This window comes from Sciurus carolinensis, unplaced genomic scaffold (assembly GCF_902686445.1).
Source record: "Sciurus carolinensis unplaced genomic scaffold, mSciCar1.2, whole genome shotgun sequence".
Classification (NCBI taxonomy): Eukaryota; Metazoa; Chordata; class Mammalia; order Rodentia; family Sciuridae; genus Sciurus; species Sciurus carolinensis.
The window spans coordinates 1,308,467-1,380,555 of NW_025920131.1; the positions used below are offsets into that span (position 1 = coordinate 1,308,467).

Genomic DNA, 72,089 nt, shown 5'->3' on the forward strand with positions numbered 1-72,089 from the left:
AGCAGCACTGTGGCTCAACCTATAAGCCGCTCTGTTCTGCTCCTTGGACTGTATTCCTAGATGATAGAGCCGGGCGTGGTGGCACACACCTTCAATCCCAAAGCTTGGGAGGCTAAGGCAGGAGGATCATGAGTTCAAAGCCAGGCTTAACAACTTAGCGAGGCCCTAAGCAACTCAGTGAGACCCTGTCTCTAAAAAAAATATAAAATAGGGCTGGGATGTGGCTCAGTGGTCCAGTGCTCCTGAATGCAGTCCCTAGTATCCCCTCCTCCCAAAAAAGGAATGATAGAAATGTCAGGATTATTCATCACATTTTAATATGTGCTCACATTAGGGGATCGTCACTGGGTGGGTGTCCTTCACCTAGTGGTTTCCATCTACACAGCAGTCATTTAATTTTAAGCACAAGTATTTGTGGCATTTAATTTTTTTTTTTTTTTTGTACTGGAGATTGAACCCAGGGGTGCTCAGCCACTGAGCCACATCCACAGCCCTTTTTACTTTTTGAGACAGGGTCTTGCTAAGTTGCTTAGGGCCTGGCCAAATTGCTGAGGCTGTCCTTGAATTTGCTATCCTGCTTCAGTCACATTTAAATTCTCAGAAATGTATTATATCTTTTAAAAAGTTTTAAATTCCTTAATTAGGTTCAGCATTAAGCTAAATTGATCTGTTTGGTTGCAAATATACCTGTTGACAAAAATAAATGTGTTCTTCAGAATGAATAAATGAATTCTAATTTTAAATCAGCACAAATTTCAGAGGTTCACTTGTTTTTCAGAAGTAGGGGTTCTCCTGTCATGTCCAGCATGGATGAGATAAAGGTTTCCTGTAGGAGGATGGTGCCAGCAGTTGATTAATCACTAAGAAACTTATCTAACTAAAGAAACATGAGAGTCAATAATCTTTTCAAATGGAAGGGGGTGTGATGGATTGGACCATGCCAAGATCTGGTCTCAAAACAAGATGGAGAAGCCCCTCTTCCCTTTGTTTATAGTGGCACAGGTAAAAGGGGACCAGGAGGGGCTTCTTCTGTGATGAACAGGATGGGGTGGAGTGCTTAGAGAATTAGCATTTCCTCAGGGGTGAGCCAACTCTGTACAGGGTCACCTATCCCAGGTTGTCTGAAACCATCTCTCATGACTGCCAGTTCCTGGGAGTCAGACCTCTGTATCCCATGGCTCAGTCAAGTCTGATTCTGCTAAACACGAATGGCTTCCCACACAGAAGGTTGAAGGGAAAGTCTTCCAGACAGCAGGAATGGCCTGGAAATAGTTATAATCAATAAACAACTTTGGTCTTTCGAACAGAATTGCTTGGCCCAGAAGCATTTAGGAACCTTCATTAGGGCAGGGGTTTGTGTTCTTACTCATTTCCATCAAGGGAGTCTTCTAGCTCTTTCAGGGGGCACAACACAAAGGCCAAAATGGTGAAAATCAGTGCTTACTATATTCAAGAATTATTTTGTTTCCATTGAGAGACCCCTCCAATCCAAAATAGTATTTATATTTTAAAAGTGAATTTCTTACTAATGTAATGTACCAGTCCAAGAACTAACCCTTTTTGGATGTGTGGTGCAGACCCAACTGTTGCCAGGACCCAGTGTTCCTATTCTTCTCTCCAAGTTGGCCCCTCTCCAGGGAGAGCCTTGGATCTGTGAGGCAGGAGGGCTTACCCAGTGCAGCCTCCTGGCAGCTCCTCAAGTGGAAGCGTGTGCCAAGTGCATTCACTGGGAGAGAAGTAGGTGTTGTTTCAAATGAGAAGTGGGACTAGGCACATCTAGTCACAGAGCTCAAGAAGTAAGGAGTGAGAGTCTTCCCCAGAAGAAAATCAGGTGAACTGTTTTTCCAAAGACAATGGATTTGGTGTAGCAAGATTCAAAGATGCTACTACAGCCCTCTAGAAGATTATTTAGACCATGAAAAGAAGCTTAAAACACAAAAGTTATCACACAGTGGTAAGGAATAAACCAGATACCTGAAAAATAATTGCAACCAAAGACTCAGAATGCTAAGTGGCTAGGTGACTGTGGAGGCAAACACATCTCAATTAGAAAACACTGCTGCCTGAGGCAGCATGAGCCGGATCTCAGCCCTTCATTTAATTGTTCTTGATGGAGCAGGGTGACTTAAAACATTCCTGCTCAGGCTGAGCTGTTTGGAATTCTGGAGTTAAACCATGTCTTTGAGGGATTAGTCTTCAGGCCTCAGACCAAAGATCTGAGACTTTGAAATAATTTTCTTGGGATTGTAATAGTCATTTGATTAGTGTTTGAAATGTTTTTCCATTGGGTTTTCATGTTGATTTTTCCTTTTTCTTCTTTTCTTCTTGAGCATATATAATGGAAAATATCATTGTAATTATTCCCAAGTGCTGCAACTTTAATCTCCACTGTGTAATTGAAACTTCTTCTGCAGTAAGTGGTGTTTCTAGATCTGCAACAGATGAACAGTTGTCATCCCCCCGGGGTGGGGACAAATACACGTGTACATATGTAAAGTTGTCTCCTCAGTTTCACTGCCTCTTCTTGTGAACCTTTTAAGTATTATTGTTTGCTTCTCCCCCACTTGAATATTTAAGCCTCTGTGCATTGAACAAATGTTTACTGAAAGTCAGCACCCGCACATCCATTTATGCCAGCAAGCACTGTGTTACACCTGGATCTACAGTGGTAGGCAAGACGGTCTTTGCCATCAGAGACTTACAGACCAGTGAAGAAGACAAAAAATGAGTAAGGAAGGATGTAAACAAGCATAAAAACTACTGATATTCATAATTACATGTTGCATATGCCGTAGGAGACTATAGGAGTAGCCCAGGTGCAATGCAGAAGACAGCAGGTAGGGAAGTTGAGATGAGAAACTGAATTTGACATGACTGTCATAAAGCCTCTCCAAAGAGGTGAGAAGGAGGAGCATGGAATATCCTGAGGTGTGAAAGCAACAGCAGGGAGGTGGCTTGCCTGCAGCAGGGCAGGGGGAGCAGAGGTACAAGCACACAGGCCTGTGGGCCTGCAGAGAGGAATTTGGATTTTACTCTGAAAGTCCTAGTGAGTTTTAAGCAGAGAAAGAATGTGGCCTGATTTCTGTTTTTAAGAGATCACATAGACAGCCAGCTTCTCCAGGTTCTCGGAACGGAACTGGCCCGCTAGTGAGAGCCTTTCTGACCAGAACAAGCTCCGAGTCCCGGAGCCACTGCAGCGCAGCGTACTCCGGCAACGAACCAGCGGAGAGCCGCGATCCGCAAACAGCCTCTGGGATTAGGGCAGGGCAGCCAGAGACCTCTTCAGGCGGCTCTGCCCACTCCGGCTGCAGGCTCTCTTCACGGGGCGATCCAAGATGGCGGCCTAGAGGGAGACTGCACCCCCAGTCGCTCCAGAACCCTGGAGTTAAGAAGGGGAGGCATTGAGAGACTCGGACTGAAATAGAGCCACAGGTGAGTCTGCCTACTGGGTAAAGCTCGGCCCGGGTGGCAGGCCCAGATAGAGGTGGCTTATCAGAGCCGGGCAGGGCAGCTAGAGTCTTCCCAAGGTAGCCTTCCACACTCCGGCAGTGGGCTCCTCCCACACGGTCAGCTGCACGGCGCAGGCCCACAGTGAGAGCATTTCCGCACAGAGCCAGTTCCAAACCGTGGAACCAGTAGGGGGCTAGGGGCAGTTTTCTTCGGATGAGCTGCTTTATCAGATTCCTCCAAGACATCAGGCTACTGAAGGCTGGGAGGTGATACACTGGAAATCTACCGGGACACTATAAGCCAGTAGCGGAAAACTGCAATATTTCAGGGTCCCACTGACAACTGACCAATATGAGAAAACAAGGGAAGAAAATGTCCCAAACAAACCTAGATACTACATCAATAAAACCCAATGACAGCACAGCAGAAGAAATGTCAGAAAGGGAGTTCAGAATGTACGTAATTAAAACGATCAGGGAAGCTAATGAGGAGATGAAAGAGCAAATGCAGGCATTGAAGGAGGAGATGAAAGAGCAAATGCAGGCATTAAATGATCGCACCAATCAACAGTTAAAAGAGCAAATACGGGAAGCAAGAGATCATTTCAATAAAGAGTTAGAGATACTGAAAAAAAAACAAACTGAAATGCTTGAAATGAAGGAAACAATAAACCAAGTTAAAAACTCCATAGAAAGCATAACCAATAGGATAGAACACCTGGAAGACAGAACCTCAGACATTGAAGACAAATTATTTAATCTTGAAAGCAAAGTTGGCCAAACAGAAAAGATGGTAAGAAATCATGAACAGAATCTACAAGAATTATGGGATATCATGAAAAGGCCAAATTTAAGAATTATTGGGATTGAGGAAGGCTTAGAGAAACAAACCAAAGGAATGAACAATCTATTCAATGAAATAATAACAGAAAATTTCCCAAATCTGAAGAATGAAATGGAAAACCAAGTACAAGAGGCTTATAGAACTCCAAACATACAAAATTACAACAGACCCATACCAAGGCACATTATTATGAAAATACCTAACATACAAAATAAAGACAGAATTTTAAAGGCCGCGAGAGAAAAGAATCAAATTACATTCAGAGGGAAACCAATAAGAATATCAGCAGATTTTTCAATCCAGACCCTAAAAGCTAGAAGGGCCTGGAACAACATATACCAAGCCCTGAAAGAAAATGGATGCCAACCAAGAATCTTATACCCAGCAAAACTTACCTTCAAATTTGACGATGAAATAAGATCCTTCCATGATAAACAAAAGCTAAAGGAATTTACAAAAAGAAAGCCAGCATTACAGAACATTCTCAGCAAAATATTCCATGAGGAAGAGATGAAAAACAACGATGCAAATCAGCAACAGGAGGCGCTAGCCTAAAGGAATAGCCAAATAAAGGAGAAACCAAATCATGTCAAAAACAAATATGAGTCAATTGACTGGGAATACAAATCATATCACAATAATAACCCTGAATGTCAATGGCCTGAATTCATCAATCAAAAGACACAGACTGGCAGATTGGATTAAAAAGAAAAATCCAACAATATGCTGCCTGCAAGAGACTCATCTCATAGAAAGAGACACCCATAGACTAAAGGTGAAAGGATGGGGAAAAACATACCATATGCACACGGACACAGCAAAAAAGCTGGAGTATCCATCCTCATCTCAGATAATGTGGACTTCAAACCAAAACTAATCAGAAGGGATAAAGAAGGACATTACATGCTGCTTAAGGGAAGCATAAATCAGCAAGACATAACAATCATAAATATCTATGCCCCGAACATTGGCTCATCCACATACGTCAAACAAATCCTTCTCAATTACAGAATTCAAATAGACCACAACACAATAATACTAGGCGATTTTAACACACCTCTCTCACCACTGGATAGATTGTCAAAACAAAAAGTGAATAAAGAAACTATAGATCTCAACAACACAATCAGCAATTTAGACTTAACGGACATATATAGAATATACCATCCAACAAAGAACGAATACACTTTCTTCTCAGCAGCACATGGATCCTTCTCTAAAATAGACCATATTTTATGCCACAAAGCTACTGTTAGCAAATACAAGAAGATAGAGATACTACCTTGTACTCTATCAGATCATAATGGATTGAAATTAGAAATAAATGACAGAATAAAAAACAGAAACTTCTCCAATACCTGGAGACTAAATAATATACTATTATATGATGAATGGATAACAGAAGACATCAGGAGGGAAATAAAAAAATTCTTAGAAGTAAACGAGAACAAAGACACATCATATCAAAATCTCTGGGACACTATGAAAGCAGTACTTAGAGGAAGATTTATTTCATGGGGTGCATTCAAAAAAAGAAGTAGAAATCAACAAATAAATGACTTAACACTACAGCTCAAAGCACTAGAAAAAGAAGAGCAGACCAATACCAAAAGTAGTAGAAGACAGGAAATAGTTAAAATCAGAGCCGAAATCAACGAAATCGAAACAAAAGAAACAATTGGAAAAATTAACAAAATAAATAGTTGGTTCTTTGAAAAAATAAATAAAATTGATAAACCCTTAGCCACACTAACAAAGAGAAAGAGGGAGAAAACTCAAATTACTAAAATTCGGAATGAACAAGGAAACATCACAACAGACACGAGTGAAATACAAAACATAATTAGAAGCTATTTCGAAAATCTATACTCCAACAAAACAGAAAACCTCGAAGACATCAACAAATTTCTAGAGACATATGAACTACCTAAACTGAACGAGGAGGACATACACAACTTAAATAAACCAATTTCAAGCAATGAAATAGAAGAGGTCATCAAAAGCCTACCAACAAAGAAAAGTCCAGGACCAGATGGGTTCTCAGCCGAGTTCTACAAAATCTTTAAAGAAGAGCTCATTCCAATACTTCTCAAACTATTCCATGAAATAGAAGAGGAGGGAACCCTACCAAACTCGTTCTATGAAGCCAATATCACCCTGATACCTAAACCAGACAGAGACACATTCGAGGAAAGAAAATTTCAGACCAATATCCTTAATGAATATCGATGCAAAAATTCTCAACAATATTTTAGCAAATCGCATACAAATATATATTAAAAAGATAGTGCACCACGATCAAGTGGGTTTTATCCCAGGGATGCAAGGTTGGTTCAACATTCGGAAATCAATAAATGTCATTCACCATATCAACAGACTTAAAGTTAAGAATCACATGATTATTTCAATAGATGCAGAAAAAGCATTTGATAAAATACAGCATTCCTTCATGCTCAAAACACTAGGAAAAATTGGGGTAGTGGGAACATTCCTAAACATTATAAAGGCAATCTACGCTAAGCCCATGGCTAATATCATTCTAAATGGTGAAAAACTGAAAGCGTTCCCCCTAAAAACTGGAACAAGGCAGGGATGCCCTCTTTCACCGCTTCTATTCAACATCGTCCTTGAGACTCTAGCCAGAGCAATCAGACAAACCAAAGAAATTAAAGGGATACGAATAGGAAAAGAAGAACTCAAACTATCCCTGTTCGCTGATGACATGATTATATATTTAGAGGAACCTGGAAATTCCACCAGAAAACTTTTAGAACTCATAAGTGAATTCAGTAAAGTAGCAGGTTACAAGATCAAGTCTCATAAATCCAATGCATTTTTATACATAAGTGATGAATCTTCAGAAAGAGAAATTAGGAAAACTACCCCATTCACAATAGCATCGAAAAAAATAAAATACTTGGGAATCAATCTCACAAAAGAGGTGAAAGACCTCTACAATGAGAACTACAGAACACTAAAGAAAGAAATTCAAGAAAACCTTAGAAGATGGAAAGATCTCCCATGTTCCTGGATAGGCAGAATTAATATCGTCAAAATGGCTATACTACCTAAAGTGCTATACAGATTCAATGCAATTCCAATTAAAATCCCAATGATGTACCTTGCAGAAATAGAGCAAGCAATTATGAAATTCATCTGGAAGAATAAAAAACCTAGAATAGCTAAAGCAATCCTCAGTAGCAAGAGCGAAGCAGGGGGTATTGCAATACCAGATCTTCAACTCTACTACAAAGCAATAGTAACAAAAACGGCATGGTATTGGTACCAAAATAGACAGGTAGATCAATGGTACAGAATAGAGGACATGGACACAAACCCAAATAAATACAATTTTCTCATACTAGACAAAGGTTCCAACAATATGCAATGGAGAAAAGATAGCCTCTTCAACAAATGGTGCTGGGAAAACTGGAAAACCATATGCAATAGAATGAAATTAAACCCCTATCTCTCACCCTACACAAAACTCAACTCAAAATGGATCAAGGACCTCGGAATCAGACCAGAGACCCTGCATCTTATAGAAGAAAAAGTAGGTCCAAATCTTCAACTTGTTGGCTCAGGATCAGATTTCCTTAACAGGACTCCCATAGCACAAGAAATAAAAGCAAGAATCAACAACTGGGATAGATTCAAACTTAAAAGCTTTCTCTCAGCAAAGGAAACTATCAGAAATGTGAAGAGAGAGCCTACAGAGTGGGAGAATATCTTTGCCAACCATACCTCAGATAGAGTGCTAATTTCCAGAATCTATAAAGAACTCAAAAAACTCTACACGAAGAATACAAATAATCCAATCAACAAATGGGCTAAGGAAATGAACAGACACTTCACAGAAGAAGATGTACAAGTAATCAACAGATATATGAAGAAATGTTCAACATCCCTAGTAATAAGGGAAATGCAAATCAAAACTACCCTAAGATTTCATCTCACCCCAATTAGAATGGCGATTATCAAGAATACAAGCAACAATAGGTGTTGGCGAGGATGTGGTGAAAAAGGAACACTCATACATTGCTGGTGGGGTTGCAAATTAGTGCAGCCACTCTGGAAAGCAGTGTGGAGATTCCTCAGAAAGCTTGGAATGGAAACACCATTTGACCCAGCTATCCCACTCCTTGGCCTATACCCAAAGGACTTAAAATCAGCATACTACAGAGATACAGCCACATCAATGTTCATTGCTGCTCAATTCACCATAGCCAGATTGTGGAACCAACCTAGATGCCCTTCAGTTGATGAATGGATAAAGAAACTGTGGCATATTTATACAGTGGAATATTACTCCGCAATGAAGAATGATAAAATTATGGCATTTGTAGGCAAATGGTCGAAATTGGAGAATATCATGCTAAGTGAGATAAGCCAATCTCAAAAAACTAAAGGACGAATGATCTCACTGATAAGCGGATGAGGACATATAATGGGGGGTGGGAGGGGCTAGCATTAGGTTTAGGGTTAGGTTTAGAGTTAGGCTAAGGAGAGCGGCAAGAATGAAGGAAAGAAGGACTGTGTAGAGGGAAAAGAGGGGTGGGAGGGGTGGGGGGAGGGGAAAAATAAAATAAACATCATTACCCTATGTAAATGTAAAAAAATAAAAAAAAATAAACAAATTAAAAAAAAAAAAAAAAAGAGATCACATAACCATGCAATTAGTGGATTGGATGAGCCAAGACCAGTAAAGGGCCAGCAGGGAGGGAGAAAGGCAGCTGGACTCTGACTGCAGGAAGTGGCGTCAACAGGGTGATGCGATGTGGAGCAGCCAGGGGAGGGTGTTGCCAGCCCTCTGCCTGAGCAGCCCACTGGTGCTGGTGCTAAGCTGGGAAGGGGTGCAGTCAGGCCCTTGACAAGATGGTGCACTGCAGCAGGCTCACAAGGAGCTCTGTGGAGGCTGGGTAGAGTCAGGGAGACCAACTCGGAATGGCACAGGGCCTCAGGACCAGAGTTCAGGGCACCAAGGGAGAGGGGCTGGTCAGTCCCAGAGTTGAGGGCTACTGCAGTGACCACAGCCATAAAGGACTGTCCCACAAGAGCCATGACTGTCTTGGTAGGACTGTCACATGATCTACCCAAGGCGGGCCACAGGAGGAGGCCAGGGACTCAGGCCCACTGCCCTCTCCTGCCCTCCACCCTCCTGTCAGTGCCTCCACCCACAAACCCCAGGCAGAAGCCAGAATCCACAGTTGTCTACTGGTGCCACCCACAGGGGTCACCCCAAGCACAGTGAAGGTAGCCACAGTGGAGATGGCTGGGGTGCAAAGGGAGAGCCCTCAGCTCAGGAAACTCAGAGCGTGCTGCTGTGTGGGTGGGAATCAAGCCACAGTGTGCGCTACCTTCAGACATTTGTGGCAGACAACTGACACTTCAGGTAGAGGAGTCTGCACCTTGAGAGAGGGTCGTGTTGAGGAGCAAAACTGCCTCAGTTGCTTTTGAAGCAGTGGGGTGAGCTGAGGGAGGCCATGGGAAGAGTCATGAAGCAGGAGCAAGAGTTGGAGGGCAGTGTTAGGATGCAGAGCAGAGACAGGGAGCCTGAAGGACAGTTCTGGAGAAAACCAGAAGAGAGCAAATCTGAGGACATCCAAGGAGAGAAAGCGGAGAACCATAGAGGGCCATGGAGAGGTTGGATGAGGAGTGTGGACTGTCCACTGGCTCCAGGGCACAGAACACAATCCCAACACCTTTGCTTTTCAAACTTGTATTTAAAAAACTTTGACTGTATATGTTTTACAACATCTATAGAGGACTCTAAACCTTTAAAACTAGCAAACAACAATCTGCTTGGCAGTTTTAATAACATAAAATCAGATCCACAATCAATCTGGGCAACAAGTTCTACCACAAAGACCCACAGGGTGGTGAGGCTGGGGAGGTGACCATCTTGAGGGTTCCACCCTCAGGAATAACAGATGTCCTATGGAAGGGCTTGTGAGGGAGTCACCTCCCTTGCCCTGTTCCTTCTGTCATGAGGACACACTTCTCTTCTTTGGGGTGTTATGGGGCTCAACTTAAGCACAGATCCATCACCACTGAGAAGGTCAAATTTGAGAGTATTTTTAGCCGACTGGCTCTCATGCAACACCCCAAAAATGGCTATTGAGAGAACAGCCCCAACCATAGGATTGCAGGGGTTTTTATACCATAAGTCAGTACATCAAACATAAGTGTCTGTTGCTATGATTCAAAATTACAAGCTAACATTATGAGATCTGAAATCATCAGCAGAGAGGGAAGTTTAGGTACAAACTAAAGAATGGTTACTAACATCCACACAATCACTGTTGACATCACCGTTAACATGGTGCATTGCTAAGGAAACATAGGAACCAAAAAAGAAAGATTTTTTATCATATAAGAACTGTCATTTTGTCATTTTGTATTGCTAACTAACTGATGATGGGTACAGAGCAGGGTGTTCCCATGGGAGAAGCATTTCCTACGTAACACGAAGTCTCAGAGCAAAATGGAGTCTGTGTAGTCATTGCCCATGTAGCCTGGCCTGTAACATTTCCATGGAGTCAAATCTGTCAACCTATCACATTCCCCACTGGTTTTATGTACATAATCAAATCATTGGTTCATTATTAGTGTAGAGGTGATTGTAGTGGGTGTGTAACACCACTAGTTTAACAGATTGGATTCTATCTCTAACATACTTAAACAGTTTATCATGTATGGCCTGATTAAAAGTCCCATTATAATTAGGATGAGAGGTTCTGCCATCATGGTTATTAAAGTAGTTAACCAGGGGGACCAAGGGAAAAGATTTTGGTACTAATTTCTAAATTGGCTTTTCCTCCCTTTTCTTGAGTCTTTTCCTAATCAAAGATAAACTATCACGAATGACACCTGAGGGGTTAGTATAGAAACAACGTGTCTCCCCCAAGGCCATACATAATCCTTCTTGTTTTAAAAACAGCATATTTAACCCTCTTCTGTTTTGTAAAACTACCTTAGCAAGTGAATCAAGGGATTTTTTTTAAGTGACTTACAGAGTTTTCTAATTACTTAAGTTTATATCTATTTGTCTACTTACGGTGTTGAAATTTTGGTCACCTGTAGTGAATACAGTGGAGCCAGCTCTACCTAATCCCATTATAAGGGGAACAAAGACAGGGGTCACTCATTTATATGGTTGCATTAGCCCCAGATAATCCCTTTCTCCCTCCCCATAATAGTACACCTGGGGAAGACGTGAACAGTAACCCAGAATTCATTCCATTTGGTAATCTCAAAAAGCTGAAGAGCCAGGCATGGAGTTACTCCTGACATACAAGCAAACCATGTTCCCTCAGGGGCCATGGATGGTTGTCATATGGGCCTGAGGAAGTCCCAAGTACCATAGTAGAGGTGTAAGAATCCTTGACTTGTCCTTTAAATTAAGTAAGGGGTTGTAGTGGCCATGTATATACATTAATTTGATGGATGAAGAATGTTGTTTTAGTAGCCCAGGCCTCATAACACAGTCTAAGCAAGAAGAAAAACATGATTAACATTTTTCGGTCTTATCTTTAGATAGTGGTGGGGTCTCTAAGGGCTGTCCATTTTTCTGTTGTCTTGACTCAGATGTGATGAATCCATGTTGAGTAAGGTCCCCTCCATTTCAGGTGGGTATTAGTCCTTCTTTGTGGAACTATTTGACATAGATGTAGTCTTCTGGCTGGAATGGGTGTTGGAAATCAGTGGTCCCTTGGGGCTGGTTCTCATAAGTTGAACCTGTTGGAGAGATTTAATAACAGATTGAAGCAGGAGCAGGTTATCTTGCTAAGGGTGGCGGAAGGGCTCTGGAAGCATTAACATTTTCATCTCTCAGAGGTTTTTATGCCTCCAAGTTTTGGGACCCAAAGTGGCCTTTATTTTTGTGATTCAACCAAATTACCTATCTATATTTACTGTCTTTTAAATTTTTTTATTACTCCTTTCATTTTAGGAACTTCCTACTGCTGTAAGGAAAAAGGGCAATGACCCTCTTGTTGCTTAGAGTTGAGAATGGGCCACAAGAGTTGGGGCAAGCAGTTTTAAGTCCCTTTTCAGAATTTGGGTCTATCTAGGGGTAAAATTCTAATTGTATGAAAGAAACAAGAAAACATGAATACAAAATAAATAGCATCTGGAACATGTCATGAATAGCATGAAGATGACAGAAATCAATTAATTTCTTACCAGGAGGTGGAATTGCTGAGATATTGTCCCCATAACAAGGCCTAACAAAGCCTAAGAAGGCTGGAGAGGATAAGACCTTAATTGTAAATCTTTAACATTGTTGGAGTTATCAGGAATGTCAATACAACAGTTAAGTTACCTAATGTCACCTGATTTTTGTTAATATCTTTTTATTGGCATGACCTCTGTGCTTAGAAATTACTTTATCTTTGTCACTTAGGGCTAGAGAATCATACTAGCAAACATTTATTAAGTCTACCTGTATCAGAAGTTAGGAAGATCTGTAGGCCTTAAACTGACTAAAAACTTAATCTCTGTCAGTTTCTCTTGATAGTCATCAGACATTTTTGTCTAAGAATCTTTTTTGTCTCCTCCAGTTTTACTTACTTTTGGAGGATAACACAAGTGTACCTCTCAAGTCACATTAAAATAACTATTTTGTTTTTAAAATGTTCATGAATGACATTTTAAAATGTCATAATAGTTTTAGTTTTAACTGTTTTTGCTAGGTGTTTAAGATGAAGTTGGTCAAATTGACCTTGTTTCTATTTGTTGTTAAGAGTCAGCTGAGTTCCCATAGGGGTCACTCATGGAGAACTTGAGAGCAGCTCCTTAGCTCCTTTAGTGCCATTTGCTAGGTAGGGTCTCCTTGATGAGGTGGCTTTCTTTGGAAGAATCAGGGATGTCTCCCTTTTCCAGTGACCCTCCTCTGTAGCAGGTGCACTGATTGACTTTTCATCCTCTAGTGGTCTCATCAATCTCTCTGATTGGGCAGTCATGTGGCCCAGAGTTATAAATCTCCTTAGAGACATTATTTTGTTCCCTGGATTCAGACTGACTGAGGGCAAGAGCCAAATATTGTTTTCTTTTTTTTTTTTTTTTTTTGGCCCTTTTATCTTAATTTTAATTTTTAAGTCTTGGTGTTAAACATCCAGCAAACCAGTCTTATCAGTCTTAAAGTAAGAGACTTTAATGTTTATAATTGCATATTTATTTTTACCCCTTTTATTTATTACCTGTCTATAGATGATGGCCTAATATACTTTTGTTAAGGCACTAACAGGTAGCAGTTAAAGCACATATTATATCCCCTGTTTGAGATTACAGTAATTTTACAACAAAAACCCCAATCTTTTGAATATAACTTTAAATGAACTGAGGTCTGGCTTATTTTGGAGTCACTCTAACATGTAGTAAGGTGGGAGGTACAGTCTTATCTTAGGTAAGGCGGGGCTCTTCACAATCCTTAGGTAAAGTGGTCTAGTTCTGAAATTGATCTTTGTCTTCTTTTTTAAATGTCATTTTACAAAGTTTATATATATTGTTTCCTAAGTCTATGTGAATGTTACCACAATATATTACATCTAAAACATGAATTAAAGAAAGCTGAGAGAGCTTTTAATTTTTCTTTTGTGTAGTAATGTGGCAAAATGTTTTAATGTTTCACAACATTAACCTGTAAGCAAATCAGTCTCTCATTAACTTTTAGAAATATATTTACATTTTTATCCCAATGTACAAGGTAACATAAAGTTCAGGTCCAGTTACAGAATATTAAAGGATAAATCACCAATAAAATTTGCTATTCTTATAAGTTTAAAATTACCATTACAACTTTAGGTTGGAGAACACCAGCTTGATAAAATGTTCTTTTAAACCTTTCATTTTAAAGACTTGTATACCTGGAAGATATAACACATTTAATATATAAAGAAGAGTAATAGAATCATAATTACATTGATGTTTTTATATTAACCAAGTTTAGCTTTTAAAAAAAATTTAGACTTTGTAATACAGTACAATACTCTAAAATAACAGTTGCTGTTTAACCAGTTGTATAAACTTCTAATTTTAAAGCCTAGTTGTTCTAGAGAACAAAACTTAACAGACATACTGTTAAGAGTAAATTAATATTTCAAGAATTATTTGGCATTTTAGCATATAGACTGAACTTTGGTTTATATTAGTTCATTAATATTTGACCTTAGGGAAAAACCTTGAATAGTTTTAACTGTTGTGTTACTTATATATACACATAAAACTTTTAAAATTTACCCTTAATTTACACTTTTTAAAATCACTTAATTAGACCCTCTTGTTTACTTAGATGTATTATAGCTTTATTTTATCACATACTTTTTTTACCTAGAAATATTTTTTTTACTAAATATATTTTTATGTCTAGAATCTTTTAATTTAATCTGTTGATCCCCTCTTTGTTAAAAAAATTATATTCTGAAACAACCCTTGAAAATTTCTAAATTTAGATAAATTATTCCATTTTAACAAGATGAAATACATTATTTATAGAAATTTATTTAAAATGCAGTTGAATCTTTTGGACCCTTTATACAGAATTATACCTGTTGAGACTTTTAGTAACCTTGTTTTTAGTGATGACATAAAGTAATTTTCAATCTTTTTTATTTATTAATTTTATAAAAACACCAATAATGTTTTAAGTATGTTACCCTATGGAATTTAAGGAGCTAAGAGTACTTGATGTTATATTTAACAGTTAGCATTTTAACTCTGTAAATCCATCAGATATCTCTAACAAACATATCCATGATCAGTCCCATATAAGTGAAATCTAATTTAGTTTTATTTTTTTAAACCAGATACCAGATACAAGAGAAATATATTGGGCAGTATCAGTCATTTCTTTCCTGTTGAAGAAAATTCTAATCTAGAAAAAATGGATATTACACATTTTATAAAATTAACATTTTTATCATTTTTTGACCATCAGAAACAAAACTGAGTTAGTAACTTGAAAGCCATACTTTTGTACACCCAATTTAAAAACCTTTTAATTCATGTGAACCAAAATCATTTGGATCCATTTTTTAATTTATGAGCTCATATGTCAATATTGGTACCAAACATATGTAGAGGTGACAATACACTGGTGTACATATACATAAACAGATGGACAAAGGCCTTGTGGCTTATTTTAAAAAATCCATTAGATTGTTAACCCTGTACACAGGCCTCTGAATGAAACAGAGCATTAGAAAGAGTTTATAGTTGGATAGAATAGGTCTGATCAAAAAATTAACCTAGGTGCACCAGATCAAAATGATGAACTTAAAAGTAGAATTTTAAAAGTCTTTTTGGTCACCTTTCTGATGTGGTTCAGCTCAACTGAGATGAAAAGAATTCAAAGAATATAGACAAAGGTTATGCCCCATTCCTCCCTGAAAAAGTTTCCTGAAAAGATGGCAAGGGAACTGCTTCAATTGGTCTCCTTGGGAGAGACCCCTCAGGTTGGGGTCTTGTTCTAAATGGTTTTTTCTGGTCTTTTGTGTAGCAGCCATCAAAATGTTAGCCTGGCATTTTGGTGGACCAACTTCAATAGTTGGGAGTTCCGGTTGGCAGCAGTTTACATTTCAATGTAAGTTTTAGTGAACCTGGTTAAAAACCTTTTTAACCATTTTTTTAATTGAAAATAAAACATTTGGTCAGGATGTCCAGGCAGCCCAAAGACAATCTGGTGGTCCTCTAAGGGGGCCATCTGACAGTGAAAGTTGGCCATTCTCTCGCATAGCATTTAGAGAGAGAATAGATGTCATACCAGGTCCTGTTGTCATTGGCCCTTCTCTGGAATTCCTGGAAATTGGTCAATATGCATTGAAGGGGGTACAAGACAAACATGAGGGAGGCCAACCCTTGTCCACACTCAAGGGCAGCAAAAAAAAAAAAAAAAAAAAAAAAAAACCAGAAAAAGACGAACAAACACAGAACAGGTAAGATGCCAAAGACAATGACAAGTGGCCACTCCTGATTTCTGACCTGAGGGCCTGGGCAATGTCTTGCCACAGTCCCAGACTCAGGAAGCAATGCTGTGTCCAGCCTTCCTCAGAGTCTCTAGATACAGATCCGCCGGAAAAAGACTTATCAGTCCCCCAGGGGCACAGAAACAGGTGACTCTCAGAGGATTTAGTTCAGTCCTGGGGTGGGGCTCCACAGACCATGCAGCCTGAGGCTGAGGAATGTCTCTCAGAGACCTTCCCCTAGCAGCAACATTGTGGCCTCTCCCCTCTGCAGGAGTTTTCAGGTCAGTGGTGAGCAGTGGTTACCCACCAGGCAGCAAGGATCTCACTGGGCCCTCCAAATGTTGTGGGGCTTAACTTACAGACTGATCACCACTGAGAAGTCCAAATTTGAGAGACTTTATTAGCCAGTCAGCTGATTGTCTCACACAATGCCCCAAAAATGGCTATTGGGAGAACAGCCCTGACCACAGGGTTGCAGGGCTTTTATACCGAAAATCAGTACATCAATTATAAGTGTCTGTTGCTATGATTCAAAATTACAAGCTAACATGAAATCATCAGCAAAGGGGGAAGTGGGTCAAAATGACCCTTACCTTGGTACAAACAAAAGAGTGGTTACTAACATCCACACAATCACTGTTGACATCACTGTTAACATGGTGCATTGTTTATGAAAACTAGGAATCAAAAAAGAACAGTTTTTTTTAATCATACAAGAATTGTCATTTTGTATTGCTAAGAAACTGTTGATGGGTACAGAGGAGGTGTTTCCATGGAAGAAGCAATTCCTAAATAACATGGGAGTCTACGAGGAAAATGGAGTCTGTTTAGTCATTATCCATATAGCCTGGTCTATAACTTTTCCATGGAGTCAAAGGATAAGGGGACTAAGGTGCTAACTTGGAAGTGGATTAGGTCCTTAACAGATGCTGAGCCTGCTGGCACCTCCAGCAGCCTCCAGGTCAGTGAGAAACAAATTTCTCTTCCTTATACGTTTCCCAGTTTGTGGCATTTTGTTACAGTAGCACAAATTAACTGAAAATATATTTTATGGGGAGTACTGTGGGAGGCTCTTTGTGGTGACTGGGGGAAGAAAACAAGTAAGACGTGCTCCACATACACACTTGCAGAGGTGGCCGGGGCAGGTAAGGCTGACTGACTCATGTTAGGTTAGTGCTGCCAGCTCTTCTCCCATGGGAATGAACATAAAGAGACACAGAAAACTCTTCAGGAAAAAAATCTTGTACTCTTCTTACAAACTACAGAAGTCACTTTTGGTCGTGTAAATACTAGAATCATATTCATCAACCTTAAGAATCTGAAATCCTGGCACAGTGGCACATGCCTGTAAGCCCAGAGCCTTGGGAGGCTAAGGCAGGAGGGTCACAAGTTTAAGGCCAGCCTCAGCAACTTAAACCCTAAGCAATTTAGTTAGAATCTGTCACAAAATTAAAAAAAAAAAGATTAAAAAGGGTTGGAGATGTGACTCAGTGGTTAAGTAACCTTGGGTTCAATTCCTGGTACCAAAAACAACAACAACAACAACAACAAAAAGAATCTGAAATCCTTTCTGTGATTGGATAGAGACCAAGAAAAGAAAAGAAAGGCAAATTATGCAGGTCTAAGAAGACTTCAGAGGGGAGCAAGATCAAGCCCACAGCCCTTCCCATTAGGTGCTCAGAACAATGAGACATGCTTGAGACTGATGTCTTCAGATACTCAGAGTTCTCTGGTGGGCATGGACCTTAAAGAGCCCAAGGAACACTTGTAAAACAGAACCTGCAGTAGGACCCTCATTCCACATGTCTCCAGGCCCCCCACCTCATGAAGGCAAGCTCCCAAGTAAAATCCCAAATCACACCTGCCCTGGTGCTTGTGCAGAAATCATGACTGGCATGACAGGTCTTCAAAAGCAGCACTGTCACAGCAGTGGAAGCCACAGAAGTTGAAAGCCAGGCCAAGTGATGAGCAGGTCACATGACCTGGCACCAGTAAGCACTAAGCAGGCAGCCACGTGACAGTGGAGTTCAGAGCTGGTGCCGGGGTCCTGCCAAAGTGGAAGTGTGAGAAAGAGCATCTTTTGGAGTGAAAAGGGGTGTCATTATATGTGTGCCCCAACAGTGAAGTGCTCCAGACTGTTATACATGCACATGCTCAGAACACCAGCCAAAAAAACCATATGAGGATGCAGCCTAACTGCAAAAGTCTAAAACTAGTGTAGAGAAACATTCCAGAGGCGGTCTTCACAAACTCCACAGAAACAACCTTAACTGACAGAATAAGCAGAAATAGTTAAAGAATGGTTGTTTTTCAATAATTCTGTATTCTGCACTGAAAACACTGTAGGTAGAATTACATTAGCTCTGGCAAAGAGGTACTATGAGTCCCTCCATCTACATTTTAGAAGCCAAATTTATCAGTAGTATGAAATGCAGGTACGTTAGTTCAGACTGTAAAATTGAATTTTAAAAGATAATATCCAGATTATAGACAGGAAGCAAATCACCCCCAAGGCAGTATGCCCAAGTATGACACGCACCAGCTCTGCTCAGAAGGGGCGCTGAATTCTACGTGCACTGGAGAACACAATGGAAGACCTGTGGGTGATGCCATGTGCCCCAACCAGCTTAGATGACCATGGTAAGCTGACAGCTTACACAATCAGGGCCTTTCCGAATGTACCACACAGAAAGCTCTCTCCTTCACTCCAGAGCCTCTCTCTTGATTTGCCACGGTGTCTTCTGGCTTTATATTTTCCATTGTGCACAACAAATCAGCTGTAACTCTTCTATATTCTCAAGGTAGCCCTGCATGGACAGGGGTCCACATGCTGCTTACCTGGTCCTCTCCTCAGGTCTCACTGGCTTCAAAGTGTGTCAGCCAGGAATCCAGAGAAGAAAGGAGGGTCAGCTTATTCTGACAGGGACAAGGGATGTGCTGATCCTACCTACAACACACCTCACTCAATCCTGGTAATCCAGAGGTACTACTGTTTCTCCACTTTCCAGGTGTGGAAGACTGACCAAGGTGGGTAGGAGGTGAGTGGAGGGAGCCCACACTCAACAGGTCAGTCTGACCTAGTCTGGGCAGGATGCCCTCCCAGGAACAGAGGATGCATTCCCACCTCTCTAAATAAGCTAACTTTCTGTTAATGTTCTCCACATAAGTGGTGCAGAATGTCTGCCACACACACAATTTGGGTTTGCTACATTCCCAGTTGACACATGAAAATGGTATTTTCTAATGGAAAGAACTTTGAAGTAAGGGGGAAAGGTTAAGAAACTCCTTTTTTCTGGACTGTGTATTTATAAAGTGAAGGAGTTGAACTAAATGATGTGTATTTTCTAGCTCCAAATTCCTATAAACTCATGTTTTTGTTTCTAACCACCATCTAACTAACAATTTCTGCTCATTTTTAATACTACACCTAGATTTATGATAGTATATATTCTCTTCATGAGATGGATGCTCCCTCTGCCCACCAGCACTTAGGGTTCAACCCAGGGGCACTCTACCACTAAGCCACAACCCCAGCTCTTTTTATTTATTATTTTTTAAAAATTTGAGACAGAGTCTAAGTTGTCCAGGTTGGTCCTGAATTTACAATCCCTCCATCTCAGTCTCTGGAGTCTCGGGGACTATGGATACACAACACTGTACCTGGCTTGGATGCTTTCTTTTGATGTAGGAAACCATAACAACTGGTTCAATACAAATGATTGATTGGTTTAGTTAGAAGATAAAAATAGGAGAGAGAAATAAAAGGGAGGGCCACCCTAGGTATTTATCCAAAAGAATTGAAATAAGGATTTTGTGTAGATATCGACACTTCTGTTTTCACAGCAGCATTAATCACAATAACAAGACAAGTAAGCAGCCTAAATGTCCACTGGAAGATGAATGGATAAAGACAACATGACACTATACACTGGAATACTATTTACCTTTAAAATGTAAGGGCATTCTGCAATATACATCCTGGGGGAACTCTGGGTCACAGAAGATACTGCAGATTCAACAATGTGAGGAATCTAAAATGGTGAGATAGGTATAATCAAGAGTGGGATGGGCTCTCAGCATTGGCATGAGGAGAAATGGAAATTGCTGACCAACAGGCATAAAGTTCAGTCAAAAATAGGAACAGGTTCTGGAGACCCCTGTGCAACACTGAGCAAATAGCCAACAAGATGTTTTCTACACAGAAATCAGCCAAGAGGGCAGATTTCATGATGACGGTGCTTACTTCAGGAAATTAGCATAAAATTGGGATTTTTTGGTGTGTGTTGGGGGGGTACTGGGGATTGAACTCAGGGCACACATTCTCAGTCTTTTTTTGTATTTTATTTAGAGACAGAGTCTCACTAAGTTGCTTGGTGCCTCCCTGTTGCTGACACAGGTTTTGAACTCACCATCCTCCTGCCTCAACCTCCCAAGCCACTGGGATTATAGACATGTGCCACTGCATCAAGCTTAAAATTGGGATTTTATCTGTTTATACACTACTGCTGTCCACCCTGCTTCTGGAAGTTATGTAAGTATTGAAGGAACATGAATTTTCTGGGTCAGTTCTCTGTGGATGTGAGATAGGCAATGAGTATGGAAATAGCTTCCGTTTCCTCATCTAAGTACTCTGGACTCTTGTAAAGACAAAACAAGGTCATGAAAGGCCTCGTGAGCTGGGAAGTGCTCACCCAGGTAAGGGGGCATTAGTGCTGAAGTAATGACAACAAAGATGACATCAAGTGACTTTTTTAGTACCCCTCATTTTCATTAAGGAGCAAGGCCATAATTTGAGTAAGAAGCTCTCACACTCATTCTTAGAGGTGATCAGGGATGCAGGAGAGCAGCCCCAAGAAATCAGACATGCAGAAAAGCAGCTGGAATGGAAGGTTTCACCTGGAAACTTGAGGCTGCCCTCCTGAGCACTTGGCTGCAGGCAAGGCCACCACTGGGAACAGGGTGCATCGCCAACAAGCAGCACATGTCCACACTCAGGACATTCTCAGATTAGAAAGATCTTCTGCCTCAGGTTAATAAATGCTGTCCCAAAGTACCTGCAAACATTTTCACAGATTCTGAATATGCAAGCAACCATTTCCAGAACAATGCAACCGCAGGCTCTTCTATATCTACAGCAACCCATTGTTTCATCATCCTGGGTCCAGAAATCAGTCCCAATTCACTCCAGTTGATACTGAAATCACAAGTTCTGACAGGCAGTTGATGGGTGTGAGACTACAATGGAACACCTTCCTCAATAAAAGAAAATGCAAAGCCCTCTGAAGTTTTAGCAGACAGCTGAAGGAGAAATCTCTGGGTAGAAAGGAAGGGCTTCTAAGAGTCCCTATGTTTTTTTTCTCAGTATATGGACATGCAGACCCTGGGGGCTTGTGGCTCCTCCTCTAGGATTTCAAATCAATTATGAGCCACTAGCAAATCCATTCCCCATTGCTTTTATAGAACTGGAGCCTTCAAAAAGAGCTGAATTAACACCAAGGTGAAGACAAAAAGGAAATGAAAAACACACACATTCTTTCAAGCAGTCATGACCAATTCCTGACTCTGGGGCCACTCCATTCCATGCTGTCTCTCCAACATCAATCTTTGGATGTTGTCTAACTATTACTCAGGAGCTGGGAGCTTGTCTAATCTACCCTGTCCTGTTCTGGGACAAACACAGTCTCTCCTCTAAAACCCAGAGTCCTACTGCCAAGCTTTCTTCTACTCAATATCTGATTCAAAGCCAAGTTCCACCATCTCCACCTCATTCTGTAAGCTTCGAACTGCTTTATGATGGACTGGGACAACTCCTTCCCCTTGGGCCCCACCAGCATCCCAGAGGCACTTAAAGGAAGCGTTCCTGTGTACCTGTCACGGACAGACATGGCACACAGAAACGACAAAGCCCATGGATAGGGCCCATACCTAGGTTTGCAGGGAAATGTTCGGTGCTCCCTGCACTGGCACAGTCTCCTCGTATTTTAGAAAATTCTGTCTTCACTCATGCCCTGGCTCAGAGCTCCCTTTCCTCCTGAGTGGAGGGCAGTTATTGTGTTCCCACAGTGCGGACACCCTGCACAAAGCCATACCCAACTTAACTTAGCACTTGGAGAAGCCTCCTGCTGCTACTGGCTTGGTGGCTGTGCTCTCTGACCCATGGAGTCTTCTTCAGGCAGTGCCCTCCTGGCTATGCCGAAAGGTGGATTTCTAGCCCCATTTTTCATGAACTTAGTCCCATCTGCTTTGATCTTTCAGTAGTTCCTCCAACTGTCTTGGCCACCACTGGTATTTTCTGTGAACTTTAGGTTGCTATTTTTACACCTCTCTTCAGCGGGATTTTGGGAGGAAAGGACCATAACCTTTCCTTAGTACATATTTTAAAGCAAAAGCTCTTATCTGAATTTTCTAACTTTTTCTAAATGGCTATATATTATTAGTGTAATAAACCTAGGAACTGTTTGAAAAATAAGAAAATGCATGCAGGGTCAACACTCCAACCTCAAGATACCCATCCTGAAGTCAGTTTCTGCTTGGCATGACTGATTCCTGAAGAAAGTCAGGAAGAGGAAGAATACATTGGTCTTGACCAAGTCAGGTGTGTGTGTGTGTGTGTGTGTTTTTTTTTTTTTTGTATTTAGGTTAAAAATGAGAAAAGAAAAATCCTGCAAATCTTGGTTCATGTACTGTCATTCTGTACAACTCTCCATGTATTTTATTCAAGTTAGAACAAAAAGGATCTGAAACTCACCTATTGAACTGGATGACTGGTGATAAAGAGTTTAGAAATCTCACCAAGCCACCAATAAGTCTGGCTGATGATTAGCCATGGCTATAACTACAGATGAAGGGAGACTCAAAATAATTAAAGCACAATTCCTACTTTTGGGAATTTACTCTGGGGCTGGGAACCTTAGTGAGCAAAGTAAAAGGGATTACTCAACTATCACTGTGTAGCAGAACCTATTATTCAAATCAAGGTAAAATCTCCATCTCCCATGAATCTCATGCTGGTGTCCATCAATCCTTTATGCGTGCTGGTCCCCCACACAGAACACCCTCTTCTCTTCTTACCATCTCTCTAAATCTTACCTACTATTATGATCATTCAGGAGATAATACCATATAATTAGTTACTTATAAATTAAGGAAAATTAGGACCTTCACATATTCAAAGACAAAAAATTAGAGCTCAGAAGAATATATGCAAATATCTGAACACAGAATAAGTCAAAGTATAAAATCAATGAAAGAAATTATAAATTATCATTAAACTTGAAAACAAGTTTTCACACATTAAAAATAACCACTGAACCTCAACTGACAAGCAATAAACTGAACTCCTATTCAAGAAAGCACACAGGAAGACAACTTTTTTTTAAAAACTTCCCTCTCCGGATGCTTCAGAGAATATTTAAAGATTGTTCACATGCAGCAGCAAAACAAAAATATTAGTTTAACATGTCTTGATAAGGGTTTTCACAGATTTCTTTTCAGGGTTTCTGCTTGTTATTACTACTTAATTCTATAACTTTTCATAAGGTATTTTAAATGCTAGCAATCATTTATTTTGTTCAACAAATGTTTTCATTGCATCCCAATGACATGCCAAGGACTGTGCTGGGTGCTAAAAATAGACAGGGCCCTTCTCATCACAACACTTCAGACTAGTGGAAGACAAACATTAATCAAGCAATCATGCGAATTGTGGTTAAATAAAGATATAGAACACTATTAAAAGGGACCCCATCTATTGTGAATCGCAGGTTGTGTACCTCTCTGATATTGTGTGTGTGTGTATATATATATATATATATATATATATGTGTGTGTGTGTGTGTGTATATATATATATATATAAATACACATACATTGTACACACACACACATACACACACACATGCTGTAAGCTCTTTTAAGAGCAGAAACTATATCTTAAATTTTTTTATCTTTCTGTATCTCACAAAATGTCATATATTTGTTAAATAACTTATTCCCACTAAAATTTGTAGCTATCCTTATTAACTAACATTTTTTTCAATGAAGTTAGTTTTAGAATGTTTCATATTTTAAAAGTTTAGATACACTTTTAAATTTAAATAACTTGTAAAGAAATCTTACTAAGTTATGAGGTGATCTCATGATCAATATTATCAGATTTAAGATAGAATACTAGTTAAGCATAAAGGAATGACTTTTTCTTATAAAAACTATTCATATAATTTATACACTAAAATAATATAATTAAAATTCTTAACAGTACATATAAATTTTTTAAAGCACATTTTTACACCATATATCCTGGAAATCTGTGTATTACTAACTCACAGATATCTTTGTATTGCTTTGAAATTCTTAGTGAACCAATGTCATCCTCTTCTTCAAAGTGATCTGATGTACTGCCATCCAGAACATTGAGTTCCAGTTCTGACACATTAGAAGGCAGGTAAGAACTCACTTGAGAGATTTCTGCGGCAACGGGCTTTTTTCTGACCATTTGCAACCAGTTTCTCCTTTAAGTTTCATAGAGAAGTCTTGACCTCTTTTTTTACCCTTAGAGTTATGCCTACTATTTCGGTCTATCTGGCTTTCTTTTTTCCTCAGTTCCGTGGAATGAAGATAAATTATTGGTGGAGTTACTAGATGCCTTCTCCACGATTTTATCCCCAGTCTTTGAAAGATGCCTTCTCTTTTGTGAGAGTACTGGTGATCCAGCCGAAGAGTGGGCTAAGAACAGAACTCTTTTCACTGCTACTTTTCCTGGAGGGTGGTCTTGCTCCACTAGACCTACTGTTACTGAAATTTCTGCCCTTGGACTGCTATCATGAGTTTGCAAACTCTTGCTGCTCTCCTCAGTGGTGTAGAAGTCTTCTGAATAGCAAGGGCTGGTGAAATCACCTGAATACTTCAGTTCTGAGATGCTTTCACGGCAACTATTTTCACTCATTTCAGCAGGAACATCATAATCTGTGGTTCTGAGCTGCCAATCATCTATTTCTTTATTTACAATTCTGTCAGCAACCGCATCCTGTTGGAAAACACATGCACTTTGAACTGTGGTTTCCAGTTTTCCTTCTGAAATATTTGTAGGAGTCAATCTTTTGGAATAATGGAATCTGCAGGACTCATAATTCTTCCCAAAGAACCACTGCTGGTTCTGTTTTCACCACAATCAGTTGTCTTTTTTTCTTTATTTGTGCTGGGCTCATCAAAGACTTCACTAATTTGCCTTGAGGTATCACTATTTTCAGCAGAAGATGCATCTGAATCTATTTATCTCTAGGCAGCTGATGTGGCTTCTGACTTTTTTCTGCAAAGCTTAATACTTTAACTTTAGGGGATGGAATTCTGAATTTTGTACTTGTACCCAACGTTTGTGCTTGCATTTTTCTGTACTATTCTCTCTTTTCATGTACTATTAACAAGTCAGGATTTGACTGCTTTAAACAGAGTCTGAGTGTATTTGTTAGGTCATAAAGTAGAAGCCCCCTAGTTACCCTTTCTTGACAGTTGCCACTGTTCTCAAAATATTTACCTTGCTTAAGGTTTTCAACTTGGTTCTTTCTACACTGAAGGCTCACTGACTTTTCATAGTCCCCCACTGAAAACTTATCCTTTTTAGATTCAGACTGACACGTTGATTTGGCACAAGATTCTGGTACCTTCTTATCCTCGGTTCTATACAATCAGGCTTAGCGGGGATGCACATGAGTAAGACTTGCCATGCGTTGGTTGTATAACAAGGACAGTTCAATTAACAAAGAATTCAGCAAAGGAAACTGCCTTATTGTATTGATTGTATTTTGCTCAGTTTGAGGGCGACATGTAGATTCATTAATGGCTCCTACATCCTGACTCCCTGGTGGACTCAAAAACACCGGAGTCTCCTGTGTTGCAGAATCTGTACCTTTTGGAGGGCTCAGATGTGTTGGAGGGTTTACAAGTACTTTTTCCGGCAAGGCATCACCCAGCTCCTCAGGTCCGTCCCTTTGGGGCTCAATGGTGATTTTGACGCCTGCAGGAAGCGTCCTTTCTTGGGTCAGGGGAGTATAATACAGAGGAGGGGGGCAAAAGGTGTTGGTTTCCAGGTCCAGCTCGGCGTCTTCCTCGCTGGAGGTGCTGATGGTGCTGACCCTGCTGTCCGCAGCCTCCGCAGGGCCAGGTTTGCTGTTCTCCGCGGAGCCCACGCGGGCAGGGCTGGGGGCTCCTTCCCGCGCCGCGGCGGGGTCTAGGGCGGCGGGGACCGCGTCCTGGGGGCCGAGGTCCAGGGCCGGGTCGGCGGGGTCCCGGGGGCCGCGGTCCGGGGCCGGGTCAGCGAGGTCCAGGGCGCGGCCGCCCAGCTCCGTCAGGCGGCAGAACAGCGCCAGGTCCCCAATGCGCAGGCCCGCCGGGTCCAGCAGAGCGAAGGTGCCCCGGCTGCCGGGCCCGCGGACGGCGGGCTGTGGGACGTCGCAGGCGCCCAGCAGGCGCGGCGGGCAGCTGCAGCAGCGGGCGGGCAGCCGCGGGCGACGCAGGGTGGCCGGAAGCAGGCGGAACACGCAGGCTTTGCCGCGACTGAAGCCCAGGGCGCCGCCGGGCAGCGCGGTGGGCCTGGCGGGCGCGCGCACCAGAAGTGGCGGGAAGTCCAGCAGCCGGAAGGCCACGGCGGGGCCGGTAGGCAGCGCGGCTTCCAGACACACCTAGTCCACCAGCAGCTCCAGCGAGAAGAGCTGCTCAACCGCCATCGCGGTTGCCAGGCAGCGCCGCCGCTGGAAGTGGCGGGCGCGCGCTCTCGCGAGAGGCGAGGAGGCGACAGGAAGTCTCGGGAGACTGGGTCTGCCTGCTGCCAGGCCCCAGGGCGGAAGGCCGAGGGCGCAGGATCCGGGGCGCTGGCTGGGACGCCGAGGCTTGGGGCAGAGCAGGCTTATCACGGCAGGTACCATGTAACCCGGGGCCGGACGCTGAAGTGAGCAGGGCCCTCCGGGACCCCACAGGGCCGACGGCGCGCGGCCACGTGCGGACAGCCGCCGTCGGGGGGCTCACCTGCCCACCCAGGCACCACCGCCTGCGCTGCCCGCGCCCCTGCAGCTGGCATCCCGGTCGGTGTGGGACAGCCACCCGAGTCAGACCTCATGCCCACCCTGAAGTCCGACCAGCTGCCTGCGAGGTCTGTTCCACCACAACCCGAACTCCAGGATCCTGCGAGGTCCGTTCAGCCAGCATCCCTCACCCTCCAGGATCCTGCGAGGTCTGTTCGGCCAGCATCCCTTACCTTCCAGGGGTGCAAACCCACCGCCGTGAGGCAGTCGGGACTGGAAGGGCTTGCTGCCAGGAGCTGAGGGAAGAGGAGCCTGTGTGGAGCTACTTAGGAGGAAATGGAGTTCAATCTCCTTATTTAGGAATACAGACAGTCCCCAACTTGGAATTTGTCTTGTTTAGTTTTGATCTTACAATATTGAGAAAGTTTGCCCATACAACCATTGTTTTATAAAGTATTGAATCAATTACATAAGACATTCGGTGCTTGATTATAAACTGGGCTTTGCTTTAGGGGATTTTGCCCTACTGTGGTCCACTGTTCTGAAGCACTCTGTGCCAACTTGGTAAGCTACAGTGCTGCAGGTTAGGGGTGACGTTTTCAGCCTACAGTGAGTACCTCAGGAGGTAACTTCATAGTGAGTTGAGGACTGCCTGTTCTCTTGACACTAGACTAGTGCTTCCATTCTCCCGTAAAAGTATATAACAAGAAGGTGAGGATGTCATAAGTAGCTAAATTAAGACAATTCCAAGAGGAAATGTTTTAAAAGATGAAAGCAATCTGCAGTTTTAATATAAAAAACATGAAACAGCAAAGTCAAAGCCCTCAACCATAGTTTAAATCCCCTGTCAGATACTGGCTTGCTGTGACAAGCTGGGAACCTCACCTCTGAAAATTCTTGGAGAAACAGGCTACAGCAGCTCCCTTGTGCTCCATGAATTCCCAGAGGCTTGCATTTCAAGGCTCCAGATCACATCATATTCCTGGAGTGAAGATTTCTGTCAGAAGAAGCAGATACCTCTGGTCTTCATTCAGGACCCCAGATAAAAGCCTGCCCAGAAAGACATCCCTTACACCAAGAGGTTTCTGGAATCTAAACCACATGTCCCCTTTTCTACCTGGGTTGCACCCTCACACACCTAAACACTGTGAAAACCAGAACCATAATAACATCACCTTATATTCTGTTGTTGGTAAAGATGAGATGACTTTGTCCTCAGTTAACATGTCTGGTGTTTAAATGCAGATCTTTTCATTCCCAGTATTTTCCTCCTCTCTGTTTCTCAGTTTCTGGCAAGGAGGATGTAATAGTTTTTCCACGTGCTGTCATTAAACTAATATAACATCCCATAACTCTGCCAGAGTTACCATCAGAACTTGATTGCTACTTTCATTATGCATAAGAAATAGCTTTTGAATTCTAACAGAACCAAGGCTCAGCATTATAGTTTAAATGAGCCTATAGAAATTGTAACTGGAAATTCATTCACTAAAGAAGGGCAAGAAAAGGCTGCCAAGTAGGCAGGAATGCAGGAGCTGAGGTGGAGAGTTAACAAGGGCTCCTCTACTGACTGGAGGGAAAGAGTGGCCTACACCCTACTGATAAATCTGCCAGAAAGGAAGGGGAGAGTGAAATTGTGCAGCACCTCAAGGGATTGGAAAGCATGGGTTCATCGATAAGCCAAATGGTATGCATGATTGAAAGGAAGAGTCATGAAAACAAAGACTCATTGACAAGAAGTGTAGCATGGTGGAATCAGCACAGGCTTCAAGTTGAACAGTCCTGGGTTGAAATACCAGCTTACTCACTGTTCATAACTGTAATTCCAGCTCAGGTTCACAAACTCAGCGACATCCTCTCAGATTGTTTCATACTTCCTCAGGGGATGCTGAAAGTGCAGATTGTTGGGCCCCCTTCCAGAGATGTCTGTTCACTCAATCTAAGATCACTGTTACCAAGGGAGCCCTGTTCTGTTGTTTGAGCATGACCACCCACTTCCTGGCATATTGTCAATGACTAGGTTGCTGTTTAACAGCTCTCCAGCAAGCAAAATGGTATTGCAATCCTGCCAGCAAGGTGTATTCATTCACATAGTCATAGCTCCTTTCACACCTTCAAGGGGAAGTGGAAGAAATGAAGTAGTGGTTGTTAGCTACGAAGCACCACTATCAAATGTGCCATGTCCAGAGATGCCAGTGGAGCAGCAGCAGCAGTGAAAACCTGCCCTAGGGACTCCAAATGTTGCAGAAAGCCCCTGGGAGGCTTACTAGAGGTTGCCCTATGGGGCTGAGCCTGCCTGCCACATTGCCTCAGTCTTTGCTCTGCTCCAGGAAAGACTGGCTGGTGCCTTAGACTGTCAAGACTGAAATTAATAGTTCTTCCTCTTAACAGAATTAGGTCTAAGTTGGGTTTATTTCAAATTAGTAATAATATTATTTATCCTCCAAAAGATAGCTATTTTTTTTTTTTTTTACGTAACTTCCAATGTGGGAAATAAACCAAAATGCTTGACCAGAGTCTAGTTGTGACAGCTGTCCCAGGTCACCACTTACAATAAAGGGTATCTGTAAGTGGGCCATCTGTAAATGACATCCCTCCTATTAACAGGTCTTACAGGCCAAGCACATCTGGTGGTCCTTCTGCCCTGGCCTCCGTCTTTTGTGCAAGGCACTGGAAGAAGAGGGCCATTCTGCACACATTTTACAGCAAGGAGAGACCCCTCTCTCCTCACTTTCACACACACATCATGCCTTTTGATTTACTTCCTAAATTCTCCACCAACTATATTAGGGTGAAGACCACTAATTACATTTAAAATAACAATAGTATGAAATAAGTTCCTCCCCAGCAATCTGGAACCTCGAGACCAGATCCCATCTACCTCCCTGGCTTCCTTTCTATCACCTACTGTTTCATGTTCATGCACTGCGGTTCCCTGCTGGGGCTGCTGTTCCAGTTTGCATCCCTCTCAGCGTGCCTGCCCTGTTTCTCCACAGAGCTCAGAGCTCCTCTATTTAATGTCTGACTCGAATGCTGTGTCCTTTTTGAAATTCTTTCCTGGTAGTGATCTTTCTTTCCCTGTTGTGCTTAATCTATTTTTCTGTCTTGGAAGACTCTTGCACACGAGTTACTGCCCCTAGGTCTAAGTTCCTTGATTGCATCTTTTATTCTTGCTTGTCTCCAGCAAGGAGCACAGTGTCTTCTTTCTGTATGTGGTGTTTGTATGTAGTGAACTTAATAAATGAAGAATAGCATCTCTTATGGTACTTGCTTGTTTAAAGCCCAAGAGTTTGGAAAATATCCTGAGCTAAAACTTACAAATATTTGAAAGGAAACAGCGGTGCCTGTGGTGTTCTTTGTGTGGAATTGTGCTTCATAGCAACCCAGGCGAACTTGCTGGAGCAGGTGCACCTTCTCGGAGAAGCCTGCTGCACTCAGTTGGCCTTACATTCCAGTTATGGTAGACTGAATGTGAGGCCTACGTGGGAGATTCAAGTAAACGGGATTAAGGGTTCTTCTCCCTGTGTGGATTTCTGGATTTCTGAAATGTAGGACTTCCCTAGGTGTTTCCTCTTTGTTCAGGCACTGGATGAGAAGTTCTCTGAAGACTGTTCAGTGCAGTAGGAGACTAGGGACCCATGCTACAGCCCCAGCTGAGGCTGTACTGACACTAGGCATTTGGAAGTTCTGCTTCTGTTAAGTGATTATTCTCAGTAGATGCAGCCTCTGAAGGGAGCCCAGATCCAGCCCAGCTAAAAATAGACTCCACAGTCACTCCTTCAGTTTGCTTTCTGAAATGTGGGTCTTTTGCTCTGCCACCCTTCTGCATAGCCTGGCCTACTGGACAGCACTGTAGCCATAGATAGAGACCCAGCACACACGGACTGCGCCTCTCACTTCCCATGTGTAAGCTCAGGGGTAGGGCTAGTGGCCAAATAAAATTGGACAGAAAGTGGCCAAAGCAAGCTTTATTGGAATTCGGCTCTCGGGCTAAATTCCCGGGGTAAAGGTGAGGGTAGGGAGCTGGAGAAATCACACATGGCTTCGGTTGCCCAGGGTCTTTATAGGCTGGAATGGGTGGGGGTCTTGCTGAGTGATAGGTGAATGTAAGGGGTCAGTGGAGTTTTTCTGCCTGTTTGATTGGTCACTGTTTTGGCACACTGCCCTCTGCCTCAGTTGCTCCGCTCTCCCTCATATAGGCACTCAAATTCCGACCTAACACCAGGCCCCATGAGAAGGTACACGGTCCCACCTCCCACCCTTTAGAAGGGTTCCTAACAAAGTACTAGATCGTACCAAGAATAGAGAGGGTGTGGAGAATCCGGACCCCTGGGGGGTTGCAGAAGGGTGCAACAGACATGGACAGGAGGTGGTGATGTGGTGCTGTCATGCTCTGCACTGTGCCCTCAGGTTCACAAGGGGAGCACAAACCTCGACGTGGCGGTGCCTGGACACTGGAATAAGGAGGTGCTTATTGTAGGACAGGAGGACCCATGAGCCTCCCCCACCGTGCTCCGCGGGTTTGCCTCTGCTTTTTCTGTATCTCCTTAACTGCTTACATAACTCATTTGTTCTACCAACTGCTTACAATTCTTTTTAGTTAACTCATAACTAATTTGAGGGTGTTTGTGTAAATGATGATTATTCCTCTGAAATAGCAATTAAAATACACCTTAGCAAAGTATTTAAAATGCTTTTTCCACAAGGGGAAACAAGTATTGTATTTCTTTTTCTAGAAGGATTGGAAGACATGTCCCCTGCCTCACCCTGAAATTTCACTGTTCCTGAGTGTTTTTCTTTGGTTTGTGATTTCCTGATTTTCCCTGCAGAAAACTGGATGGCCTATTTTTGGATGTTTTGTTTCCAGTAGCATATTTGTCCTTAGGAAAATGTTGACTGTGTCTTTGATTCTAATTTAGACTTCTAATGATATTTGATTCCAGATGATATCTGACTGACTCCTAAAACCTCATTACCTACAAATCACTAAATTAATGAATTTGTACTAAGCTGGAAGAGTTAGAGGTAATTTGGAATTTTTGTCTTTCTTAATTTTATTAATTCAACTAATGAATACAATGCTGGGTGCTTGATTGAATACAAGAAACGAAGTGTGGCCTGTTCTACATGGCTGCTTCTCTGAAACCCATAAGTACCTTATAGAAATTTGAAGGCAGGCAGCACGGTTCTGACTGGAGGCCAGGCTGCCTCCCCTGAACAGCAGTGGCCACCTATGAAGTCAATGACCTGGATTTTTGACCAAGCTTCTTTCCAACTGTCCCAACTCAATGGTACATCCAATTTGGTCAGCTTTCAGTCTTGATGTGTGTCCACCAGGGCAGGGTCCTGGTCACAGCTGGCAGGACCTAAAATGAGGAAGCTTATCTGATATGGTTTGGAGTCCCGGGTCTGCAGAAAACCTGTACTCAAGTCATCCCTTTACCCCCTCAGGTCACGGTAGGAAGATGGCTTCCAGTCAGTGTCTGGCTGTGTCCTTGGTCTCCCTTCCAGGCAGCGGCACTCTGGAGTCAATGCTGTGGAGGCTGGCATAGCCATTCTGGGGAGGAGGGTCTGCTACCTCTCCCCTCTGCTGTGCGCACATCTGGAACCCATCCACACGCTGAGCATGGGAACAGCAAGGGAGTCTGCTCGGACCTGGTTCAAGCTTGCTACAGAGACAGGCACGGTCCTAGCAGATGCTGGCACCAGCCTGCCAGAGCCACAGCAGCTGCCCAGCATCACAGAGGCTTCTGAACGGGGATGAATGGCGGGCTTGCTGTGCACCCCATGCCCACAGGCTGCACTCAGGAAACCCAGAGGAGTCACACTGCCAGCTCTCTCTGCTCTGTCCCGGGAGGCCCTCTTTGGCAGAAGCAGTGGCCAAGTGGGGTAACTCAGGGGGACTTGGCAGGACTTCTCCCAGTTCCTGCCCACCTGTGCTGTCCTGGCAGCTCTGGGAGTCACAGGGAGTGTGGTGGGAATGCAGGAGGGAGCTTGTCCTGGCCCCAGAACCTGCTGCCTCCACACTAGCATGACCACAGCATTATCAGGGAGGTCCTGCCAGCAGAGAGGGTGCCAGCTGGGGTCAACAGGCTTGGGATTGTTTCAGGGGCAACCAGGCCTCCTGGCCCTGTCTCCAGGCCCTCCATGCTCTGAGCAAGGGCCCCTGACCCGTCTTGGCCATGTCGTCCTCACATGCTGCTAATAGGTGACCCCTGAGTGTGGAGACCATCTCTCTATTCAGGCACAAAGCCCAGCAGGAGAGAGACCCATGGGGTTGAGCAGATGAACAGTACCCCAGGTCACAGTAGCCTGGGATGGAGGTTTCTCCAGACAGAAGATCACTATAAGAGAAGGGTCTGGTGCCAGGGGAAGGCAGAGCTGGTAGCAGGACTGACTGACTGACCTCCTGCCCACTTCAGGCCTCCAGGGATGCGGGTGCCCACCTGACCTTTGCCGAGCTGCGTCTGACCTCCTGTTTGCCTAGCACTTCTCCTGGCAGAGTGCTCTTCCTACCCTCTCCCTAGTCTGCAGCAGCTCCTCTGCCAGAACTTGGGCTAGTGTCAGGTTGTGGACCTCCCGGTCTCTTTGTCAGATGAAGTCCCCTTTGGACCCTTGTCTTCTTTGTCCCAGGCACTGGCCCTGGGCATACTTGGGCCCTGTCCATGGGGAACTTAGCACCATCTGTTTCCCTGGGCAGCTTGGCAAAACTGGCACATTGCCTCCATGTGTCCCTGGTCTGCCTCTTCCAGAGCCTACCAGGTGACCAAGGGCAGACAGACATGGCTCACTTGGTCACCAGTCAGCAGAGCAGGCCCAATTTTGTTTGCAATTTTCCTGGTGGTGCATTAGGGTGCTCCTGTGTGCCAGGGCTGGGGAAGTACAGGCAGCGTGGAGGCAGGCAGTGCTTGCAGGTTTGCACAGCAGGTGGGACATGCAGAGCTCTGCACCTGGAGCCCATAGGTCTTTGTAACCCCACCTACGTGGCCCCTCACTCAGCCTCAGAGACCCAGGATACAGATTGAGGTGCTGGCAGACAGGACTTGAGGTCAGGAAACAGGCAGAAACCCCTGCTACATGGCAGCAATCCTCCCCTCATTGGTTACGCATCTCATGGGCATCTTAAATTCCACCTGCTAAGGCAGGGTTTTCAGACTGGCATTGAGGATCCCACCCTGTTCTTGAGGCTCTCTTGGTGCAAGATGGACCCAGAGAGACCCCATCCAAACTCCCATTTGGTTTAAGCTCATCAAGTTTCCCCAGTTGCACTCCTGCAAGAGAGGAATGCAGCATTTCCAGGACGTGCTCTAGGCAGGTGTGGTGGCACAGCCTGAAGCTCCAGTGTTTTAGCCAGCTTTGTCACCACTGTGACCCAAAGACCTACAGGAACAATTTTATGGAGGAAAAGTTCAATTGGATCTTATGGTATCAGAGGTCCTAGTCCATGACCACAGATTCCATTATCTGTGCCTGAGGTGAGGCAGAAGGTCATGGTGGAAGGACATGGCAGAGGACAGCAGCTGAGGACCCAGTCATCAACCATCAGGAAGCAGAGACTGAGCTCAGCTCAGAAAGTAAGACCCCTAAGCCACGCCCCATGACCCAGCTACTCCAGCCACCCCCACCTGCCCACAGTCACACCGTTAGTCCCTAGTAAGGGACCCATGCACTGATTAGGTCACTTCACCTCTAAGTCTTCTTGCGTTGTCTCCCACACAAGCTTTGGGGACACCTCACCTCTGAACCTTAACACCCACTAACTCTAGAAGCTGAGGCAGGAGGATCAGGCAAGCCTAGGAGATCAAGGCCAGCTGGCCAACACAGAAAGACCCTGGTTGAGAAAGTGCTGTAGCCAAATGGAGAAAGGACATCATGGCCGGCCCTATGTGCTGGATCCTCTCTGCGCTCAGCATACTGCAAGTTCAGAGAACCAACACAGGACAAAGGACATCTGCTCCCTTGGGTTTTCCAGCATCCTCCTAGGTTAACTGGCCATGAAAGACCTCCACACACTTGCCCACCCAGACCCATTGCACAATTAACCCTCTGAGTCACCCGTTACCCATTTCTGCTTCTCATTAGGCAATGGAACCTGGACTTTTGCTTCAGGGAGACTAGAGAATGCTCTTGGCAACCTCCCTTACAGGCAGGGGTGGCAAGCAACATAATTCTGCCCAGCAAGATGTTCAGATGTGTCCTCTGGGCTCTTGAAAGATTTGATTTCCTGACATTAGTGCCAATACCCCCCTTGCTTCTTCTATCATGCTGTTGTGCATGTGGGTGTGAACCCTGGAGCAGCAGCATCCATTTGTCAATGAGGAAGGAGAGATCTGGAAAGCCAAAGACCTTAGCTTTGGGCCACTGCACCAGCATGAGCAAGTTGGATTTCTCCTTAAGCGATATTAAATAAACCCCTGTGTTGTTCAAAACATTGTTTTATGAGACCCCGTTATTGACAACTGAAAGTAATTCCTAACTAGTACCTACAGAACACACCTCTGAGACCGGTTAATGGGAGCCTCTCCATCTGAGCCTGACCTGAGACATGAGCATGGCTCTCCTTTTCCTAAATGAAAAAGTCATGATCAGAAGGGCTGTCACCGTTTCCCAGGGTCTTACTGCTCATAAGCAGCAAAGCCAAGACTAAGCCGATCTCACCTGGCTGCACACACTGTGATTGAGACCTGAATGAAGGAATTTGGAAATGCAGAAGTAAAGCAGATTAGTTCTAATAGGTGGAAGAAGAGTGGCCCAGAGTGGTTTGCATTCGGGTCTGCATTTGGCTGTTTGGCAGTGGGCTGTCCATCCTGGAGTCTGGGAGGGAGCAGTGTGGCTCCTAAAGATACAATCATCGATTCTCTGGTAGGCCCCTCTGCAGGCTTCTTGTGGCCTGGGACCTCCTGGAGTAAATATTGATGTGAGGTGCAAAACAGTCGACTGGGGGGCAACCACAGCAAAGAGGAAAAGAGTCCGGGACTGTTGGGGAGCATGCAGATCGAGGGCACAGCACTCCAGGACTCTGACCTGGAGAATTAACTGCTGTGACTTAACACTGGGCATCCACATAGCTGCCTCATCTCCACCAGGGCTGGTGGACATGGCCTCTGGGAGTGGCTTGTCCCTGCCCAGGGATGAGCATGGGATGATTCTACCTGCACATGGTGCCAGGTACCTGACCTCATGCCACACTGCTTCTGGGCTCCTGGCTGTGTGGCAGAGCGAAGGTTTGGTGGCCATGGTAACATGAGAATTCTGACTTGGCCACTGAGTGCCACTGAGTTCCACAGGTGATGCCTGTGATCACTGGCCAGTTCTGGGAGTGGATGGGAGTGATGTACATGCTTCCTACAGAGACAAGGGGAGGTGGAGCCAACGCTGGGCCCCAGGTCTTCGGACCCCTCCTGCAGTGGTCACCCAGCACAGATGAAAAGGAGAGAAGGTGAGGAAGAGAACCTGAGGGAGGAGAAGGGGCTGGGGGTTGGGGGAGCAAGGGGGAGGGGAAGTGGGGTGGATGCAGGGAAAGAGGTGGCACAGTTGGAAGCTGGATGAGTGATAGTCACTGGGGAGTGGGGAGGGGAGAGGGATGTGAGGAGGGAAGAGGGATGGGCTGGAGATGGGGAGAACCACAGGCCCAGAAGCCACATGGCCTCTTGGCTTGCTGGGGTCACAGGCCAAGTGGATAATGAAGAAGCTGTGGACACTGTTGAGAAGGCCTGGTCTACTCAAAGCTGGGCACATGGATTGGGGTGCCAGCAGCCCTAGCCACTGGGGCTGTGGGCAGTGTCAGGAAGGCTGCAGCTCTGTGGACTGGCTCTCTCAAGCACCCCCCCCCAAAAAAAAAACAACTGCCCACCCCATCCCCTGGGTCCACAGGGCAGTGTGCTTTCCATAGAGATGAGGGGTCTCATGCTACAGCCAGCCCTGTGTCTTCTCAACACCCTTCCACTCCAGGTCTGAATCTGTGCTGAGACTTGTTCCAACAGTCCTTGCTTCCTGTGCAGACAGCAGCGAGGTGTACCTGTGCCACAACTTATCTGTGTTGGGCTTGTCTGTGTCACAGCTTATCTGTGCTGGGCTTACCTGTGTCATTGCTTACCTGTACTGGGTTTACCTGTGTCACAGCTTACCTATGCTAGGCTTACATGTGGTGGGCTTACTTGTACTGGGCACATTCTTGGTCTGACAGTCTCATGATGTAGCCTGTGCTACTTTCCAAGGGATGTGGGCTTGACCCCACCCCACCCCTGTCATGTTTCCCGCATGATTTTCCACATACTGGGTCAGGAGGAGTCAAGATTCCTTCATCTCCCAAAATGGGAAAGTGAAGCCTCTGATCTCAGCAAAACTGACTGGGACATGACCTGTGGAGGTGCCAGGGCTGCAGAGCCCTGTTTAGACAGAATGTGTGAACGCAGCCCTGCAGTGACCCAAGTGCTGTAATTCATGGCCATTCTTGGGGCCAAGGGTCTGTCACAGTCACAAACTGCATCTTGGAGGTTTTAAATCACTTTCTTCCAGATCCATCTCAGTATGGACCCCTCCACACTGACTTGCACACACTGTCCTCTGGGTCTGTAGAGCTGACCCCTCCCCAATCCCTAGCAGTTGCTGGGGACTCTGAAACACCACACAGTACTCAGCAGCCCCTAGTGCTAATCACTGGGTCTGAAGTCGACTTCCAGGCTGTGCTGGAGCCCCCAGCCTGTCCAGGAGCCCCAGGCTCTCAGCCAGCCCCGGGGTGGACTGAGTGAGGTGGGTCATCCCTGTTCAGGGCTGCTCAGGTGGATTTGTCTGCCCACATTTTCTTAAAGGCAGTGCAGATTGCATGCAGGTCACTGATCTCCAGGCAATTCTAAGGTAAAATACTGACTACCTTATTTGGTGACTTCTATTTTGGGCTTGTTCCACTAAGGCGCCACCACTGAGCTGGCAGGTGTGGGCTGCCCTGATGGGCGCCTGTGGGGTGCTGAACCTGCAGAACCTGCCTGGCCACACCCCCCCATCAGCCCACAGTGCCCTTTCTCCTGCCTCCTCCCCCTCCACCCGAGAATACTGTAGCCCTGGCAGCCTCTGGGTCCTGAGCAGGGTTTGTCTGCAGTTCCCCTTTAGATACAGATCCCCAATGTCTTTGGAATTGGGGTGTGGATAGATTAGATGAGGTCTTATTCTTTGTCATTAGAAAACTGGGGCCCAGCCCGCCAACAGTGTCACTCACAGGGGTCACAGATCCAGGACCCAGGTCAAATGTGCCCCACAAAACCCACCTCTGTCCAGGGCAGTCTCAAACAATCAGAGCTACTAGAGAGGATTAAGGTAAGAATAATAACAATTGCCCTGCCCAATGGGGATCTGGTAAATCAAGATGCCCAAGGATAGGGCTGGGCATCTGCTCCAGAAAATATCCCTGGAGACCTCTCTACAACCACATCAGCCTAATGCCCTTGGGCCAGCAGGCCCAATGCCCTTGCCCATCACTGTGGGCATCCTGCCATGGGACCAGGGGCCCTAAACTCAGCCTCACCTCAGAGGTACTTTAGAATCATTAGCAATACCCAGTGGAGGACAAACAGCCCCTGGCAGCCTGGGAGAGGCAAGTGCCCCACACCCAGCCCAGCCAGGACCCCCAGGTGCAGCAGACAGAGTGGCATCCCTGTTGCAGGGAGGTGCAGTGGTGTCCACTGCATCTGTTAGGCCAGGCCATGTCCTTTTGCCTGGCCTCTGCCCTGTGGGCAGAAGCTGAGATGAGCAGGTCACCACCAAGAGGTGGAACACAGGAAGGTGGGACTGGGCCATGTGTTCTCTGCAGGAAGTAGGCAAGGAGTTCTCAGGAGGGAACCCAGTCCTGGGGTACCACCCTCCCTGGGCAGAGGCCCAAGGAGTCCCAGGTTTCATTGCAGCATCTTTGTCCTGGGAGGATTAGGGTTAGGGTTAGGGTTAGAGTTAGTGCAAAATTCCCACCCCTGTGATGACCTCGGATGTGGGACATGATGGCAGAATACCCTCTTCCTGCCAGATGCCTGAAGGTGGCACTGGGTAGGGGCACAGCCCAGAGAGATGCCAGCCACTGTCAGCAATTGTTTCACTAATCTGGACCCTGTAACTGCCCTCTCCAGATCACAGCTCAGCCCTAAATCAGAGTCCTGTCTGTAGAAGGGTCTGGAAGGTTGGCAGCTTGTCCTAAGTTTGAATACAGATGCCTTGGGCTTGGATATAGGAAGGACAGCATGTGTCTTTGGGGCCCCTGTGGGGCTCACAGTTATTCGTAACCTTCCTCTGTCCCTTTCAGTTGGCCCTCCTGGGTGTCTCCTAACATTTGGGAGGCTCATGTTCCGGGGTCCTTCCAGGACATCTGCAGAGGTTATCCCCAGCACTCCCAGGCACTCTGCTGCTGCTGGCTGCACCCTCCCTCACATGGAAAACTTGGGAGCACTTCCTCTGATATTCCAGGGACACCCAATCTGAGGCATCCCTTCTCTGTCAAAGAGGCAAGCTAACCTTGTGAAGACGGGACTGCAGTTAGCAGATGAGTGAGTTCTGGGCTCTGATGCACCAGGTGGGGACTGCAGTTAACCCTGCAGCATGCACCCGAAAGACACCAAGAGAGTAGGTCCTTAGGAGCTCTCAGAAAGAGAAGGAAGACAGAATGTGGGAGAAGGATATGCTGATTAGCTTGATGGTGGAAATCATGATGTATACACATATCAAACACCCATTGCATCTTAAGTATATATAATTTTTGTCAATCATAACTCCATAAAGCTGGGGGAGGAGGATAAAATCAGATAAAACAGCAAAGTGCTGATCACCTGCCTGGCACATCCATGGCCACAATCAAGAAGCTGCCATTAGCAAGGTCACTGGCTTCACCACATCATCTTCCTGACCACAGCCCTGGGACTCTGGGTGTCTGAACTTCCAAAGCAAGATCCTCATGCACAAGCCTGAGTGCCTGTGGCCCTCAGGTGGGATGGCACAGTGCTGCTTCTCCTGGAAGGGGACTCACCCTCCTGCAGGTCCTTGGCAGGTGGCAGGCCTCTGGGGGTCAGCCAGGGTTTCTGTGGGAGCCCCTCCCATCTGCCAAGTTGTGCGGAGGCTCTGGGGCCTCTTTTGTGCTTTGAAGTCTCCATCCTACGGGAACTCACCTTTCCTTTGCTGAGAACTATCTCTATTTTTTTTCTATCTCTATTTTTATCTGTTATTTATTCTCCTGACTCATGAAATTGGATCCTTCAGGATGCCAGAAAAAAATGTGTTCAAAAAAAAAATAGCAAAAATGCAGAAAGTGGATGAAAGATTGTAGACTTCTTTTATCTCCTGAAATATGAATTTAAATACACTCCCTTTATGATACAGAGAGAAAGAATTCAATAAAAAGTAAACACAAAAAAAATCAAACTCCCACTCCTTCAAATTTAAATTTAAAAAGCAAACACAAGAATTACTAACCCCTAGGGGGCATGATAATGGCATTCTCTCCCAGGGCAAGGGGAAGGGCCTCTGGATGGCCCCTGAGCATCTGCTTGTATCTGCTTGACCCTCAAGGCCACTCCTGCTTCAGGTGAGCATGGTCATGCCGACAGTCCCCCAGTTGTGGCTGTTTCTAAAGACTGATGGACCCTGGGCCTGTGGCAGCAGGGGGTGGGGAGTGTCCCTCCTGCAAGCATGGGCACTGCACTGTTCACTGAGGGCACGTTGGCTGAAGGCTGCCCCAGTTGAAGCCCATGCACCCATGTCTGCAGGGAGTGGAGAGCCAGCACACCCAGGAACACAGGGAAGCCAGAGTCAGGGTGAGGATACTGCATGGCAGTTCACACAGAGGTTCCTCACTACCTGAGTCCCCATGCAATGCAGGCCCTGCTGTCCAAAAGCCATGAGCTGCAGCACCTGGGTTCTTCTCCAGCCTCATGGTCAGGGCTCATAGAGAGGCCAGGCCACTGCATTGGGTTTTGTTCCTAGGGTCACAGGAATCAAAGGGGTCGAAGGGGATGTCTGCTAACAGTCAAGAGGGCAGAGTTTGGGCCCCTTTCAGGGTGGAGGTGACAGTGAAGTTCATCAACGCAGGCTGGGTCCAGGCTTCTGTCCTTCCCAGGAACCAAGCTCCAGTGGTTAGAGGAGTGGGTGCCAGCCAGAATGAGTCACAGCTGAGGTGGGTGGGGTGGCCCGTCATGGAGAGTTCACCAGTGCATTTGGTGACAGACCACAGCTGCAACCATTTACTGAGGAGGAGGCTGAGGTGGCACCTCCTTTAGGTTGCAGTTAGGGCTGGTGCAGGGTGCTTCCCTCCTGCATGGAGAGAAGGAAGCTCTCCCTCTCCACTCACCTGCTGATTGAGATGAGGGGCTGGAAGGGGGCACTGGGACCCAGATTCTTCCTTGCTGACCATGGTGTCTCCTGGCTGGAAATAGGCGAGTCTAGGAGGCCACCACACACCTTTGCTAGGAGGTGACAGTGGTGAGTGTGTGATATCTGTAGGCTGCACCACCCCAGGTGGGAGCTGTAAGATGGCAGGCCAGAACAGGGCTCCCTGAATACCTGGGAGGTGCCCATCTCCAAGTATCCTTCACCTCATCTGCACCACACAGTGACAGGCAGGGACCCTAGAATATGACAGCTCAAGTGACTAGCTTGTCATGAAGCCAGGACATGATGAGCGAGAATGCAGACTAGGGCTGCCTGAGCCCCAGGCGAGACACTGGGCAGTCTCTTTGGGAAGATGCCACATGGATTTCCAAGGTTAGTAGCTTTAATTAGAAGTCCTGTATTATTCAGAATGGATGTTGCTGCTGGACTTCGAGTTCCAAAGACAGTAAGTCAGACAAATTCCTCTGTATTCTTCTTCTCTCACTGGACAATAGAAGCCCCTGGTCTTATACTGAAAGTGGCATGTCCTCCCAGGGAGCATGTCATGCAGGAGTCACCCTACCAAGGTCACAGCAGTACAGGGGCAGAAAACCAGCCCAAAATGCCCCACCCCACCCCTGGAAATGCTGGGAGGGTGGGAAAGCATGTGAGTTGGCACCAGAGAGGAGTCTCAGACAGCATCCACAGGCTCCACCCAGGCTGTGGGACACTCCTGGTGGCATTGCTCCAGGTGACACTCGTCTGGATTGAAGTCATTCAGTAGCTGTTTCAGGCTTGAAAGGCCAACCTTCCCTTCCTGCTTCAACTTCTAAATTTTAAATGCATTGAAGCCCCTCGTAAGGAAGCCACAGGCCTGGGAGGGTGCTGCCCTTCAGTTCACACAGGCAGAGCTGCAGGTGGAGGATCAGGATGGACTGGGAGAGGTCGCCTTCTGCTGCAGAAACAGAGGCATGAGCTTCAGCCACAACAAATCCCCTAATGGCCATGGTGCATGGCCTGGATGGACATGGACAGCCCTGGCCCAGCAGCCGCCCCAGCTATGGTCTCCTCATGTGTGAACTTGGGTTGGCGTGCTGCTGGGAGCTGCCATGAGGGAGAGGGTACCCTCCACAGAGGGCACATGCAGGTGGGTGGTCGGGCCACCTCCCATGTCATGATGCCCTTTTCTCACCACAGGAACTCCCTTACTGCATGCTAAGTTTCTTCTCAAGGATGCCTGTGTCCCTCAGGTTGATGGTGGGGCAGAGCTGGCCTGTGCTGGGCACCCTGAGCCTTGGCCACTGCAGCGTAGGCTCAGGCACTCTGATGACAGGATGCAGAGGGCACCTCCCCCAGAGAAGGGCACAGAGTCTCCAACTGGGGTCACACAGACTCTCACCAACTACCAGCCTGGGTCATTCTCACCTGGACATGAGAGTCACCAAGATCCAAGCGGGAACATGGAGGGACTGTGTGGCCCCTTCCCACTCACAGTGCAAGGTGTAGCTGCTCACTAAGTACTGCAGACCTCGAAGTGAGTGGTGGATCCTCAAATACCACCAGCTGGGGTGCAGATTAATAGACAACGGGAGGAAAGAGGGGCTGTCAGGGAGTGAGCAGCTGAGGTGACTTCCCGGAAGAAAGGCAGGTACCTGTGCTCACAACCAGGAAGGCAGTCAGTGGAGCTGGGCCAGCAGGAAGGGGCCACAGAGCCCAGACTGGAGAGTCATGGGAGGATGGCATCCATCCCCTGGTTATGTTGCTGCCCAGGTTGCCATGGGCTGCCATCTGTGTCCCTCCTCATGCCTGTGCAGGAGCCCTGGCTCCCCAAGTTGAGCTCCTAAAGGTGTGGCTTCCAGGAGGAGGTTAGGACCTTCCACTCTGAGGTCACAAGAGTGGAGCCCATGTGACGAGATCAGTGCCTTACTAGGAAGAGACACAGGCAGCTCGCTCCCTTCTCTCCCTGTGAGGATGCAGCAGAAAGGTACCCTCATAAGCCAGACTGGGGGCCTGCTGGTCTCCTGATCACTGACTTCAGGCTCCAGAGCATGAGACATGACACCCAAGGGTTGTGGTATGCTAAGCTGACCTGATATGGGGGTCTGTGAGCTGATCTGGAGAGGCAAAGAGAGAGGGTCCCTCAGGTAGAGCCTGTGGACAACAGCCCCTCAGAGCAGCAGTGTGGGCATCCTGGAGGCCACACATGCTGAGGGGTTCCAGGGAAGATACAGAGACTACTTTCCCTGGGGCTCTGGGGGACACTAGAGTTGCCCAGGTGAAGGGGTGGGAGGGCTTGGGGGAGGAATGGTAGGGCCTACATGCTGTGGACATGTGGAGAGGAGGGTACACTACAGGAAGGAGCAGGGAGAGGCTGCAAAGCCAGCCAGGTGGGCTGGGACAGCAGTTTTCATCTAGAGAGGACTCACCACTCCTGGGACTCCCTGAGGGTACCAGAGGGACTAGGCACAGCACTAAGCACAGGTAGGCTCTCCAGAACCCTGGCCTGGAGTATGCACCTCTATGCCTGGTGACTGTCCCAGGAGCAGGTGCCTCTACCACCCCACCATGGCCCCCTTGGTTTTCTACCCCAGGGCAAGACAGTGAGAAGCCAGAGGGCTGGCATACCCCCTCATGCAATGCTGCCCTTTCGGGACAGACATGAGGAGGCCCCAGAGTCTTCACTCCACAGAAGGAATCTTCTTATGGAGCACCTGGGTGCAGGAAGCAGGCCATGACAGTTTCTGGTCCCAGTCCATGTACTTACAGGAGGGTCACAGTCCCTGTGTGCAGGAGGAACAATTTGGACCCCACCCTATTTCCCCCCCAGATGGGGCTTCTTTGCAAAGGGGTGGACTGTGATAGGGAATGTGCATCTGGGTTCTGGTGGGTTGGCTACCTTAGTCGCCTCCCTCCCCAGCTTGCTTCCCTCAGGGAACAGGGGACAATGACTGGAGCCATGTGGTCTTAATCACTAATTGAGTAAATCACTAATTGACTCACCTGAGGAGAGGGGACTGGCAGATGATGCTTTAATCAGGAGCAGGGGCATCCATCCTAATAGGGCACAGCAGCCACCTGAAGAACCCAGGGCTAGGGTGCCTCATTAACAAGAGTGGAACAACCCAACTTTGAACTTGATATCACTACAGAACCTGGGCTTCAAATATCAGAGACTCCGACATTTTTTTTCCTATTCTACTAGTAAGGAACATACTTCCAAAGTTGTTTTATATTTTAAAAAATCCTTCTGTAATGTGCGTTCCTCTCTTCTGCAAGATATAAAAAATGTTAATTTTTCAATTATGTGTGATTCACTGAGAAGACAACCTGCACTTAGTGATCTTCCTAAGACCTGGTGTGACACATCGGCAAAGAGAACCTTTCTTGAAGCCAGAAAAGAGTTTGGTCAGCGGAGGCCCCCCCCCCCAAAAAAAAAAAAAAACCATCTGGAGCCATTGAAAGCTCAAGGGTCATGGCTCTGAATGCAGTCCTGGAGGAAAGCTACACCCTTGGTCAGAGGAAGAGCAGAACACTTGACCTGATCCCAGAGGAATGTTCTAGGCTCAGGCTGTGGAGGCCAGCTCTGCCTCCCAGGAAAAAACCCAGCCTGCAAGATTTCTGGGACTCTGCTGTCCACTCAGGGTCCAGAGGCTCTTACAAGTTCTGCTGTGAGTTGCGATGAAGGGAAAAGCCAGGTGGGACAGTGTGAGGGTAAGCCCAGGAATGACAAGCAGAGGGCCCTAAGCAGGCAGCTGCACCCATGGTTCAAGCCAGAGCAGACTGGATGGATGGCTCTGAAAACCTGGAATCTCCTGCGTGAGTCAGAGGCTTATGCTTGAAAGGTTGGTTTTTATCTTATTCTAAAATAATTAATTCAGATAAATATTGATTCTGAGTGACAAAGCATCCAAGAAGTATGAAGATCACCGCCGGGTAGGGTGGAGGGCTCTGGAGGTGGTCAGACCCCCGTGTGGCTCCATCTTGGCAAGACGGCCCTCTGAGTCCCACCAGCTACCTCCCGCAGTTTCTTCTCCAGGGCCTTCCTCGTGGCAGCCAGTCTTTGTTAGTATGTGAGCCTTTTCTGAGCAGGAGGTCCCTTGCTCTTGGTGTTCTGCACTTGGAAGAAGAAACAAAGTCAATGAAGTGCAGCTCTCACCAGGAGGCCCTTGTCAGATGAAGGGGCAGAAGGGTCACTGGGGGACAGAAGGGTCACTGGAATGTACCCTGCAGGGCCAGCATGTTCAGGTGCAACTCAGAAAGCTGAGTGCCTGAGGTGTCTGTGCAACCCCACATGCCTGCTGGGACACCCATGACCAGGGGCAGCACACTGGGTGGCCTTGAAGCTTGTGTTGTCATATGGCTCTGGAGGTCCCATGTCTGAAAGAAGGTGCTGCAGGGCTCCCAGAGCCCACTTGATGATCTCCTTCGAAGCCCATTTCCAAATATTTGGAGACACTGATATTCAGTCCACAGCAACCCAGCAGGCCACAGGCAAAGGCAGGCAGGGAGGTTTCCCAGAGGCCACATTGTGATGGAGGATTCGAACTGACCACATGTGCACGTGTGTATGCTCAGTGTGTAAGTGTGGCGAGTGTGTGCTCATACCCCTGTAGGGAGGGGAGCTCAGTTGGGTCAACTCCACAAGCCAAAGTTGGGAATGGAAAGAGGAAGCTGAACTAGAAAAGCCACCAATGCCAGACAGAGGAGCTGGGATTGATCACAAGGTGGCAACCCCGACTGCAGGGATGCTCTAGGGCAATTCAGAGACACATGCCTGAGAGAGGTGGCCAGGTGGGAAGCCAGGAGGAGTGGTCCCTGGGAATACTAGAGAGCATCTGGGGCCATGTGAGGGGTGGGGTCATGCACAGAGAGGCTGCACATGGTCTGTGGACGGTCCTCCAGCTGTGGATGGTCCTTTAGTGGAGGAGCCGGTATCTCTTGTCTTCCTCAACCCTGTGCCTGACCCATGGCCATCCCTACTACCAGCTTTGGATCTGAAGCAGTTGCCTGGGATCATTCCTTTGTTCTTAAAATCTGTTTGGGTGATCAATTAACATCACTGAAGCTCTTTTAGCTCCGGAAACTAAACATTGCTATTTTGTGTTATTAGCTTTTTGCTGAGGGTCATTGGCAAACCTAGCATTGTGTCTGTTCAAGGTTCTGTGGTGTGGCTCCCCTCCCTGGACAGGTACCTGTGTGTATGGGGAGCACAGCTTTCTCAGGAGGCAGACCCTCCAGGTGTGATCCTCTGGGAGAACCTCTAATCTAGAGGTTGTGTCACAGTTGGAGTCACCCCGTGGTTCCTGAAGACAGACTCACTTCTGGTTTCCATTCTCAGCCACGTTCACAGGCTGCTGCCATGAGCCTTTCTCTTGTAAGTAAACTGGATACTTTTACAGTCTCTACTCTTTCTTTGAATTTTAGGGCTCTTCCCTGATAAATAAAAACCATGGTACTTGTTTTTATTTATCTTTGTTGGGATTTATGGGGCTCTTAGTGTTCCATGGCTCAGGGTGTTCCTGAGCTCTGAGCCTTTGTCCTTGGTCATTACATCCATACTCTGTATCCACTCTCCCTCTGCCCACCTCCTCCCCTCATCCATGCTCTCTCAGAAGTCACCACAGTGACTTTCCACTTCACCCTGTTCCTCGGTCTCTTCTCATTCTGTTTCCAATGCCTGAGTCCCCACCTCTGTACAGTGGACTGTTAACTGAGACTCTCATCTGTTCTTCTTGTCCAAGTACTTATGACTTTGAATTAAGGCACCCATTGATGTCTAGATTTGGTTGATGAGAAACTCCATTTCTGGAGTTCTGTGTGATGTTTGCCTGTCTTCTGGCTTGAGCCACATTCCTTTCCTATCTTTACACAGACATCAACTTCCTCAGTCATGTCCCTTCTCCAGCCAGGTCCCTGGGAGGGTGCTGCTTCTGTCCATTGGGTATTTTCCTGTGACCTGTTGCCCTTGATGTGTTCTATTTGATATCACTACTTTCTCTATTCCTAGAGAGCTGGTTTTCTGAGAAACCCTGTGGAAATCATAGGAGGTGGCTGGTGAGGAAGTGTCTGCCCCCAGGGTACCTGGCAGTGACACAGTCTTGGAATAGAGCTTCTGATTTTCAATGACTTCTCCTCTTTTATTCCAAGGCTCCTGGGAGCATGAGCCCCTGATTACCTGGGGTGGGCGTTTTCTTTCCTACCTCCTGTTTCCATGAGGGGTACCATTTTCACAAGGTTCCAGTGACAGGTCACCTGCAACCCTTGCAGTCCAGCCCCAGGCCCCCTGGACCAGAGTGCACCTTGGAGACCATGAGCTCCTCAGACTCTGCTCAGGACCTCATGCTATGAGGCTTTTCTGTCCTCTTTTCAAAGTTTCATAGGAATCTGGGAACACTGATGTGAAGTCTGTCTCAGCCTGTTGGTATGCAGGAAGTTTCCAGGGTGAGTTACCCACCAGTGACCAGACCACAAGTCCCTCTTGGTGACGCTCGCTCCTTTGCCAGAATCCCTCCTACATGCCACTCAAGTGCAGAGACCATAGCTTTTCCAGTTCAGAACGTGCTGCACCCAGCTGGGCCCCCTTAGGAGCCTGACATCTGACTATGAGCATGTCTTCTTCCTCATCCCTGAGTGCTGCTTGGCAGGCAGTAGCTGAAGAGGTTCTCTTTCATCATGCTGAGAACCTGACACTCGGCAAGTCTAAGAGGCTCACAGCTTACAGCAAGCTGCTGGCACCTGGACTTCTTTCTGAGACATGGCTTTGGCACACTCCGCTTCAGTGCACAGAGCTTCTTATGGGTGCATGTTTATGTCCCCACCTGGGCTGGTGCATAATAAATCCCAAAGGACTTAAAATTAGCATACTACAGTAACACAGCCACAATGTTTATAGTAGCTCAATTCATAGTAGATATATTGTGGAACCAACCTTGATGCCCTTCAACAGATGAATGGAAAAAGAAACTGTGGTATATATACAAAATGGAATATTATTCAGTCATAAAGAAGAATAATATTATGGCATTTGCAGGTAATTGGATGGAATTAGAGAATATCATGCTAAGTGAAATAAGCCAATCCCAAAAAATCTAAGGCCGAATGTTTTCCCTGATAAGTAGATGATGATATATAATGGGGTTGGGTGGCTAGGGGGTGAGAGGAGAATGGATGAACTTTAGATTATATAGAAGGAAATGAGAGGGAGGGGGTATGAAAAAGTGTGTTTTATTTTTAACAGACAAGCTCAGCTTCGATACCTCTTTCATTACTAGTTGATAGAAATACACCATAATTACACAATGATTAGTTTAAAATTGTTATGGACAGACCATTTGAACACAACTATGAAGTTTCAAGAGCTCTGGAGCTCAAAAACAAGTGTTTAAGTCCCACTTTACTTCAAAATAGATGGTTCTGAAATTCTATGATGAGTAAGTATCAAAAGAACAAACCATGTATTTTTCAACTCTAATCAGAGAACTTTGGGACACAAAGAGAATGAGCAAAAAGGAAAATAAGAGAAGCTGAAGATCAAAACACAAGTGAGGAAAGGTATGGATGTATATATAAAAGGAAGGAAACATAAACCTTAACCAAACCAATAAACCCAGCTCCATGACATACATCCCTTGCTTGTATAAATACATCAAGATAGATTCTTCCATGTATAACTAAAAAACAATAAAAAGTACAAAAAAAATTGAAAGAGTTATGAAAGGAAGTTATGAAAGTTATGAAACAGTGAAAAGGATCATCATTCCCTCTAAACTCCTGTGAACAGCAAAAAGAGCAAGGCTGGTGGTGCAAGGAAGCCACATGTGGACAGAGGCTCACACCTAGTGTGCTGCTGCACAGGCAGCCCATGCTCAGACAATGCAGTTGGTTTTCCACTTTCACAAGTTCTATAAATATGTACTATAATAGTGTAAGCTTGGAAGACCCAGCACATTCACTTTTAAATTTTTTTACTGAATAATCTTTACTTGTAAAATACATGAGTGGCTTTCTGATTTCTAATCTGCACATCTGTTTGTTTGAAGAAGTGCTGTGTAAATGAATGAACACAGGTGACGTACTTACTACCACTATCAAAAGGGAGGCTGTGCTAGTCACTAGATGAAGACTGCTTGATCCCAATGCTATTTAATGGGGTCTCAGCAAATATCAAAATACAAATTACTGCCCAACACGTGTCTTCTTGTCCTTCTTAGTGTTTCCATTAATTAACAAGTTTTAAGAGTAATCAAAACAACATACATAATTTGGAACTCATCTTGACAACTAAAAAACTACAATTGCATACCCATTCTTTCAAGTTCTCTCTGACTGATGAATTTCTCCCAGATATAAAGAGCTGTGCCCTTACTTCTGCAGGGTGTCCACTACAAACCCCACAGGTCCATTTGTTCAACATTTCCTCATTCAACAATTATTTATTGCATATGTACTGTGTACCAGATCTATTCTAGGGGCTAAGTAGTGCAACTAGTAATGGTTGTAATTAAAAAAAATTTCTCATCCACATATTCTTCATCTTCTATGAGACTATATTATTTTTATAATTTAAAAACAAATTAGTAAGAACTCACTTTTAATATTTCTCCATAGCATGTAAAAATTTAATTCACTGCACATCATAGAAATCTGAAAAACACTGCTTATTGTCTGACATTGCCACAAATTGATGTTCATCATTAATCTTCAAATTCTTATTGGGTGTGGTGGCACATGCCTCTAATCCCTGCAACTTGGGAGACTGAGGCAGGAGGATTGAAAGATTGAGGCCAGCCTTGGCAACTTAGTGAGACCCTATCTCAAAATAAAAAATAACAAAAAGGGCTGGGGGTATAACTTAGTAGTAAAATGCCCCTGGATTCAATCCTCAGCACTAAAACAAAACAAATTCCTAAGTTTTTCCACTAAAAATTCTTGCTAATGATAGTGATATAGTTCTAGCTTTAAATTTTAAAAAAATGGTGACATAAGTGTGTGACACTGGAAACTCCCATTTGAGTGCAATTATAGTCATAGCTGCAGTGAGTACAAAGTTTCTGAAACAAATCAGTTCAAAGTGAGATGGAACAGAGAAGCCATGATACACACACCTTAACATAGGACACCCAGTAACTGTAGGCTGACACATGATGCCCTTCCCTCTACTGAGCACCCGGCAGACACTGGGTGAATACTAGCATATGCAAGCCATTTCTGAATTAAGATCTAGGGGAAACACACACATATGTATACATGTATATGTACAAATAAATATGAAGTAAACATTAGTCTAAAATATTATCACAATGACTAATTTTATAAACTACTGAATGCCTTTGGCTATAGACAATTAGAGAAATAACTGTGAAAAAATAAAGAGAAAGAAGGAAGAAAGACCCAATGAAACTTAACTACTGGTCTCTTCTGGATAGAGACAGCACACCTGATTAATATTTAATGTGAGCTTGTATTGAAAGATTACTCACTCTGGTTCATCTCCATTCCAAGAGGTTTACCTAAAGCATTTCACTGAATCCTCACACCACATTATTGATGCTGCAGATGGTGGAGGCCTCAGGGTGGACACTGCTGGGGAAATAGCAATCAACATGGAGTTGTGTGGGTTCTGACGGGGTGCTGGATGCTACAGAAGGAAGGGACAGATGGAGAGGGCTTGATAAAGACCCTCTTAACAAAAGTTCTCAGTTTTAATTACCTGAGTTTCTGGATTTAGTTGGAATATACACACAGACACACACAAACACACACACACACACACACACACACACACACACACACATGTGATCCAGGACTTGCCTCCAAGAATATTTTTCTAGCTAAATGTAGAGAAGTTATTGTTCTTTCATGAAGTAGGCAGTCCCATTACCATTATAAAACATTAAAATGTTTTGGATTAGCACCTGCTAGAAGGAGTAAATCAAATAACTAGTAACATAACATTTGTTAATGTACAAAAATTTCTTCTGACAGTTGATACTTCCATACACATCAAAACTATTACAACAAGGGCTAGGGTTGTGGCTCAGTGGTAAAGTGCTTGCCTAGCATGTGTGCTGCACTGAGTTTGATTCTCGGCACCACATATAAATTAATAAAATAAAGTTCTGTCAACATCTAAAAAAATTTAAAAAAGAAAACATTACAACAATATGCAGCTGTGTTTTACCTACAGTCACTCTGTAACAAAACCCATGTAAGGTACATCTCAACCTAAAGCAAAAGCACCAGCCTCTGGAATCAGCTCTTCTGGCAGCCCAGCAGCTCTTAGAGGAGGTATGGGACTAACAGTTGGAATCCAACACACTGTCCCGAACAGTGAACTATTTACATCTTTACAGCTAGCCCCAGAGAACTACAAAAGGGATAAATAAATTCCTTATAAAACTGATTTAACCTTAAAATATGCTCATTTCAGTTTCTTACAGATGCATATTTCATACTAATGTCAACTTTTGAAAATACATGTCTGTAAAAGGGGTACATGATGATGTGTGTGAAAGAAACCAATCCAGTCAAATCCATGGAATATCCATACATAATGGGGTGGGGAATGGGGAAGGGCCAGAGAAAATCAAGATAAACATTTTAAGTCTGGAGGAGATGGATGTAGAGATAAATCCCAGCAGGGCAGATTAAAAAGGGACAGAAAGGAGATAGTGAGAGACTTGGGACCAACTCAAAGATGCTGGGTGAGTCTCTCCCATTGGGGAGGCGTCCCGGATGGGGCGGTAGCCCCGGAACACAGGGAACTTTGTGAAGTAGAGTTGCCCGGCGAGAAGCCCCTCCCCCCACAGGAGCAGTAAACACGGACAACTGGGATCATCGAAGAGGAGGCAGCTCAGCACAGCGCTTGGACTCTGAGCAACCACTGGGGCTCCGGGCGGCTGCCTGAGGAGGAGCTGCGTGGTGAGCTCTTTAGACCCAGAACGACCACTTCTGAACACCGGGAGGTTGACCAGAGGAAGAGGAGGAGCGCGGCGGGTCGCTTGACCTAGGAGTGACTGCATCAGAGCCACAGGCAGTTGCCAGAGGAGGAGCTGTGTGGCGAGCTGTTTGAACTCAGAATGACTGCTCCAGAACACCGGTGGCCTGCCTGGAGGAGGAGCGTGGTGGGTCGCTTGGTCTAGGAGTGACTGCATCAGAGCCACAGGCGGTTGCCAGAGGAGGAGCTGCGTGGCGAGCTGTTTGAACTCAGAACGACCGCTACTGAACACCAGGGGGTTGCCCGGAGGAAGAAGAGAAGTGCGGCGGGTCGCTTGGTCTAGGAGTGACTGCATCAGAGCCACAGGCGGTTGCCAGAGGAGGAGCTGCGTGGCGAGCTGTTTGAACTCAGAACGACCGCTACTGAACACCAGGGGGTTGCCCGGAGGAAGAGGAGAAGTGCGGCGGGTCGCTTGGTCTAGGAGTGACTGCATCAGAGCCACAGGCAGTTGCCAGAGGAGGAGGCGAGTGGTGAGTTGATTGGACAAAAAGGGGCCACTCCAGAACACCGGTGGCCTGCCTGGAGGAGGAGCATGGTGGGTCACTTGGTCTCGGAGCCACCACTCCTGAACACCAGGGGGCTATCCCGAGGAGGAAGAGGAGGAACAGGGCAGGTCACTTGGACTTGGAGTGACTGCCTAGGGCTACGGGCGGTTGGCGGGAGGAGGAGACACGAAGTGAGTTGCTTGGGCTCCTAGTGACTGTGTAAGAAACCCGGCCGCTGTCTGGAGGAGGAGGTGTGTGGCGGGTCTCTGGGTCTTGGAGCTATTGTACGGGGCTCCAGGTGGTGGCTCAGAGGAGGGGCCGCATAGCCAGGCGATTAGGTACAGAGCAGGGTCCCAGGAGCTAGGTGGCTTTCTGCTGGAAGAGCCACACAGAGACACGACTAGGGGTGGAGCGAAGTTTCCAGGACTGCGGGCAGCTTCTCTGAGGAGGGGCAGCCTAAGGAGACTCGCCTGTGAAGGGTGAGGCTACCAGGCCCAGGAGGTAGGTCCGGGCCCCTGGGAACATAGCAGAGGAAGACAGCCCAGCCCAGGCGTAAGTTGTAGATTGAGGGGAACCTCTAGGAGGGGAACTGACCAGCGAGACGTCCCCACCGAGAAAGTCTTCCCTGCCGGGGGAGGTTTACCCACAGGGACGGTAAAACCAGAGACACAGGCACAAACAGGACTGGCCTCAGCCCACAGCCTAGTTCCCAATTGGATGACCATTGGTCAAAAAGTGGAGGCACCTCTGCCCACTAGCAGGGAATATACGCCACCTGAGGGTCACCACCCCTAGAGAGGCAGCTTCTTCATGGAGCTCTGCATTATCAACTTCCTCCAAGACTTCAGGCTACTGAAGGATAAGAGGGGATATACTAGCAATCTTCAGGGATATTGTAAGTCGATAGAGGAAATCTACAACATCTTAATGACCCACTGATTCCTGAACAATATGAGAAAACAAGGGAAGAAAATGCCCCAAACAAATCTAGATGTTACATCAATAAAATCCAATGACAGCATGGCAGAAGAAATGACAGAAAGGGAGTTCAGAATGTACATAATTAAAATGATTAGGGAAGCAAACGATGAGATGAAAGAGCAAATGCAGGCATTGAATGATCGCACCAATCGACAGTTAACAGAGCAAATTCAGGAAGCAAAAGATCATTTCAATAAAGAGTTAGAGATATTGAAAAAAAAAACAAACAGAAATCCTTGAAATGAAGGAAACAATAAACCAAATTAAGAACTCCATAGAAAGCATAACAATAGGATAGAACACCTGGAAGACAGAACTTCAGATATTGAAGACAAAATATTTAACCTCGAAAACAAAGTTGAACAAACAGAGAAGATGGTAAGAAATCATGAACAGAATCTGCAAGAACTATGGGATATCATGAAAAGGCCAAATTTGAGAATTATTGGGATTCAGGAAGGCTTAGAGAAACAAACCAAAGGAATGAATAATCTATTCAATGAAATAATATCAGAAAATTTCCCAAATCTGAAGAATGAAATGGAAAATCAAGTCCAAGAGGCTTATAGGACTCCAAATACACAAAATTACAACAGACCCACACCAAGGCACATTATAATGAAAATACCTAACATACAAAACAAAGACAGAATTTTAAAGGCTGTGAGAGAAAAGAACCAAATTACATTCAAGGGGAAACCAATACGGATATCAGCAGATTTTTCAATCCAGACCCTAAAAGCTAGAAGGGCCTGGAACAACATTTTTCAAGCTCTGAAAGAAAATGGATGCCAACCAAGAATCTTATACCCAGCAAAACTTACCTTCAATTTGACAATGAAATAAAATCATTCCATGATAAACAAAAGCTAAAAGAATTTACAAAAAGAAAGCCAGCATTACAGAACATTCTCAGCAAAGTATTGCATGAGGAAGAGATAAAAAACAAAGAACCATATCAACAAAGGGAGGAATTACCCTAAAGGAACTGTCAAATAAAGGAGGAACCAAGATGTGTCAAAAAATAAATAAAAAATAAATAAAATTTGAAAAATGAACCAAATGACCGGGAATACAAATCATATCTCAATAATAACCCTGAATGTTAATGGCCTGAATTCATCAATCAAAAGACATAGACTGGCAGATTGGATTAAAAAGAAAGATCCAACAATATGTTGCCTGCAAGAGACTCACCTCATAGAAAGAGATACCCATAGACTAAAGGTGAAAGGATGGGGAAAAACATACCATGCACATGGACTCAGCAAAAAAGCTGGAGTATCCATCCTCATTTCAGATAATGTGGACTTCAAGCCAATGTTCGTCAGAAGGGATAAAGAAGGACATTTCATACTGCTTAAGGGAAGCATAAATCAGCAAGATATAACAATCATAAACATCTATGCCCCAAACAGTGGCTCATCCATGTATGTCAAACAAATCCTTCTCAATTTTAGAAACCAAATAGACCATAACACAATAATACTAGGTGATTCTAACATGCTTCTCTCACCACTGGACAGATCTACCAAACAAAAACTGAACAAAGAAACCATAGATCTCAATAACACAATAATTTAGACTTAAGAGACATTTATAGAATACACCATCCAACCAAGAGTGAATACACTTTCTTCTCAGCAGCACATGGATCCTTCTCTAAAATAGACCATATATTATGCCACAAAGCTAATGTCAGCAAATACAAGAAGATAGAGACACTACCTTGTATTCTATCAGATCATAATGGATTGAAATTAGAAATAAAAGAAAGAGTAAAAAACAGAAACTACTCCAACACCTGGAGATTAAACAATATGCTATTATATGATGAATGGATAACAGAAGATATTAGGAAGGAAATTAAAAAATTCTTAGAGATAAACGAGAACAAAGAAATATCATATCAAAATCTCTGGGACACTATGAAAGCAGTACTTAGAGGAAAATTTATTTCATGGAGCACATTTAATAAAAGAAGTAAAAGTCAACAAATAAACAACCTAACACGTACAGTTCAAAGCCCTAGAAAAAGAAGAACAGACCAACACCAAAAGTAGTAGAAGAGAAGAAATAGTTAAACTCAGAGCTGAAATCAACGAAATTGAAACCAAAGAAACAATACAAAAAATTGACAAAATAAATAGTTGGTTCTTCGAAAAAATAAACAAAATTGATAAACCTTTAGCCACTCTAACAAAGAGAAGACGAGAGAAAACCCAAATCACTAAAATTCAGAATGAACAAGGAAATATCACAACAGACACAACTGAAATACAAAATATAAGTAGAAGCTATTTTGAAAATCTATACTCCAACAAAATAGAAAATTCCGAAGATATCAACAGGTTTCTACAGACATATGAATTGCCTAAACTGAACGAGGAGGACATACACAATTTAAATGGACCAATTTCAAGTAATGAAATAGAAGTCATCAAAAGCCTACCAACAAAGAAAAGTCCAGGACCAGATGGGTTCTCAGCTGAGTTCTACAAAACCTTTAAAGAAGAGTTCATTCCAATACTTCTCAAAGTATTCCAGAAAATAGAAGAGGAGGGAACCCTCCCAAACTCATTCTATGAAGCCAATATTACCCTGATACCTAAACCAGACAGAGACACATCGAGGAAAGAAAATTTCAGACCAATATCCTTAATGAACATCGACGCAAAAATTCTAAACAAAATTTTAGCAAATCGCATACAAAAACATATTAAAAAGATAGTGCACCATGATCAAGTGGGTTTCATCCCAGGGATGCAAGGTTGGTTCAACATCAGGAAATCAATAAATGTCATTCACCATATCAATAGACTTAAAGTCAAGAATCACATGATTATTTCAATAGATGCAGAAAAAGCATTTGATAAAATACAGCACCCCTTCATGCTCAAAACACTAGAAAAAATAGGGATAGTGGGAACATTCCTTAACATTGTAAAGGCCATCTATGCTAAACCCATGGCCAATATCATTCTAAATGGTGAAAAACTGAAAGCATTCCCCCTAAAAACTGGAACAAGGCAGGGATGCCCTCTTTCACCACTTCTATTCAATATCGTCCTTGAAACTCTAGCCAGAGCAATTAGACAGACCAAAGAAATTAAAGGGATACGAATAGGAAAAGAAGAACTCAAACTATCCCCATTTGCTGATGATATGATTATATACTTAGAGGAACCAGGAAATTCCACCAGAAAACTTTTAGATCTCATTAGTGAATTCAGTAAAGTAGCGGGATATAAGATCAATGCACATAAATCTAAGGCATTTTTATGCATAAGCGATGAATCTTCAGAAAGAGAAATTAGGAAAACTACCCCATTCACAATAGCTTCGAAAAAAATAAAATACTTGGGAATCAATCTCACAAAAGAGGTGAAAGACCTCTACAATGAGAACTACAGAACACTAAAGAAAGAAATTCAAGAACACCTTAGAAGATGGAAAGATCTCCCATGTTCTTGGATAGGAAGAATTAATATTGTGAAAATGGCCGTACTACCAAAAGTGCTATACACATTCAATGCAATTCCAATTAAAATCCCAATGATGTACCTTACAGAAATAGAGCAAGCAATTATGAAATTCATCTGGAAGAATAAAAAACCCAGAATAGCTAAAGCAATCCTTGGCAGAAAGAGTGAAGCAGGGGGTATTGCACTACCAGATCTTCAACTCTACTACAAAGCAATAGTAAGAAAAACGGCATGGTATTGGTACCAAAATACAAAGGTGGATCAATGGTACAGAATAGAGGACACGGACACAAACCCAAATAAATACAATTTTCTCATACTAGACAAAGGGGCCAAAAATATGCAATGGAGAAAAGATAGCCTCTTCAACAAATGGTGCTGGGAGAATTGGAAATCCATATGCAACAGAATGAAACTAAACCCATATCTCTCACCATGCACGAAACTAAACTCAAAATGGATTAAGGACCTCGGAATCAGACCAGAGACCTTGCATCTTATAGAAGAAAAAGTAGGTCCAGAGCTTCAGCATGTCGGCTTAGGACCAGACTTCCTCAACAGGACTCCCATAGCACAAGAAATAAAAGCAAGAATTAATAACTGGGATAGATTCAAACTAAAAAGCTTTCTCTCAGCAAAGGAAACTATCAGCAATGTGAAGAAAGAGCCTACAGAGTGGGAGAAAATCTTTGCCAATCATACTTCAGATAGAGTGCTAATCTCCAGAATCTATAAAGAACTCAAAAAACTCTACACCAAGAATGTAAATAATCCAACTGACAAATGGGCTAAGGAAATGAATAGACACTTCACAGAAGAAGATATACAAGCAATCAACAAACATATGGAAAAATGTACAACATCTCTAGTAATAAGAGAAATGCAAATCAAAACCACCCTAAGATTCCATCTCACCCCAATTAGAATGGCAATTATCAAGAATACAAGCAACAACAGGTGTTGGCGAGGATGTGGAGAGAAAGGTACACTCATACATTGCTGGTGGGGCTGCAAATTAGTGCAGCCACTCTGGAAAGCAGTATGGAGATTCCTCAGAAAGCTTGGAATGGAACCACCATTTGACCCAGCTATCCCACTCCTTGGCCTATACCCAAAGGACTTAAAATCAGCATATTACAGAGATACAGCCACATCAATGTTCATAGCTGCTCAGTTCACTATAGCCAGATTGTGGAACCAACCTAGATGTCCTTCAATTGATGAATGGATAAAGAAAATGTGGTATATATATACCATGGAATATTACTCAGCCATAAAGAATGATAAAATTATGGCATTTGCAGGCAAATGGATGAAACTGGAGAATATCATGCTAAGTGAGATAAGCCAATCTCAAAAAACCAAAGGAAGAATGATATCACTAATAAGTGGATGATGACACATAATGGGGTTGGGAGGGGTTAGTGTTGGGGTTGGAGTTGTGTTTAGGGAGGGGGGGCAGGAATGGAGGAAGGAAGGACTGTATAGATGGAGGGGAAGGGTGGGAGGGGAGGGGGGGAAGGGAAAAATGGCAGAATGAATCAAACAACATTAGCCTATGTAAATTTATGATTACACAAATGGTATGCCTTTACGCCATGTACAGACAGAGAAACAACATGTATCCCATTTGTTTACAATTAAAAAATATATATATAAAAAATAAAAAAAAAAGGAAACTCAAGTGTTGGAAAGGATGTAGTGAAATTAGAAACTTTATACACTGTTGGGGAGAATGTAAAAATAATACAATTGCTGTCATGACTATTCAACTCTGCTAGTTCAGGGCAAAAACTGCTATAAATAGGCAAGTATGTATATATAAATTTAATGAGCATGACTGCATTCCAATAAAACTTATTTATGGATACAATAATTTGAATTTCACATGATTCTCATGAGTCACAAAAATATTATTTTGATTTTTTTAACCTATTTAATATACATACATAAAAAACACTCTTAGCTCATGCATGTGCTATACGAAAACAGGCAAAGCCAGATTTGGCCCACTTTTTTTCTTTTTTCTTTTTTTTTTTTTTTTGGTTTGGTATGATGTAGTCAAAACAGAACGTGTGTGGATGTGTGTATAAGGTACTCAGAGCATTTCATGTTTAGATTTCAGTATTACATCATCTCTCAGTATTATATCATCTTTCAGTATTACATTATCTTTCAGTATTACATCTTTTAGTATTACATCTTTCAGTATTACACACACACAAAAAAAAAAAAACAAACAAACAACCTGGGTCCTCTTTAAGCACATACTCTTCCTCTGACCACCTTAGCTAAATTTTTCAGTGTTCTCTGTTTTGCCAAAGAGCTAATTTTACCTTTCAGTAAACTTTTATCATACTTCAACTACTATATTTTCAATACATTTCATCCTTTCTAAATGTTAAGTCTTGCACATTTTCTTTGCTAGGAAGCGATAAATGCTTTCAAATTCATATATGGATAAACCTTGCCTTTATTATTAGAAAATGTCAACAACCTAAGCCTGAGGAGATCCCCCTGATCTCTGCATAAGTTACTGGGACTATGTCATTAACAGTCTTCAACAAACTTTAAAAAATAAAGTGCTGACTATTTGACATTTCCCAGTTTTGCTAATATACAAAAGGAACAAGCAGTACTATCAGTACTGGAGGCAGTAGGAGCAGGGACAAGTTGATGAAACATATAAAGTAAGAAAGGGTTCCTAAAATACTGAAGTGTCTGTTCTTCCATTAAACCTGCCTAAACTGAATTCCCGCAGCTCTGAAATTGCTTCCTATGCCTCTATTCAGGAAGGGTAACTACAGGATTAGCGAGGGTGAGCAAGCCACATTAACCCTTGTCAGGAACACTTGGTATTCTCACAAGGCATCTGAAGAGGCACAGATGGTACAGTAACCCTTACATGTGCATCATCTGTGTCTGCTAATCCTGGCATCCCCAGCAACTGAGGAAATGAACAATGTGTAATCATCTACCACGCTACCTGTGGTTCTTTTTTTACATGAGACTGATCTTTGGGATCCTTCTGCTTTTTGCCCAGTAGAGGCCATCTCTGATACAAAAAAGGAGCTTATTTTACATGACAGTACAGAGCAGATAAACATGAAGGGATTTATCCTGGACCAAGTCCATCACTTATGCCTGTCAACCATTGCCAACCTGTAACAAGGGAAGCTATGACATGACAGATTGTTCTTCCAGACTCACCCCAAGTTGTGCAAATATCATCAAGTCAAAGTTTTTCTTTAGGGTCTTAATGATGACCCAATTTTTCATTTTTACTTTATACTATAGAGCCTGGTACCAGAGTCAGACTCAACACATGCTATATATGGATTCTGAGTATTCCACTTAAAGGTGTAGACAGTATGGTGTGTGTAATGTGGAGTGCTTAACACAGTGGGACAGGTGTGGGGGCCCAGGGTCAGCTGGGTGTGATCCCAAGTCCACTGCTTATTGTATTAACCTAACCAACTCACTAATTCTAAACCTCTTCTCATCTGCCAAATGTGAATAACAATGTGTCCCCTCCCTTTCCCCCAGTATTGGACAGCCCAAATGACAAAAGTGAAACTCCCTTGCAAACCATTAAACAGAAGTTATCTTCTTTTTCCCTAAACTCTCCTGCTCAACATGAACAGCTCTCTTCTGTTCAGTTCTTCAGGGTTTGATAAAGAAGTGTGCTTAGTCTATTTCATTTTGTTTCTTAATCACAGCTTCATCTTTGGAGACATAAGGTCTGACTGTAATTTCTCATGGTTTGGTATCTCTACTAGCTGCCCCTCTTTGCTTTTCCCAGCTCTCCTACCCAACAGTAAATTAGCACATGTGGACACACACATATACATGATTAAAAATATAAGCTCCTAGAATATTTTCTTTGTAGCTATTCTGGAATTGCCTAGCACTTCATTGCTGTTATTCACTATAATAAGCAGCACATCGGCCAACTGCCATTAGAAACGTGTCTGAATGATCCCTATCTATCAAGAAGCTCAGAACCCAATGTATTATATGTAGAAAGTAGATCTAAATGCACTATTTCACTTTTTATATACACAGTATGCTAGTTTATCTACTTTCACAGATTTGGGTCTGTGGCAAACCATCTTTTAGTTTATTTTGCACATTGATTTTCTGTTTTACTAACTAAAAATACCAACATCAAAATGTACAATTATTAAGCAATCTCAAAGATACAAGTGATTTGGTCTTTATTTTTATTTTATTTTATTTTATTTTATTTTATTTTATTTTATTTTATTTTTTGGAGCTGCCCCCAAGGGAAAACAGTTGATTGGTCAGCAGGTCAAAAATCAGCAGTTGGACTTGGCCACACACTCCAGGTCATTCTTCTTGATGGCGTAAGTTAGAGGAGCCCTCAGCGGCATCAATGAGTTCATCTGCCAGGCACTCAGCAGTGGTCTTGATGTTCCGGAAGGCAGCCTCACGGGCTCCTGTGCACAGCATCCAGAGGGCCTGATTCACTCAGCGCAGTGGGTACATGCCCACGGCCTGCCTCCTCACAATGCTAGCTCGCCCGATGCATGTCAAATCCTCCCAGGGGCCACTATTGATGATGGCATTCACCAGGACCTGCAGAGGGTTCTCACCAGTGAGGAGGTGGATGATCTCAAAGGCATGCTTGACGATGCACAGTCATGAGCTTCTTGCCGTTGTTGCGGACATGCATCATCATGGAGTTGATGAGTTGCCACGATGGGGCACTGTGCTTTGCGGAAGCGCTTGGCCGCATAGCACCCTGCACTGTGGGGCAGGTATTTAGCATACTTCTTCACCGCAATGGAATCCTGCAGAGAAATGTCATTGATCTGCACATCAGTGCTCCACTTCCCAAAAAGCTTGATGTCAGGGGTTTCTGCAACTGCAGGTGTGGCCGTCTCCCACTCCGTCATCCTGAGAGCACAGCCGGGGAGCCTTGGTTGTCCCGCGTGCACCACGCGTCACCCTGGCACAGACAGGAAGAGCTGATTTGGTCTTTAAAACAAAACAAAACAAAAAAACACTGTTAATCGACAGTAAGTGCCCTCCATATTGCTCCATTTTTTGTTCTCTTACAGCCCAGTCCTCAACTCCCTTGGTCAAGGGAAATTGCTTAAAAATCATTGAAGCCTATCTCTCCATTCCTATGATGGCTCACATCTAAAGCATTTTACCATATTCTGTACCTCATATAATTCATTAAAATCTCTCCTGTACATATATTTTCCTAATTAAAAAAATATTTCAACTGGTTCACCTTATCCTCTTGAGAATATTTACAAGCGCAAACAAAAAATTGCATCAGTGAAACATGGTTTGTTTTTTCAGAGACCCTGAAATTACCTCATTACAAGTTAGAGCTGCCTGTTATCAAAAGGATCCCTTTTCTATAGGATGCCAGAGTCGCCTTGGGAGTCCTCCATATAAGCAGAGTCACATGCTAAAAACTGTTCAAATGTGACGGGAAGTGACCACCTTCATGAAGTACCCTTGACTCTTTGAAAATCTGTGGGAAGATGTGCAGTCTATCATGGCTTCTCCCTAGCATCCTGCTGCCCTGCCATGTCCTCTGAAGCTGTGCTTTTGCAGGTCCTCAGGATGCTGCTCCTGCTCATCCTGCCAGCATCCCCCCACTGGAGTCCCACATACAGTGCTTAGCCTTCACACTCTTGGCTATTTCAGCAAGTGTCCAGCCTGGTAAAACACTGGGTTGGTGAGTATTATTTTTGAACTTGTGGAACATATTCAGTGAGGGAAGACCTCATTCTTGGTGACAATAATACATAACTTCAACTATGGCACAACTGCATGAATATATGTTTTCTGAAGAATTCTGATGTTCACATTTTTAACAGGACTTTGATTCTGAAAATGGTTCTGCTTTAGATTGAGAGTGTTTAAATCTATGGGTGGAAAATTATATTCTAACTTCTAATTATATAGCATGAGATTATATGCCTATAATTTTTAAGAGGAGTTTAACAAAGTACAGCTACATACTCTTCATCTGATCTTTCATTTTTGAACCAAGGTTTTAGATATTTAGTATCAGGTCAAGTACTTGCTACAAAATAAGTAGATTGGGCCCAGGACATAAGAATCAAAGTCTCCATTTATCTGCATCATATGTCAATGGTAACAAATTTCAGGAAAAAAGTAAATCATTAAATTTTCCTTAAAATTTTTGGTCATGACCGAATCAAAGTCTCAATATTAAAAAAAATTAAAAGCTACCAAATCCTGTCAGCCAACTGATGCTGATATACCTCAACAATGGCAGAGTACAAAGGCATCAGACATAAACTCCAGTCACACATATTAGTGACTATACAATACTCAATTATCTATTTTGTTGTTGGTATAGATTGAGCATTGCTAAGCTGAAATCCAAAATTTTAAATGCTCCAAAATCTGAAACTTTGAGCACTAACATGATACTACAAGTAAAAAAAATTCCAAGGTTGACCTCAAGTGATGGTCACAGTCAAACTGCAGGTGCACTAAAATACTGCATGAAATTACCTTCAGGCTATGTTTACATAATTTGATCATAACAGAGAAGTACCTTTTACCACACAAAGTACCACAGACCCAGGTTCCAGGGATTATTAGCAGATGGATATCTTAGGAAATTCATGATTCAGTCTATCAAATCAATATAAAAACATTGTATTTTTTGCTTATTTATTATATTTCTCTCAGTGAGATATAAGCCTCATTGGGACTTTGAACAGGGACTTAAATGTTATGCCCATTTCTTTTTCCTCATCTCCTAGCTAGTATCTGGCACAGAATAGGGGCTCAATGTTAAAAGCAGCAAAATGTTTTTGAAACTTATCCTGTAAGTTAGTTCTTTAGTTTCAAATATCATCAACAATTTAAGTAATTCAGGAGAGAATACTGACAGTTTTCTATTAAAAAAATACCTGTTCACCTGTAAGGTGTAGTTACCTAGAAAGGAAGACATGAAAATGGAAATAAAATGACAACATTGGTTAGACTGTCCTATGTGAGTTTTTTCAGGATGCGATGTGCTGTTTTTTCTGTTATGTCTTCTGAAATTGTGGCTGTGTGTTACAGCTGAAAAGACAATCTTTTCTGATGCCTCAGATTAATTTTATGTCAAAGATAATATGCCATTTCAAACATCATTTATAAAGACAAATTAGAAATTGCTAAAATATTTAGCATTTTGGACCCTTCCTTGCAATAAATTCATTTGATAAAGCATTATTAACTCTAATCACTCATATTGGTTTATTTACTTAAGTGTCTCAATCTTTCTTCCTCTAGTGATGTTTTTCTCCATTTGGTTCACCCATAATGAGGATCTAAATATATTACTGAGAACTAATAAAGTTCTATGTGATTCTTTTAGTTTATCTCCAAACACATCAATTCCATATGAAGAATGAGAGAAATATGGAATTGAATTACTTTAATTCCAGTAAATTATTTTAAAAGAAAAAGGTCAAGTTGGTTTTAGTATATGAGCAAGGGCCTATGGATACTCAGGTGTTTTAACTGTTCTAATAAAGTTTTGTTTGGTTTTTATGCTTTTTTTTGTACTGAACAAAATAAAAATTACCTCTCTAATTCATATTCTACTCAATTTTAGATGTGAAGTAAAACCATACTCTTTTTATTTTGTTTGCTCTTTATGTTGGTAGTAAACTTAGTGTAAGTTTCTAAAGTCAAGAACTTTCTGTCTCAGGTCCCTCATGCAGTCCATATTTGTCTTGTTATGACCAACCACATGCTGTGGCAACTGCCATTTCCTGCTGCTGCAAATTGTAAATTCTGCTGTGCATCGATTTAATTTCTGCCTCAGAGAAACTTCACATAAGTAAGCCAGAGATTAGTTTTATCTAACTTCAGTATAGAATAAAACTCAAATGCTCTAACTTAATCAAAGGCAAAACCAACACACATTCAGACAAAAGATCATCAATGACTTTAATTAATGGATAATGATGCTCCAGAACTATCATTTATTATTGCTATTTCAGTAGAAATTTAGAAAAGTGAGATACATGCATGGAATTTAGTTATTTTTATCCTATTATCTTTTTTTATATTGCAAATATTTTATGAGTTTAATCTTTTCATAAACATCATCAATTTAAAGCAGTGGTTTCTGTTAGGAGTAGCTGATTATCTTGTTTCACAAGGAATGTTTGCAAACTCTGGAAATATTTTTGTTTGTCAAACCTGGAAGAAATTTCATTTACCTCTAGAAGGTAGAGGCCAAATATATTGCTGGAAATTCTACAATAAACAGGATCATTCTTCACAAATATTCTTCATATTATCAATAGCATGGAGGCTGAGAAATTTTGCTTTTTGTTTTAATCAAAAAAGATCAGAAATATTCAATGGACTTGCATTTGTGCAAATATTTTTTATCCCAAGTGTTGATAGAAAAGAAAAAAATTCTTCACAATGTTTTTATTGTTGTTGACATAAGCCAGAAGCATAGGGTTTTTAAATGCTGTTTAAAATCAAATATGAAATAACCTCTAAAATTAAGGCAAATATGCAATGATAAGGTTTACTAGAGACTAATGGAAATACTTGCAGCTTCAGTACATTTTACATTTTTTAGGTTTTTGTTTTCATTTAAAAACTCCCTACAGAGAAGCAAAGAACTAAACGTATATGCTGAAAACCATGAAGTAGAGCAGTAGGGAAAATTTCATATTATATTGAAGTAGATTTCCCATTTTCAGTCGTAGACCATTATCTGTTTATAATAAATAAATAACATCCTCAGCTACACTCTTAAAGATCTAAGGAACATAGATTAACACCTCAAAGTGTAAATATTTAGATTATGAATTAGCACAAAATCTATTCTTTTAATTTTGATTTTACAGTTTTGGCAATTCTCTTCCCACATGGATCACAAAGTGAGTCTCCCTTCCATTTTTACTTATCATTAAGTATGTAAATAAATTCTAATATAAATGTTCCAGTTTTCAGAATCTGCTATAATACTATTAGAATAATCACTGTTTACTTGAATTAATATTAATATAGTTGTTCCTATTGAAAAAGAAAAATAATGTTTCTATTCCATTAATAATCTCCATGTTGGTGAAAAAGTTCCATTGTGGATATTAAGAAACATTTCTGGTACTGCATTCAATGATCTGTGAAAACGAAAGAAACTTTTTCCTTCAATTTAAGAGACAACAGTCACCTGAAATCAAAACTAGGCAAGAAAGCAAGAAAGAAAAAAGAAAGGAAGGTAGGAAAGAAGGAAGGGTAAAGGGAGGGAGGGAGTGAGGAGGAAGAAAGAAATAAAGAAAATTATAGGACTCATAATGAGCCCCAGACACAAAAATTTGTGACTCAATTCTGGCAACTGGAAGCACTACACATTAAGGAATCTCAGGCTCTATTTGAGTAGAATTTATCCCTGGGATACAAGATGGTAAACACTTCTAAATCAATCTGTTTTGCTACATCACACTGACAGAATGAAGAATAAGAGATATGTCATCCTCTCAATGGATTAGTAAAGCATTGACAAAAGTCAACATTACATCTTTTGAAAATATCAACAATAGATATAATAGGAATGTAAATCAGGATAAAAATTATTAATATTTATGACAAGCCCCATTTAATGTCATATAAAGCTTTCAGCTTTTCCTCTACAAGACCAAGAGTATGACAAGAATGCCAACTCTCAACATTTCAATTTAGTATAGTATTAGAAGTCCTACTCAGAGCTATCAGAAAAGAAAAAGAAATTTAAAAGATCTAAATATCAAAGGAGGAAATAATTTTATTTTATAGATTGCATAATTGTATATGTAGAAAATCCTAAAGAATCCAATATAAAATATTAAGCATAGCAAATAAGTTGTAGAATATAAAATCAACACATAAAAATCAGTTGTGTTTCCATGCATTAACAATAAATCCTCTTGAAAAGAAATTAAGAACTTGTATAATTCAGTGGCCAAGCATATACTTGGAACACAGAAAGCCCTGGATTAAATTCCCAGCAGAGGAAGGAAGAAGGAAAACAAACACACAAACCTTAATTACAACAGCATGAAAATGAATAAAATACTTAATAAAATTACCCATTGAAAAGTACAAAATATTCATGAAGGAATAAAAGACTCAATAAAAAAAGATATAAGGCTTTGTTAATCAGAAGATAAATTGTCAAAACATCATAATATCTAAAATGATGTATCCATTCAATATAATTTCTATCTAAATGTCAATGACACTATTTTTTCACAGAAATAGACAAAACAATCCTAATTTTTTATGAAGCACAAAAGACTGCAAATAACTAAGTAATTTGAGCAAGAAGAATAAACTGGAATTGTCATATTACAAAGCCATTTGTAATATTAATTTTTACACAGTTACTGTAATAAAAACCATATGTACTGCCATAAAAACAGTTGCAGTTGCAAAACCAGTGGACCAGAACAGAAATCCTAGAAGTAGATGTGTATATGGTGAGCCACCTTCCACAAAGGCAAGAATGTACACTGGGGAAAGGCTAGTGTTTCAGTAAATGCTGAGGAAACTAGTACTCATATAAAAAAAGTAATTTGGATCTTTATCATACATATATACAAAAATCAACCCAAAATGAATAAAATAATTTTAAAAAGCTTAAAACCTGAAACTCTAAAACTCCTAGAAGAAACATAGGGTAAAACTGCATGACATTGCTTTTGGCAATGACTTTTGGATATGATACAGAAGAACGGGCAATGAAAGTATTATAAAAGTAGAACTCTTACAAAGAAGTTTGTGCAATCAAAAAATAATATGGTAACCTACTGAATTGGAGAAAATATTTGAAAACCATATATGTGATAAGTTAATTTCTAAAATATATAAGAAACTAGTACAAATCAAAAAAATGACCTGATTACTAATGCACTAGGGACTTGAATAGACTTTTTTTTTCAAATAAGACATACATATGACCAACAGGTATATAAAAAGTGCTACACATCACTAATCATAAAGGAAATGCAAATAAAAAACACAATGGGACATCACATCACACCTGCTAGAATGACTTATCAAAATGTCAAAATATAAGTATTGGTGAGAATGGGAAGATAAGGGAATCCTATGTTGGTTGGACTATAAATTTATATAGTCATGTTAAAGAACAGTATGGAGTTTCTCAAAATAATAAAAATAGAACTACCATATGATGCAGCAATCTCACTGGGTAAACAGCTGAAGAAAAAAAATTATCTTAAGGAGATATCTGCATTTCCATGTAAAAGCAGAATTATTCACAATACCCAAGATTTGGAAACAACCAAAATGTGGCTGAAAGATAAATAGAAAAAGCTTAAGAAGAAATCCCGCTGTTTGCAACAACATGGATGAACTTGGAGGACATGAAGTTCAAGGAGATAATCCAGGTATAGAAAGACAAAACTAACCTTGTTAACTTTTGTGTGGAATGGAAAGGACTCACATAAAAACATCATAAAGGAGATATCAGGGCTAAGAAGTGGGAAGAACAGAACTTTTAGAGTGCTTTCATTTAAAGGTAATAAAGATGTGGAGACTGAATGAAATATATGTTGTGTGTATGTGTGTGTGTTATATGATATATACTTGAAATTTGCTGAGAATAAATGTTAAGTATTTTTGCTGTATGCACTCTCACACAGTTGTAACTGGGAGGTGATAGGTCAATTATTTTAATTGTAATCATTTCAAAATATGTATATATATCAAAATACCACATTGTATGTATATATACATATTTTATTTATATAACTGTAGTTATAATTATACTCAGTATAACTGGAAGAAAAGAGAAATTTATCCAATAATTTAGTTGACAGATATTTTCTAAAAGTCAATCATTTTAGTTGTTTAAAGTAAAATGATCATTCTGAGCAAAATGTGTGTTCAAATTTAAATTGTACATGTTGTCATCAACCTACATTATGTCTTCCAATTGCATACCTTAAATATTGCTTCCAAAAAGGAGATATAGAAGAAGAAGAGAAAAGAGGAGAAAGAATAAAAGTGGGAGAAGAAGGTATCAATTCTTTAAACTTCTCTTGTGTCTCAATTCCCTTTGACCTCTGGGTCCATGGAGGAAGTACCAAGTTAAGAAATTTCTTATGACAACAAAATGCTGGAAGCCTCTAGAACTGGGGTGGACACTAGGATCTAGCCATTCAGGAAAATACTGGGCCCTCAGTTATACAGCTGAAAGAAAAGGAATTCTGGCAATATTCTGAATGGGGTCAAGATGGATTTATCCCTAGTCAAATTTTGAGATGAAATACCAGCTCAATGAACATCTTGACTGTAAATTCAAAGACCCTTAGCATAACCCAGAAGTTGTGCTCTCAGACTCATTACTCATAAAAACTGAGACAATAAATTCATATTGATTTAAGCTGTTAAATTTGCAGTAATTTTTTGCATAGCAATAGAAAGTACCTTCACCTCATAATTCTAAGAGCAATATGTTTCTGGGATCCCTAAAGACTGTAGCTATTTGACTGTAACCCCTGAAATGCCTTCTTGAGAGCTGAACTGGAGAGTCCATGATCTGGAAATCTCTAGTCATAATGAAAGGAAACTTACAGATGGAATTTGGTACCCACGCTGGTGTAGGTACAAAATGTAGGCCAAAGTTTGTATAACTATTCTAGTCATATAAGTTTTTTTCCCAATAGAAGGAAGCACCATAGAAAAAAGGAAATAAAAAACATCTACTTTTTTGGTATCTAGGAATGTTTAACCTTTTTAACTTTTTATGAGTGTCTTAACTTTTTAGCATTATGACTAAATTTTCCATCTTTGACTTATCTTAGAATGTGCATTTGTGTATATGTAAAAGAATGTGTGTAGATGTGCAAGTTGTTGATTCTTAGAGGCTGGCGGTACCTGTTCTATTTGCTTTGGTTATAAGTATAGCAATATGGAACATTTCTAAATGAAAACTGTTTCTATAACTTTGCTAGTGCAGAAGGATCATCACACAAATATTATGCTTACATTCCTCCCTCAATCATATCAAACGTTTTTAACAAAGACAAGTTATTATTGATGAAATACACTAAAAATAACTTTTATCTTTCATATCTATACAAAATTTTTGTTTTTGATGTATCTCAACCTAGTCTCCTCAGACATAATTGCATAGTCTATCTCAAAACAAGTGAACTTACTTTCTCTGATTTTTAGAAAGAAGAAAGTTACTGAAAATGTTCTGATGTCACCAAACTGGAAGAAATGAACTAGAAAATACTGAGACTGGCCTCAACTTCCAATTCTCCTGTCTCATCTCCTGAGTCACTGGAATTATAGGCATTGCCATTCCTGACTAAGAAAATAGGGATATGAGTAGGAGGAAGCCTAAGAGCTGTCTACTGGGCACATTGGATATGTTCATATGACAGGATGCCAATAATAATTTCTTTTATTTTGCCTATATCCATAAACAACTGACAATACAACCAATTGGAATCCATAAAATCCATAATCATATCATTCACTGGCAGATTTACTTCTCTGTGTAAAGGGCAGCAAAATGTGGCTGTCTGAGAACAGGTGTGAGGAAACAAGGGTGCAGACTGTGGGGGTTTAGGTAGGACATGATCATTACAGAAAATCTGATAGTAGAAGATAAACTTCAGGAATTAGAGTCAATTCTTTCTGGTGAATGTTGAACATAATTTTGTTTAGAAGACCTTGAGCTAAAAACCTAACAAAATTGGACACATAAGTACAGATTTGAATAGACTGGTTTTATTCCAGTTTGCATTGTTTTATTAGATCTTAATATAAGGAAACATTATTTTCAAGATATCTTTAAAAAAAAAAGCCTGGCATTTTCCTTATGGCAAAGGATACAGAGGAAAATTAAATATAAAACTAATTTTGTTCTGAGTAAATTATACACACTTAATTACATATTTTGTTCAAGTTAAAATTATTTAGACATTTAAGAAATTAGAAACATTATACATATATAAAAGAAGTTAAAACTCACTTGAGAATATTTCCTAGGATTTAGAGCTAAAAGATGTAAAAGAAAAGGCAAGATATATTTATTAATGCAAGGAGTTAATAGGTATCTAGAAAAAAGAAATTAGTGGATTAAATTTTTAAAGCAAAAAGAAAGGAGTATTTTCCACAGAGAACAATACTATTATTAGATGAGAGGATCTTCCAAAGGACAAGCAGGACAAATATGGTAGTATAGGAAGGAGAGAGAGTTCATCTCAACTTACATACATTTTAAGACATAAAATCATTACAATTAACCTTGTGGAGGCAGGTGGAAAAGAGAGGACATAGAGAGGCTAGGATATATACTCATGAAGAGAAAAAAACAGGACAATCCTGAGCAAAATAAAAGCAATGGTGAAGACTTCACAATACTTGATTTCAAATTATACTATGCAGCCATATTAATGAAAACTGCATGGTACTGGCCCCAAAATGGACTTGCAGACCTATGGAGTAGGATAGAAGACAAAGGGAAAAGCCTACAC

At 42.8% G+C, this 72,089-nt stretch overlaps 3 pseudogenes; all 3 read right to left on the reverse strand.

Moving 5' to 3' along the window:
* Nucleotides 1-24,454: 24,454 nt before the first annotated feature.
* Nucleotides 24,455-25,200, reverse strand: LOC124974114 (microtubule-associated protein 10-like; annotated as a pseudogene).
* A 322-nt stretch (nucleotides 25,201-25,522) lies between these two features.
* LOC124974103 (microtubule-associated protein 10-like) lies at nucleotides 25,523-27,327 on the reverse strand (annotated as a pseudogene).
* Nucleotides 27,328-61,877: 34,550 nt separating this feature from the next.
* LOC124974104 (40S ribosomal protein S5-like) lies at nucleotides 61,878-62,477 on the reverse strand (annotated as a pseudogene).
* Nucleotides 62,478-72,089: the final 9,612 nt, after the last annotated feature.